The following is a 70,730-nucleotide window of genomic DNA, read 5'->3' as shown; positions in this document are numbered from 1 at the left end:
CACCAGATGCCTGAAACACATAAAAGGGGAGGACCTTGGATGGTGGTACCGAAGCATATACCCACCCATTATCAGACCACCCAGTGACCATGTCATAAGGTGGACAGGCAGCAAACTCCCTGCTCTGTCCCAGGGCCTACAACACAGCTGAGTCTCCTTGCTTGACATGGCCCACCTTGAAATGGCCTGTGCTCCAGACCTGGCCTCCAGACCTGGCCTAGAAGTTCTGCACCTTGACGGCTCTGCACCTGAACAAGTCCTTCAGCTGGTTCTTCATCTTACTGACCCTGCACTGTGACTCTGCATTCCTATCTGCTCTCCCAGGGCCACCTCCTTAACCCCTTCTTGGCCTTTCTGTAACCTCTGCGATGGGTGACTTGGGTGTTGCCGATACTAGCAATTAACATTGGAATGGAATAAAACAGTTTGCATGACCTCGGTCGTGACACCAAGTAATTATGACTGTCTCTGTAGATTAGCATCAATGAAAGTAGTGCAGCTTGTGAATTCATTGCTATTCATTCATTAAATCCCAACTGGGCGGAGAGCACAAACATGTCCAGTCTATGTTAATGGCATTGCTCACTCACATGAGTGCCTGAAAAGTAAGCACTCAAAAAAATAACTAAATAAAATAAAATAAATAAGGGGATATGTAAAAAGGACACTGGACTCAACCTGAATCAATTTGAGGGGCTCCCAAAGACCACATCTGAGACAATGTGAACATCAAAATAATGGTCGTTGCTATGAACTGAATCGTGCCCCTTGGAGCTCTTACGTTGAAGTCCTAACGGGCAACATGATGGGGTTTGGACACGGGGCATTCGGGAGGCAGCAGGTTTAGATAAAGTCATGAGGATGTGGCTGTCAGGGTGGAATTAGTGCTTGTTGTCTCTCCCTTTCTGCTGTGTGGGGACACCCAAGAAGATCCCGCACAGGAGCTCAACCATGCTACCACCTTGGTCTCGGACTTCCAGGCACCACAACCATGACAGAATACATTCCTGATGTTGAGGCCACCTAATCTATCCTATGTTACTATGGAAGCCTGTTTCGGGTTAGATATGTGCTGTCCCCCAATATCTCCTGTGTGAGACAATGCAAGAATTTTCAGAGGTGAAAAGATTAGATTGGGTGTGGTGGCATGTGCTGAACCCCTTTCCTCTCCCTCACCTTCTGCCACGGTGTTCAGTCTCACCTCGGGCCCAGAGGCATGGAGATGGCCAACCATGAACTGAACCTCTGAAACTGAGAGCCAAGATAAACTTTGCCTCCTTTAGATTGTTCTTGTCAGGCGTTTTGGTCACAGTGGTGCAAAAGCTGACTAAAAGGCCCTGAGCTAGGACAATAGTAAAAGATTGTAGACTGTAGAACAAAAGAAGAGTCCAAGAGTCCATTCGGAGACAAGTAAATAAGGAATGAGCCTCCTTCTTTGTAGCAGAGGTAGAAAGAACGACGGGGTTAGCAAGCTTCTCTTTTGCGGCTGTAGGATCAGCAGAATCAGGCAAGAATCATGGCGGGATGTTAGTGTCACTGTGAAGGTTGGGAGAGGAACGTTCAAGGTGTCTCCGCACTGTTGCTTATTGACTCAGAGGGGAGAAGGGCAGCTCAGCAGTGGAGAAGTTGCAGGGGACACCCCTTAACCAGGCGGCCGAGGTTCAGGTGTGCTCCTGAAACAACACAGTGTGAAGCACACAGCACCACTTCCGGGCTCTCCTGCCCCAAATGCAGACCCTGTGCCTAGCAGTGTGGGAGCGTCAGGCAAGCCCAGTCGAGGGACCGTCCACAAAACCACAATGCCAAGGTCAAGAAAAACAGAGATAAAATAATGTAACTTTCAGACTAAAGGAGACTAAGGAGCAATGAAAATTGAATGCAATGCTTAATCTCCAAATTGGATCCTTGATTCATGACCCTAGAAGACATTATAGGGCAACTCATGAAATTTGAATAATTTCTGTAGAATAGACATGAATATTAATATCAAATTGTCTGACTTTGATAATCATATTGTAAAATGAATGTCCTTTTTTATTGCTGATGTTTGTTTTTTTGTGGTGCTGGACGTTGAACCCAGGGGTGCTCTGCCACGGAGCTATATCCCCAGCCCTTTATATTTTTTATTTTTATTTTTTGGACAGGATCTCACTTAGTTGCTGAGGCTGGATTTGAACTTGTAATCCTCCTACCTCAGTCTCCTGAGTTTCTGGGATTACAGGTGTGTGTCACCACACAGTGGCAATGTCCTTGTACTTACAAATACGTGATAACTATCAGTAGCAGTGCATGATATTTGTACCCTTCCTCTCAAATGGTTCATAGAAAATAGTATTTGAATATGTTCATATGAAAAGAGAGATAAAGTGCAGCAAAATGTTAGCAATTGGTGAATCTGGATTAAGAGTATCTGGGAATTCCTTACACTATCTGTGCAAATTTTGGTGTTGAGAACTACATCAACATAAAAAACTGGCCAATCAAATCCAAAGGTAATTATCCTCACCCATACATGCCCCATCTGTAAGGGGAAAAGCTAAATTTAGTCAAATGGTGCAGAATTCCACACCTCAGTAACTAAGTAGGTTTACATTTCTGTGGGGTTTACATAGCTCTGAAAGTGGCAGCTGTTGGTGGTGGTTTTTCAAGTCATTTTCAAGACAAAAGAGAGCAGAAAAGCAAATTCTCATCAAGATCCCGGGTGCTCTTCCAGCCCAATAACCCTGGAATCAACTCGAGTTCTTATAAATCAAGACTCAACTGTGGATGGCAGAAACGCAACTCAGAATTGCTTAGCAAAAGAGATTTACGGCTTCCTCAGCTACAAGATCCAGGGCTCCGGGGGGAGTTGTCATGAATCTGTCTTCCTCAGTCTTCCGCTCAGCTTCCGTCTGCTTTCAGGCAAACTCCCTTTTAGAGGTAAGAGGCTCTTGGCAGCTCTTGGTCTTTTGCCAGCTTCAAGGCCTCGAGGGAAGGAGGATGGGGCGGCTAATCTTGACTGTCAACTTGATTGGATGGAGAGACGCCTAGGAGGTTATTGAAGCACACTTCTGGTGTGTCCAGGTGGAACAGAAGGCAGAGCGAGGAAGAAGCCTGCCGGTTCACAAAAGCGAATCTTCCGTATCGAGCCTTTGGAGGACCCCATAGGAGAATCAGGGCAGAGGGCCTTGGGGTTTTGGAGGAAGGCCCTGCCACCTTCTGCGCATAACTGCTCTCCCTGGGAGAGACAGCCGTTGGCCTACTACTGGGTCTTAGCAGAAGATGAATGCTTGACCACAGACCATGGGTCACCATGTGATGATCTGAGCTGCCTGTGACAAACGGGGCGTTATCTGACCCACCCAGCCATTGAGTTGGCCACGCACAGCAGCAGCAGTCATCAAGTAGACGTGGTGCACACGTGATCAGCTGGAGCAGGTGCTGAAGGCACAGGTAGGTCCCATGAAGATGTGGCCCAAATGGCCATGGTCCTTCTCCTGTTACACGCTGTCCCCCATGTGTACCTACAGCCTCATGGATAGTCCCTGTGACCACTGACAGAGGGAGAGGAGGGCCTGGCTTAGGATGGTTCTGCATCCAACAAAGTGTTTCAGGCACCACCCCACACTGAACAGCTCCAGCGTGACAGCCCCTTTCTGGGACACCCTGCAGGACAGGGGTGAAGGGAAATCTCCACAGAGGGCAGAACCTGAAGAAGCACAGCTGCTGGGCATTTTGCCTGTGAAGAACAGAAAGGCCAAAGGTACAACTATACACTGATCCTTGGGCGGTAGTCAATGATTTGGCAGGATGACCAGGGACTGGGAAGGATCATGACTGGCAAACTGGTGACAAAGACATTTAGGGAAGACCTCTCTGAATAGGCAAGATATTTGTGTCCCACGTAAATGCTCACCAAAAGGTGACCTCAGTGGAATAGGACTTTAATAATCAGGTGCACACGATGACCCATTCTTTGGACACCAGTCAGCCTCTTTCCCCCAACCACCCTTGTCCTGGCCCAGTGGGCTCATAAACAAAGCGGCCAAGGTGGCAGGGGTGGAGGTTATGCTTGGACTGAGCAGCGTGGACTTCCACTCACCAAGGCTGGCCTGGCTATAGCCACTGATGAGTACCAGGCTGCCAGCACCCGAGACCAATACTGAGACCCCAATGTGACCAGCGCCTTGGTAGGTTGGTTACACCGGGCCACTCCATGACAGAAGGGACAGTGTTTTCTTCTTACTGAACAGGCACTTACTGCAGATGCAGATTTGCCTTCCCTGTATGTAAAGCTTCTGCCAAAACCATCATCCGTGGAGTAACAAAAGGCCCCCTCCTCGGGCAGTGTTCCACACAGCATGCCACCGACCAAAGAACTCACTTCATACCAGAGAAGTGTGGCAGTGGCTCAAGCCCCGGGATTCCTGGTTTTACCATGTTCCCCGCCATCCTGGAGCGGCTGGTGGGACAGAATGGTGGAGTGGCTTTTGAAGACACAGTTACAGTTCCTCGAGGTGGCAACATCTTGCAGGGCTAGCACAAGTCCTCCCTCCAAAAGGCTGGCTGTTCTCTGCATCAGCATCCACTCTGGGGCACTCTTTCTCCCGCAGCCAGGGTTCACAGGTTCAGGAAGCAAGGGCCAGAAACCAGAGGGTACCCCTCACCATTACCCACGGGACCCACTGGCAAGTTTTTTGCTCTCTGTTACCGTGACCTTATGGCCTGGTAGTCTAGAAGTCTTTGTTCCAGAGGGGACTACTCTACCAGGAGGCACGATGCTGTTACACCCACCTGGAAGTTAAGACTCCCCCTGGCCACCTTGGGCTCCTGGTGCCTCTGAGTCAACAGGCTAAGACGGGAGTCATGATGTTGGCAGGAGTGACTGATGCAGACCACCAAGGGGAGATTGGACTGTTATTCCACAGTGGAGGTTGCTAGGAGCCACAGCAAAAGTATTGATACATGGTACCTTTGGTTTAGGTGACTGCCAGCTAGCCATTGAGATGATATGATTATGTTAAGCTTTACATTCATATGAAAATTGGACTCCTGCTGTTCACCTCGGCCTGTTAAGGGACTCAGGTTACTCATGTCACTCATGTAATGGGAGAGTTCCCATTGGTTGGGGAAGGATAGTAGGAGGGAACTTCCAGGGGAGGTCCAGGCGCCCGGTTCCGGTGACTCACGTGGGTCGACCGGCTTGCTAGCAGGATGCACACGGGATGCTGGCGGCTTTTTTAAATAAAGCTTTGTTTCCCGCTTGAGCGGCTTGTTTTTTTGTGCCCAGCCGGGTTGCGGCGGTTCGTGCTTCTGTGCCCAGCCGGGTTGCGGTGGCTCGTGCTTCTGTGCCCAGCCGGGTTGCGGCAGGAGGTGAGGAAGGGTACGCCTGGGGTATGGGAGATCCCTGGGGGCATCTCTTGGCATTGCCATGTCCTGTTTTTCAGGTCAGTGGGAAACTAGGACAGCCCAGTCCAGGCAGGACAACAAAGGGGCCAGACCTTTATGAATGGAAGTGTAGGTCACCCCTTCCAGGGGAAGACCTGAGAGACCTGCTGAGGGGCTTCCTGAAGGCAGAGGGAGTACAGAGGGAATAGTAGAAGACGGTGGTCCTCAATGCCAACGATGGCCACAGGACTCGGTGCAGGAACCAGACTGGGACTGTCGTGAGCAGTGAGCAGTTCTTTCCTATTTTGTTAAGAATATGTTTGTCTGTGTGTGCAGGTGTATAGGAAGCAGATATCTTTCCTTTCTCTCCTCTCTTATTCCTCTCATGCAACATGACATTTACTGACTTCATATCGGTACCAACGGCTGCTATATCTACGTTGTAGTCTTATGTTCTGGGATATCTGGAGACGAGTAAGCATCGTTCAGAAACCTTCCCCTCCTCTTCTGGTGAAGGAGTTAGAGCATCTTGGGTTGTGTGCAGGATGATTCTACCATCTCAGGGAGAAGGATGGCCTATGGCTTAAGGAGATGTGTTTGGGTGTCAAGTTGACGAGGCGTGGATTCCGGATGGTTCATCTTGATCATCGCCCTGATTGGAATGAGAGACACCTGGGAGACGAGTAATGCCCACTTCTGGTTCTGTGAGGGTGTGTGCAGAGACGATGGGTGTGTGGGCAGCAAACTGAGGGTGGAGAATGTGGGCAGTGCCTGAATGTGGGCAGTGCCATCCAATAAGCTGGGGGGCTCGATGGGATCAAGGTGGAAGGTGGAAGCTCATCAGCACGAGCTGCAGTCCCTGAGCCTATGCACCTGTTGCTGCCGCCGTTGCCGTGGACATGGGACTGCAGATTCTTGAGCCTTTCAACAGGGACCCTCACCCCAGCCCCACAGGGAGCCAGGCCTTCAGTCTCAGGGCTGCATCGCTGGTCCCTCTAGATCTGAGGCTGCAGGCTCTTGGCCTGAGAAACCACTGGCTTCCCTGGCTCTCCAGCCTGCACACAGCCCTTGCAGGACTATCCAGTCTGTGACCGTGTCACCAAGCCTAAAAAGTCTAATAAATTCCCAGTTTAACTCTACACACACCCTACTAGTTCTGTTCCTCTAGAGATTGCTAGTACAGGTGACGTCTCTTTTTTCCTAATAGCTCCAGAGAAAGTACTAATTGACCCTCATTGGCATCCTGGGTCTACTACGATGGACTTCGAGATGTGATCCCCGACAGTCCAGGTTTGTGGCCATGAGGAGGGAGGTGTCAGAGCTGTCGGCCTGGCCTGACCACTCCACACGGCCATTGGGAAGGTCTCCATCCCCACCATCCAGGGAGGTGATGGTTCTAACAGCAGAGGAGGCCAGGAGGGGTGTCAATTAGGCGAAAACAGGTGTCCACTCTATCGTGCCTTCTGACCCCCAAATGCCACATACCACAGCCTTCCATGCACAGGAAGCACCTGCGGCTAACCAGGCAGCCAGACCCAACACTGCCCTCTCCCCCGACAGCAGACTCCCCGAAACTCATGTCAAGATCCAGATCCATGATCACCAGGGCGGGGGGGGGGGATTTCATTGACCTCAATTAGATCTGCTCATCATTTCTAGGGGTCCAGAAATGTGTCTGAAAGATAAATCAACCCCCACCTGGCACAACTCTCGTACAATGAAGAAAAAAGAAAAATGGTTAGAAAAAATTCCCTTGGGGAAAGGAGAAGCAACCCAAGGTTGCCACCTCACATGGGTTGGCAGACTCCCTCCTACAATGGCTAAGCCCTGGTCAGCCCCGGGCCACCTCTGCTTCTGTTCTCTTGGAAGACACCCCCCCCACTCCACTGGGTCGGGCAAAGATGCTCATCTTGATCGTGATCATCACCTGGATCGGTGGCCAGGAAGCCAAAGCAAGAGAGACAGAGGAAGAGATTGGGTCCCCCTCGTGTCCTAAAGCCTCCCCTGGGGCCCTCCTCTTCAAGTTTGCACCATGTCCCCAGAGAATCAACCAGAGGACAAGCCTTTGACACCTTCGAGGGACCTCCCAGACCCAGACTCCAGCAGACTGCAGAGGCTTGGGCAATCCACGTCCTGTTGGCTCCAGACAGAGCAACCAGGGCTCTTCTGTGTCTCAGGAGAACCCTTGACCAGGATCCACAGGTAGAACTCTGCCTGGGGTGCAGCCCTGGCGTCCAGGCGGTGGCTGGATAGTCCAGCCTCAGAGTAGAACTTGGCCTCTCCTTTCTCTGGCCACCCAAATCATCCTTCAGCCACGTGGCCTGCATTTTGGCCAGGTAACCTGGTAAACAGCTGGGAGGTGGGCACACCCGTCTGCCCTACGCCCAGGACAAACACTAGTGATGACACTGTTCGGGTAGCTCTTGGCCTTATGGGCGGCACATGTGGGACCCAAAGGTGATACTTGGGGGGGACTAGGGGAGGTCAGGTGAATGCCGCACTTTCCAGGATCACTACAGCCTTGCCCTGTTCCTGTCCCCCAAATCAACTTGCCTCGGGGACAGAGCTGGCATTTCTAATTCTACCAAGAGGACTATATGCTCACCATCAACCTGGGTTACTGACCACACCAGAAAACGCCTCCTCTAGGGGAGCCGGCTGCTACTCTGTTGGATGGGCTGGGTTCCCTCCGTTTCTTTTAAGAATTTATTGAAGTCAAGGAGAAGCAGGCTACAAGCTTTCGTGTTCTTTCCCCACCATCTCTTAAAGTTGAGTAGAAATAGCACCCGTGCCAGGCTCAGGACAAGCAGATCCCTCTCTGACTTGTCTCTGCATCACAGGGGCTGCATAGCAGGTCCCCATTCAGCTGACCCTCAGTTGAGGTCGTGTCTCTGGCAACACCCACTCCTGCCACCAACCTTCACAGCCAGTCAGTGCCGCAATCCGGCTGGGCACAGAAACACAAGCCACAAGCCGCTCAAGCAGGAAACAAAGCTTTATTTTTAAAAAGGCTGCCAGTCCCCGTGTGCACCCTGCTAACAAGCTGGTCGGCACACGTGTGTGTCCACCGGAACCGGGGGCCTGGACCTCCCCCGGAAATTCCCTCCTACTATCCTTCCCCAACCAATGGGAACTGTCCCATTACATGAGTAACATGAGTCCCCTAACAGGCCGAGGTGAACAGCAGGAGTCCAATTTCCATATGAATGTAAAGCTTAACATAATCATATCATCTCAATGGCTAGCTGGCAGTCACCTAAACCAAAAGTGCCATGTATCATAATACTTTTGCTGTGGCTCCTAGCAAGTCAGATTTTCTGGTTGTAGGAGACAAGACTCTTGATTGGTCTTCTCTGGTAATGGAAAAGGAGTTGTCCACCTGCAGGCATCGTAGATCCAGGAGCTCAAAGGGTGCTGCGGGAACTTTCTCTCTTCCTCTGTCCACTGCTCTTGCCTCCTATCCAGCAGCTCCCTGAGGTAGGATGATGCCCTTTGAGGGACCTTCCAGGTGACAGTCTTGCCCAGATTCTGCCTCTCCCTCTACTTAGCCGATGGAAATCTCTAGAAGCCTCAATTTCTTTCTCTGTTGTGTGAAAACAGAGCTGATGCCCCCAGCCTCCCAGGACAATGAGGGTTTGATTTACACATCAGCACCTCATTAGAGGCCCCTGGGAACTCCCTGATGGCCACACACGACGTCACTGTGCACGTGTGAACACGGTTCTTCCCCTCCTGGTTCTGCCTCCCTGACCCCTGCAGCCTCTCCAGCTGCCTCGGTGGCTTCCCTCTGGGCCCTCTCTTGGAACTCAGAGCTGTGTTCGGCCTGGAGCATCCGTTCCCCTCCCGGCCCTCTGCTGCCTCTTCCCCACCCGTCCTGGTGAACACATGGTCTCCTCCAGACCTGCCTGGGCTGGGCAGGTGCTGGCTTCCATGCCTGTCTCACCAGCGACGCATGCTTCCTGCGCAGCCAGGGACACTTCCTGGCCTGCTCGCCATAGCAACCCCAGGCTGGCTCCCAGGGACTCTCCCAGGTGAGCAGGGACTCAGTGGCGGGCCTGGCCTGGATGCTGTCACGTTCTCTCGATAGATAGGTTCTAAGTCTAAACCCCCAGTACCTGGGAATGTGGCCTTCCCCAGAAGTAGGGCCTTACAGATGCAATCAAGTTTAAATTAGACCCTGGGGGGCGCTAATCCAATGGAACCGGTGACCTTGTAGGAGGAAAATAGACACAGACACGTCATGGAGAGGAGCGTCTACAGACAGGCCTGACAAGGAGCCACCACCAAGAGCTGGGAAGGGGCAGGGGAGGGTCCTGTGCAGGGTCTCAGGGGACCCTGGCCTTGCTGACTCCTTGGGTGTTGGCCTCTGAGCCTCCAGAACCGAGGAGAGCACATTTCTGCTGTTTAAGTCTCCCAAGTTTGTGATACATATTTTGTCACGTTGTCCTTACAGATGCCACTTCTGGATGATTGACCTCTACCCTGTGCCTTGGTTTCCCTGCAATGAGGGGGACAGTTGTAGTTTTCACCTTGAAGAGTCGCTGAGCATTGAATGAATTAATAGCATGGAGTCCCATAAATAATAAACGGTATAAGCAGAAGCTGTTACTTATAGTGGGTCAATAAAGTGTGTTATAAAATGAGCCCATGGACGCACACTGCAGGTGTTTCAGAATCGCTCATTCCCTGTTTCCTCATGCTCTACAGCTGTGGACGCTTTTAAGTCTGGAAACTGATGGTGGCTGTGAGCTGTTGGGACTGTCCAGCATCCGTTCCCCTCCTCTGGTGACAGCATCCCAATTGTCTCCACCCTCATCTTCCCAGTCATGGGGCTCTGCTGGGGCCGATCCTATCTCCTGCCACCGTGAGGACTTAATTCAGGAGTGGACACAGTGTCGAGCTGGCTGAATGAGAGGTATCCCTAGCAACTTGACTGACAAGAGCAGTTGGCTTTCTGTGAAGTTGCTAAGCTGGTTGAAGGTAATCTGGGAGCCGCTGGGAGCCACCTTCCTGCCAAAGCCAGGCCACAGGGACGCAGAGCTGAGAGATGACTGGGCCAGGTGCTGGTATAAGTCCGGCCCTTGCTTTCCCTAGCTGTGTGAGTTTAAGGGAGCTGCTTCCCCTCTCTGAACACTGGCTGCCTGGCTGGGCTGCTCTGGACAGGCGGGGGAACAGGAGCAGCCTAGCGACCACATGATCAGTATCATCGTCACAGCTGTTACTGTGAGATGAGGGGACGTGGCTGCCCTGGGCAGCAGAGCTGGAGGGCGAAGTGTCTTCCAATTACCTCCCTGCATCAGCGCCGGCCACCTTCCCCCAGAGCCGCGTGTTCCCCACCATTTCCTCCCAGCGCAATCAGTGCTTTAATTAAAATGACTTCATCAGACTCTCGGGAGACTCAGCCAACAAAGGAGGTAAAGCAGCAATTGCCTTCTGGGGACAAGTGGGCATCTGGCAGAAAAGCCAGTGTGGGTGGCAGGGAGATTAGCTGGGGGGCTGGGGAGGGGACACTTTCTCTGTGTGAGCAGCGCTGGCCGACACAGCATGGATTTCTGAGCATTCCACATCCCAGCGCCCGGGCAAGGTCCTGGGTCTAGCCTGGGACTCTAGTGAGGAGCTTCCCCAGAGAGTAAAGTGACGCTGCATTTTGTCAACCTGGGAAATGGGGACAGTATTTTGGCTAAACTTCCCAAGTCTGACCCCCTCCCTGGAGCCCCTAGTCTGTCTCTCTCCTTCCCACTCACCTGCCTGGCCCCTGCCGCACTCAGAAGCCTGCCCAGAGCCTCCCAGAGCCTCCCAGCTGTCAATCCCACATCAGAGCTGCGCTGTGTGCACTGAGCTGTGCACCAGCGGCTTCAATAGAAGCAGAATACATGCCACATCCGTGGTTTAGAATGTTCTAGTAGCCTCCTGATAAAGCATAAAAAGAAACAGGTGAATTAATTTTAACAACTGATTGGCTTTAGCCTAATGCATCCAAATTACTGTCATTTCAATGTATAATCAATGTTTAAAAATCATACAGTTTTTACACTGAGTCTCCAAAATCTTGTGGACCTTGTATATTTTTTATCTCAGACTACCCTATTACAAGGGCACGTGTCACCAGTGGCCCCCTAACTGGACAGCCCAGGTCTGTACTGGCCTCGTTCCATTTACCATTGTCGTACCTTTCCCTGCTGTGGAACATGGTCCAGTTCCTGGCACTCAGGAGGGATAGAGCTTGCTTTAGAGGGGATGAGTGGCCATATGCACGGGTCTCTCCGGATGGGGCGGCGCAGAAGTCCTGCCCTAAGTCCCTTTCTTTCCTGTGCTGCGGGAACGCTGCACCAACGAAGCAAGCGTCTGTCCACCTGGCATTGGCTCATCATGAACATCAGCCCTGAAGTGTGTGTGTCAGAAAAGGAACACAGGCGAGGCTTGTGGGGAAAATGTGCTTCCTACATCCCCTAATCCTATGAAGCGCTCACGCATCCGACCGTACATGCACATGACCTCCTTCCCGTGTTCATTCATGAGCCATCCCCAGTGCATGCAGGCATCTGCTGGGTGTTGGCATGTTTCATGGACAAACAAACCATCCTACCCCTCACTCTGCTGCCTCTAGTGGACTTGTTCCAGCAGAACATTTGTTAAAGTACAAGAAACACCAGCAGAAGAGCAATCCCTGACTCCCTCCCTCTCCCCACAGACTTTAACTAGCCTTCCTTCTGTCCTTCCCTGGACAGGACACCTGACAGTGCACCAGGGTCAGCACTGGGCTCTTGGACCATCACCTCATCCACTCCTACATTTTAAGAACTTTGGCTCTGAGGGATTGAGCAGTTTGCCTAATGTCATCTGCCATCCAGTAGCAAAGCTAAAATACAAACCCGATTCTTCATTCTCCCCAAATGGGCAGCCATTTGAGCTGTCAGATGACAGCTCCTCGTTACACTGTGGAAACTGTACAGCTCTGGCCACCCCTTCTAGACACTCAGTACCTGGCACATAGTAGGTGCTCATAAAGCTATACTGAATAAGTGGAACATTTGTGAATGCATGAGCTGATTGTCCCTTGTTTCATAATTGTTAGTATTTTTGCATTAGTCTGACTAAAATATAGTCAGTTCCTTGAACAGAAACCATAGCACAGAATATATGTGAACTCTGGATTCATCTGGGTCTGGATTAAAATCCTAACACTGCCTGATGTTCGCTGAGCAACCTGAGCAGGTGAGCCTCTCTGAGCCTGTCTGCTGAGGTTTAGAGGCAACCTGTGTAAGATGAGCAGGTGCCCAGCAAGTACCTGTTCAATAATTAAATGGAATTGCAATTTCCTAGTGGAGTCCTAGGGAGCCCTAGAGAAGGCTTGATTTGGGCTGGGAGAAAGATGGGCAGGCACGAGAATCACCTGGGGAGGCTGTATGATCCAGACTGCTGAATCTGGTTTGTGGGGATGCAGCATTTTAACGAGGTCCCCTGCTGGACCAGGCACTAGCAGCCCAGAGTCTCTCTTTCAGAAGCCCTGGGGGGAGGCCCTGGGAGTGGTCCGGACAGGAGCCTTCCTGTGTGAGCAGACAAAGGCTGCAGTGTGGGCCAGGCCCCAGGGACAGCAGGATTTCCTGTGCACTTAGCTGTCCCACTGCCTCATTTTTTTTTTTTTCTTATCCATTAAAAAGGGACAGTCCTAGGCCACATCCACCCCCTGGATGTGCCCTGAATAATTCATCGAGTTCATCACTCAGCAAGAAACTCATGGATTCTTTTAGGGTTTTCCAGGCAGGACAGGCATCCACTCCGAGGTCTCCGTGGCCCTTGTCTTCTGCATCTGGGTCCCAGATGGGGACCGTGACAAGACCCCTGCTGTGGCCTTCAGCACAAGGATCTTTTAAGGAACACAACATTCCTTATCTTCAGATCCCCGTTCTTAGCACCATGAATGATATATACAGGACTGGGCATAATCGCTGTCTGGGGCCCGCACACGTCCTGGTCCCCATTCCCAGCTCACACTGCCAGGACCAAGAGCATGGAGGGGCCTCTGGCCTCGTGTCCTTACCAGAACTTTCCTGTTCTGGGCCTCAGACAGAGACAGGCAGACCTGGCCTGGCAGGGGAGAGATCAAGCAATCAGCAGCCGGCAGCATCTGGTGCAGGGCAAGGTCTCGGAGCACACAGCTGTGCCAGCCTCACCCAAGCCCGCAGGTGGGGGGACAGGGGTGAGGCCAGGCCTGAGGCAGGTATCGCACATAATGGGGGAGGGGGGGCTGCATTACAGGAGACCAACGCAGAACCCCGGGATTCGCTGCTCTGAGAACCAGCAGTGAGCACTGTGGTCCCTGGTCTGGGGCAGATGTGACCTCATCCTGTGTAGGTCACTCACCAAAAAAAAAAAAAGTCCCAAGGAATGGCCTGGGGGATAGGCCCACCAGAGCCTTGCCTTCCCCACCCCTGGGAGACCAGCAGGGGTGCTCAGGACCCACAGCAGATTGCCTCTTCCAACCAGTAAATAATTAAAAATGGAGAAATGCTACGGAAAAAAAAATAAATAAGTGCTATGATAGGGATACTTCAGTGAGGGTGATCAGGGAGGGCCTCCTGGAAGAGGTGGCTTTTGAACTGAAACCTGAACCTCTGGAAGAAAGATCCAGAGCAAGAGTTTCAAGCAGAGAAATAGCCAAGACCCATTCCCTGAGAAAGCAGACTTCACCTGGCGTACTCCTGGGACACAAAAGAGACTTGTGTGGCCAGAGCTCGGGGAACTCTGAGAAGAGAGGTAAGGGCCAGAAAAGATAAGGATGACTCCCGGGTATTTTTCTAATTCCTCCTAAGACCCTTTAGGGGAGTTAGCAAAGGCACCTCTCTCTGGAGACAGCCTCTCACTGGCCACAGGTGGGAGGACACTCTCCTCCCTGCCAGGCACCCTGTGCAGTGTGTGACCTGCAGGGTCCTCCGTCACCTGCTTGATCTGGGGCAGGCAGAAGAGGGGAATCGTGACGCAGGGCTGGCCAGGGTGAATCTGAGAGGCCAGGGGTCACCGGCAAAGGCTGCTAAACCCACAGCAGAGAGAATTCTTGGTGTCCCCAACTGGTCATTTTACCTGCTGGGCAAGGTCACTTTTGCAGAGCAGAGAGAGGACAGTGATCCTTCTACTGTGCATATCTGCCTGGAAGGGGCTGACCAGTCCCAGAGAACCAAAGGCCGAATGTTCCCTCTAATATGTGGATGCTGATTCACAAGGTGGGGGTGCTAGGGGAGAACAGAGGTACTTTGGATTAGGCAGAGGGAAGTGAAGGGGGTGTGGGGGGTAGGACGGAGAGTACCGTGAATCGGACATCATTACCCTGTGTGCATTGATGACTGCACCACCAGTGTGACCCTGCATCATGTATACAACCAGAAGAATGAGAAGTCATACTCCACGTATGATGTCTCAAAATGCATTCTATCGCCATATTCAACTAATCAGAATGAATTTTAAAAAGTAAAAAAGAAGCAGCAATCCTGCCACTCACAACACATGGGAACAGAGTAGAAGCGTAGTTGCCAGGGCGGAGGGTGACTTGGGGAGACGGAGGCGAAGGATGCAGTGCTGCAGAAGTGTGGGATGAGCGAGTCTAGAGAGTGCGTGCACAGCACGAGGGTTGTGCTTAACAAGACTGAATTGCTATCTGTGAATCTGCCAAGAGAACAAATTTCAGGTATTCTCATCACCAAAAGAAAGAAAGAAAGATGACCACGTGAGATGATGGGCGTGTTCATTTGCTCAACTATTTCACTACACACCAGTGTATCAAGATAAATATGTCAAAATATTATGGACACCTTAAATGCACTGAATGAATGCATTTAATGTATTAAATTTTTAAGAGAAAAGTACAAAAGTCACAGACTGAGAAAATATTTACAGTACATGCATCTGACACAGGACCTAAGACACAGGACCTCTCCAACATACCTAATAAAGAACAAATACAAAATAAAGGGTTCTTGAAACTCAATAATTAAAAAAAAAAAACCCAAGCAATCCAATGTGTTTTAGATGGGCAAAAGATTTGAACAGACCTTTCATAAAAGAAAATGAACCGATGGGCAATGAGCCCGTGAGCTGATGCCAACACCTTCATCATGGGGGAAGGGTGGATTCACACTGTGATGCCTCTGGGTCTATGCCTTTGTCCCTGGTGAGGGGAGTCTCTCTCTCTCTCTCTCTCTCTCTCTCTCTCTCTCTCTCTCTCTCTCTCTCTCTCTCTCCTGTTGCCCCATCCTGAACTGCCTTCCTCTGCCACACTCTTCCGCCATGCTGTTCTGCCCCACCTTGGGCCCAGGGCTAGAGTCAGCCATCTATGGACTGAGTCCTCTGAAACCAGGAGCCAAAATAGACTTCTCCTCCTCCACAAGTAAAATAAAATAAAACCAAAAGGTAATGAAATACTACTTTATACCCTCTAGAATGGCTAAATTAAAAGAACGAGAACACCAAGCGTGGCAAAGAGTAAGGCGGCTGGAATTCTCATACCCTGTTGGTGCAAAGGCAAAATGTGCACACTCTGGAAAACAAGCTAGCGGTTCCTAACAGACACACAGCCAAGCGAGCAAGATGCCTACACAGAGACCTGCACACAGACCTTCATGGGAGGTTTTGCCATAAACAGCCAAAGGCTTGGAAACCACACAAAGGCCCGCCAACAGGGTGGACAGACAGACATCTGTTCATCACACGCTTACTGTTCCATAGCAACCACGGAGCTATGGAGATATATATGCAGCATGATGACCCTCAAAATCTTCATGATGAATGGAAGAAATCAGACAAGAGAACATTTGGTATGATTCCATCTACAGAAAAAAATCTGGAAAAGACAAATCTAATCTGTAGAGATAAGTCTGACCATAGTTGACTGAGGCTGGGGACTGACTGAGAATGGCCAGGAGAATATAGACAAGAATCTTCTAAAATTTATATGGAAAGGCAAAAGAACTGGAAGAGTCAAAATATTTTGGGGAGACGAGGGAAACGTGCCAAGAAGCTGGCTCCCTGGTTTTACCACTTGCCCTACAGCTACAGTGACCAAGGTCGTGGACTGGCCAGGGGCAGACACGCAGACCAACTCACAGAGTAGAGAACCCAGGAGCAGACCCCCACAAACATGCCCTAGGGGTTTGATAAAGGTGTGAGGACAGTTCAGGGGAGGAGAGGGACTGTTTAATACAGGTGCCACAGCAAGACAGTCACAGCGTCCACTGTGAAGTGTGACCCTCTCCTGAGCCCTGCACCTCCTAGAAACATTAACACAAAAGTCGTGTGACCCCTAAACCTTTCAGGAGAAAATCCTCACAATATGGGGCCAGTCGATGAGTTCATCAGACTTGACACCACAAAAACCACCATCAAAAGAGAAAAAAAAAACTGATAAACTTGACTTCATCAGAATTTAATGGGTTAACTCTGTCTGTTGACCCTGTGAGGCGGCTGAAAAGAGAAGCTACAAACTGGAGGAAATATCTTCAAAACACAGACTTGATGAAAAAGGAGTTTCTCATCAACATTAGGAACTCTCACAACTCAAGAGTAAACCCACAGCATAATTAGGAAAGGGCAAAAGACACCACGAACAGACATTTTATCAGAAAGGACAGACAGATGACAAACAAGCCAGCGAAAAGATGGTCAACATCATTAGCCCTCGGGGGACACAGACTAAAACCCCAGTGAGCTATCACCGCGTGCCCACTGGGACGGCAAAAGTCAAAATAATGACGACGCCCGCGTTAGTGGGGCTCTCTAGAGAAACGGAACTAATAGGACTTAAAGTGATCTATATGATTTCTTATGGGAGTTGGCTTCCAACAGTAAGAGGGGCCGGGAAGACCCATGATCAGCAGCTTCCCTGGAGGCCAGGGAAGAGACGGTTCTGCAGAGTCTCAAGTCCTGAGAACCAGGGGGCCAATGGTGCTCCCCAGAGCACAAGGTGAAAGATGTCCCAGATCAAGCGGTGGTGAGTCTGGGAAAAGAGACCAAGTCCTCCTTCCCCAGCCTCCAGGTTCAACTCAAGCCCTCCATGATGCACCCCCAAATTGCAATCTTGACTGAATCCATCCACTCCAATGTATGATCTCATCCAGAAACACCCTCAGACAGACCCAGAAAGAACGTTTAATTGGGGAACCTCATGGCCAGTCAAGATGACATGTACAACGAGCCATTGCAACACCTAGCGTTGGCAAGACTGTGGAAACCACTCGGTGAGGGTGTGAAATGGTACCTCCATCGTGGAAAACAGGTTCAGATTGAAACTGACCAAATTAAGCTATGTACCTATGTGAACATACCACAATAAATGTCACTGCTATGTGTGTCTATAAAGCACCGACTGAAAAAACCATCAACAGAAGACCAGGAGAATAGCACAAGAGGAACAGCAGGAGGGAGAAGGAAAAGGAAAGAGGCAGGACCAGGGATTGAAATGGAGCAAATTATATTCCCTGTAGTTGTGATCACATCAAAATGAACCCCACTACTCTGTATAACTATAACGCACTGATTAAAGAAAAGTGCATCCCAGAGAAAGGAAGACAACGTTCATGCAGAAGCCTATACATGAATGTTTATAGCAGCTTTATTCAAAATATCCCAAGACAAACAACACAGGTGTCCTTCAATCAGCTCATGGTTAAACTAACTGTGGTGCATCCACAAAATGAAATACTACCCACCAATGAAGAGGAACACACTATTGGTACAGCAGCAATGCCTGAAAACTGCTGGCCAGAGGAGGTCAGCTCTTCTACGACCCACGTACAGAACACTCTTGAGATGACTCAATTAGAGAAATGGAAAATAACCCGTGGCTGCCAGGAACTAAGAGTGATGGGGCAGCAGTGACACAGGGCTGGCTGGACAACACAACAGGGGGATCCTGGGGGTGACGGGTGTGTTCGAACCTTCACCATATCGATGTCCACATCCTGGTTTATGAACTGTAATAATTGCGCGAGATGTTAACCATGGTGGGAAGCAGGGCAAAGTGTGCGTGAGAGCTCTGTATTATTTTGTACGACTACAAACAAACAAACAAAGCATTCAAAATAAAATGTTTAACTTCCAAAAAGCAGAAAGGGATGAATGCTTTCAGCAAAAGATTTGCTAGATCCATGCATAAAAATATTAAAGAAGAGCTAAGTATGTATAGAGAGATACCTATCCAGAAGAGTACAGGCCAGGAGTAGCCAAGAAACTTCTAGAAAAGGAAAGAAAAGACAGGTAGAAAGGAGACAAAGGAAGGAAAAGGGGATATGACCTTAACCTGGGCGCCGGCACTGAAGATCCGCGTGCCTGTCCCCAAGTGGGTCGCTCCTGGATCTCTGGGAAATCTTCAAATCCTCACTCACAATCTTAAAGCTACCAGAAATTCACTCAGTTATAAAAACTTCCCTGAGCAATGTATCAACACATGTATTTTTGGAATAGATTAAACAAAGGGAGAGATGATATTTTAGGAAACCTCTACTACCCGGTTCATTCCAAATGTTGTCTGTTGATCACATGATGAGGAAGGTTCTGGAAACAGTGATCGCCACACTGAGGTCACCCCACAGGCCTTCTCATGGCCAAACCTCACAGCTTCCTTTCAAAGAAGAGCTCAAGACCCCCAATGCCTCTCACTCCCTGCATTCTCCCTTTCCTGAGCAAGTCTCTGCTTGTCCTTCTATCTCACATGTCTTAAAATTCTTTTCTGCTGTGGCACACACCTGTACTCCCAGCGGGAGGCTGAGGCAGGAGGATCTGTGAGTTCAAGCCAGCCTTAGCAACTTAGTGAGGCCCTAAGCAACTTAGTGAGACCCTGTCTCTAAATAAAATAGAAATAGAGCTGGGGATGGGGCTCAGTGGTTAAGCACTCCTGGGTTCAATCCCTGGTACAAAAAATAAAATAAAAATGAAATAAAATAATTTTCTGCCACATTTGTCAAGGACCCTGTCACCCCAAGTGGAGGGCTCCCTCTCCAGGACCTCTTGGACCCCCTCCAGTGACACCATCCTATTTCACCCAGTAGGAAGCTGTGGTGACTAAGTCGAAATAGCATTCGTGTTGGACTAGATGAACAACCCACAGAACAGAACAGCAGAACCAGACCCGTCCTAAAAGGACTCCTCACAAACACCGCTGGTAGGGCCAGTGCTGTCCACCAAGGCACTGGAAATTGATTATTAATAGGGGGAAACTGGAATTGCTTCCTCACCCAATGCCGAGTTGTAAAATAGCTGAAACTTGTAAAGAAAGAAATATTTTATTTTTTTCTACAAAGCTCTGGGATAGCATCTCTATGGTTTCAAGTTGGGAAAAGGTTATTTTTGATATGGGGTCTCTCTACATCTTCTAGGCTGGTCTGGAAGCCCTGGACTCCAGCAAACCTCCCAGGTCAGCCTCCGGGTGCTGGGACTAGAGGCAGGCACAACTATGCCCTGAAAAGATTACTTAAACCAAGGCTAACTGTAATGAATTTTGACTAAACAAAAACTAAAAACTTGTCCATCAAAATAAGCAACAAAGGAATGAAACTAAATGCAAACATTGAAAGAAGCTATTTATCACACCAATAGCCAGCAAGATTAGTATCTAAAATACATAGATACTTTTAAGAGTCAATCAGAAAAACTCAACAACAGAATTATTAAAAAGTACACAAGAGACCTTATGAAAGGCATTTCTTATGAGAGGAAGTGAGGCTGGGTAATAGATGTACAAAAGATGATTAATGCCATTGGTAATCAGAGCAATGAGGATTTAATCCACATGAAACACTACTTCAACTTAGCACATTGGCAGAAATTAAAGATCCAAGAATGCAAATTGTTGGTGAAAACGTGCAGCAATGAGGACCCACACGTGCTACAGTTAGGACAGTAAAATAGGTAATTTCTTGGAAATCAGAAACTGGAAATAATGAACATCATTTAGCAAACAGGCAGATGAGCTGAACACATGTCTCCACAGTTTCATTTCCAGCATATTCTCTGAGTGCATCCAGATGCAAGTTCAAGAGGTCACAGAACTATGGCTTGCTCTAGCAGAAAATCTGAAGATGAGGTAAATACTGATCAAAGGGCCAGTGATAAACTGATACAGACCATCAGCCACACAAACACTGGGGATTGAAAAGGGGGCCAGGATCAGGCAAGGATCCATCCAAGGGCATCTTCATTTTTTTATAAAGTTTAAAGCAGGTAAACTATAAAGAAAATCAAGAGGATGATTAAGGTGAAAATTTAGGACAGAGAAGACCCTTGAGGATGGGGCAGGCAAGAAACACATTTGGGAAGATACCAGGGTTTAAAGGCTACTGCTGGCCCTTCCGCTCACTAAACTGTGAGGGGCGTTATTATTTTTTAAGCTGTACAGCTGCAGCACGCATGGCCTTTTTATTTATGAGACTTCACAACTGAAGTACATAACTTGTTGACAGCCAGCAGGGAAGGTCCTGATCATGCAGCTCAGCTGTCACTCCAGGGAGGATCTGACCGTCCAGAGGGTGGCTGCTGGCATGGAACGTGTGGGCACTGGGTGAGACTGGCAAAGTGACTGGTTATGCCTGGCTGAGAGGGAGGCACAAAATTGGGGAGGCTAGGGAAGGGAGGAGGAGCCTGGCTGGAAGTTGCAGAGAGCCCCAAAGTAAGGAAGAGTCCAGCACAATGTGAAAGGAGTGCGGTGGGAAGAGAGAGGAAAGAGGAAGAGGCAAAGAGAGAAAGAAAGAAGGGGAGGGAGAGGAGGAGAAAGAACAGAGGGAAAGGCAGGAGAGAGAAGAAACTGTCTGCAGAGGTTATCCTTCTTGAAAGCCAGCCATCAGTAAGAACCTGGTCCTACCTCTAGGGTCCCTGCTGGCCTCCTGCCTGAGGAACCCGGGGTAGGGGGAATCTCTCTTGAGTTACAGTGCCCTTGACAATGTCTGAGAGTCCCTTGGTTGCCCTGCTTATAGGTGGCTCCAATAAGGAACCAGGTGATACTCACTGACTGGTTCCCTCCTAGTGAGCCCTTGGAAAAGGACAAATCTTCTACCGACCACCGAGTCTGGGATGTGGGCACATGTGATGAGCCAGCATCTCCACCCTCCCCTCATTTCAGCCACATCTGCATGGTTTGGGAGACTTGTCTGAGCTCGGGAGGGGCTTAGTGCCGGTGGTGCAAGTTGTGCACTGTGTGATCCAGTCACAGCCGCCTGCCTTATGTGACACGGGCCATATTGGAGCTCACCCCGTGGAGCTGCGTACCTCTCATTGGAAATCCAGGCTCAAAGAGACCCTAACTTTCCCCGTATAACAGAGGAAAGCTCGATGTAAAACTTTGTTCTGCCTGCGCCTAGGCTCACACGGGAGTCTGGGTATACAGGATTGGCACACAAAGCCCGGTCACCCTAATTCTGCTGGGCGTGATCCAGGTCCTCAGGTTTGGGATTAGTGCACCAGTCTTCAGAAAGCACATCCAGGATCCCTGGAGGGCTGGGGTCAATTGCACGGGACCGGGGGCCAACAGCGTTGGGTTTGGGTTGGTCGCTGGTCTTTGCACTAATGAGTGGCCTCAACTCAGGCCTCGGTTTCTCCAAACCGGCCCCCGCAGGTTGATGACTGCGAGCGCTCCAGGGTCCTCCAGGCCCTGCCCCAGAGGGTGGGGCTGGGAGTGGTCACGTGCTGGGTGCCTGATCGGAGTCCCGCCCCGCCCCGCCCCCTGCCTCGCCCCGCCCCCTGCCAGCTCTAGGGGCCCCGCCCCCTTGCCATCTGGAGCGAGGGAACCCGGAGCCAGCTGAGGGCGCAGGGCTGGTCGCGACGCGCCGCCACGCCGGGACTGGTGAGGGGCGCGCCGCCGCCGCCACGGGGATCTGGGGGCGTCTGCTCTCTGCTCCGCCCGCTCCCGGCCCGCTGTGCAGGCGGCTGGATCTTCAGCAGCAGCGGCGACAGCGAACACTCCAGCGCAGGTGGCAGTATCAGCTACGGCAGCAGGAGCAGTGACACCATGGATCTGTCTTTTATGGCCGCACAGGTAACGGGGCACCTTCCCCATGCGCTCTGGGTCGCCAGGTTTGAGGAGGTGCAGAGCCACAGCCTCCCCCTCCTCGCCGGAGCTGAGCTCAGCGGAGCGGTCGGGCGGGGCGGTGGCGCCCGTGTAGGATCCACGTCCTGGTCCTTTGTCCCGAGGCGAGCCGGGCAGCACCACCTGGTGCTTGCGCCAGGGGGCTCAAGCGGGGCTTTCCCGGGATGGGGTGGGCGGTGCACCTTGCGCCCCCTGGGTGGGGCTCTTCCCACTCCGGCCCCTAGGGGAGGCCAGAAAGCTTCTAAGAACCTGAGCAGCCGAGTCGCCCCCTCCCTGCCCAGCCCCCACCCGGGCCTGCAGGGGATGGCGAAGCTCAGACCCGCGGGAAGCGGGTGGGTGGACAACCGCGCACTTCCCAGCTCTGTTTTTTGCGAGGCGCAGCTGGGTAATCTGCCACTTGCAGGTGACTTCGGGCGCCTTCCTTTCTCCACTGTGAGCGGGGACCATAGCCCTTGCCGCCCGGAGGAAGGCAGTGAGACTTTTGTGACCTGGCAAGCTTCAAAGCCCAGGGGCCAGTTTACCCATTTTTGCTTTGTGAGTCTGATTAGCCCTCAGTGCGGAGCGCGATCATAACTCTTCCCTCCACACAAACAGGCTCCTCGTGGCAGGGAAGACTAATGACCTGTTCCCGCGCCGGCTGATCTGGGCTCCTGGAGAGCCCTTTGAGTTCTGAGCCTGGGTGCTCATTATATTTCTGTGCCTTAACTCTCTTGAGCCAGAACAAAGAGAAACCCCTGATTCTGTAGCTGCGTGTGGCCCTGGGGAAGCACATAAACTTCCACCTTACTGCTTCACCACCGTGCTGACTGGTCTGCTTCCAGGGCAGGGCCCCATTTGTCTGGGGAAAATGAACCCCAGTCCAGCCCTCAGACCTTGCATCTTCCAGGATTGTGCTGGCTGGCAGCGTTGAGAGCAGGGCAGGTAGGACACCCAGGCTCCCCTCAGTCTCTTGGCTGTGTAGCAGGGACCTTGCCTGCTGATGCTTTTTTTCACCAGGTGGAAGTTTGAGGGCACACTTTGTTTTTCCCAAACTTCACCTGTGCTGAAAGTCTGCTTAAAATATCACAGCAAAATCCAGATTGTGGAGGGTGATCCCCAATCCAAGGCATTCAGAGGACACAGTCCACAGGTTGGCTCCGGGGAATCCAGAGCCCAGCTTTTACCAGCCTCTTAACAAGTTTTCCGTGATGCTAATTGCTCTTATGGGCATTGCTGGCCCTTTTTTGCCTGATTTTCTATTTCCTGTTCCTAAATCCGTGCTTGTAGATATTGCCATCTAGCAAACAGTCATCACTGTTGTAGATAGAGGTGGTTTTAGCTGCCGGAGGGGGTTTTCCAGGATTTATTTCGAGGAGGGAGAGGAGCTCACAGTCTGTGGCTGCCTTCCCCTCTGGATCCCTGGGAATCTTGGCGTTTCCATGGTTACAAGATAAATTGATCATTGCTAACCCAGGGCTGGCTGGAGCATCAACAGTTGCTATGGTGACTTGACAAAATAAACATAGGCTTTTCAGCACCTATGGGCAGAACCTATAGAGGTTGGGTTTTTTTCCTTTTTTAGGTTTTCTTGTGTGTTTGTGTGTGTGTGTGTGTGTGTGTGTGTGTAATTCCCATTTCACTTGGTCGATTTATTTCTGCTGATATGTTTCACGTTGATTACTAACTCCGTTCTCTGCTAGCTGCAAGGACTAGGAACATACATTTTCATACCAATAGAAGGCGTGTTAAAAGGTTTGCTGAGCACCTACTGTGTGCCTGATGCCAGGCATTTGGCACGTAGTATTACAATAAACCCTGACAAGTTTGGGATGTAGGCCCTGTTTTTGCAGATCAGGATACCAAACTTTATTTATAAGTTTATGATGAGATTAAATAATTTACCCAAGGACACATTGTTATAAGGAAGAGAACGGAGCTTCCAGTGTAGGCCCGAGAATCTGCAAGGCTGCTGGGTGTTCCACCTTACTGCTTCACCCTGAGAAAGGCTCAATGAAGGGAACAGACAGACACTGCAAGATGGCTGGTCTCTTCTCCCCAGGAGGTGGTCTCCCGCGGTGCTTTTCTCAGAGCCCTTGTGGGGCTGAGCTCCAGGACTGCTTCCTGGCATGGGTCTTTGTAGTTGTCTCCCTCGGGATGGGAGCTGTTTCTGCTTTATGTGCGGCACTTGGGCTTGGCTGGAGTGGGTGTCCCTACCTGCCCTAGTGTGTACAGTGGCCACTGGGTGTGACTGTGTCCGTCCCCGCACAGCCTGCCCTACGACATGGGCAGCCCACAGGGAGACACCAGTGTTTCTTTCACTTTCTTCAGTGAAAGAAGCTCCATGCCAGGCACCGGGACAGGGGTGCGGGGGACAGAGTTGAATGGCACGTGGATTTCCTTTCTGGGTGCTTATGGACTATCGGGCAAATGATGGGTCAGGCCAAGACCTAGCCAAGGGAATGGGTCGAGTGCTAGGCTGAGCAGTGTGGCTGACACGTAGTAGGCCCTCAGCAAGTATTTCTGAGGTGATTGGATGAGAACGTGAAGAGAGACGGGAAAAGATAGTGAATGAGAGATGTCAAATGTGAGCACCTGACATCTTCAGGACTTGGAGAAGAGATCTTAGAAGGATTAGATCTCTGGGCAGATTTGGACCTGGGAGTAAAGGCATCCCGGAGGAGAATTGAGGAGAGGGGAGCCCAGGAGATATTCAGAGTCCTTCAGAGAGAGAGGGGAGAGGGGATACAGTGGGCTGGGAGACAGGGGCCAGGGCAAGTCAGAGGTGCTGACTGGGGGGATGAAGAGTTGACTCTCATCAGTCTGTGGTGGGAGCCATTGTGGGTTGTGGACAGGGGAGTGGCATGTCCTGGGATAGTGCCCTGGGAAAACCTCTGTCCCATGGCAGCCGGAAGCTGGAGGACTGGGCAGGTTCAGGACTGCATGCTGTCCCCATTACTGACCAAGTGGATGAAACCATATCCTTGTGACCCCAAGCCCAAGCTTCCTCTCCTTGCATATTTATTAAATACGATTCCTGTTTGTGCTTTAGGAAAACCCAGAGCACATAAACTTCTTGAGGAGGAGTCCCTGTCCAAGCTGAGCCTTCGAAAGACTTCTTTTTAGATGTCTTGGGTGGACATCAGTTACCTCCAAATCCTTCTGCATAGTGCCCTCCTGACATGGGGCTGTGTCAGGGCTGAGGAAGAGCCTGCAGGTCTTGAGGGACCACATCCCAAGCCAGGAGACACTCAGCTGCTTTTCCTGCCACCCTGAAACACCCCAGGGACAAGGAGCATGTCCTTGGGGTGGAATGAGCAGGCCTGTGGCATAATGCTCAAACTTAGTCCCCTCTGGTGACTAGTCTCAACCCAGTAGCTCTCAAACATTGCTGCAATTAGAATCACCTGGGGGCTTCCAGGGGTCCCCGACCCTATCCCAGGCCCCACCCCGATGCTCCATGGCAATCTAGGTGAGTCTTGGGGGTTGAGTGTCCATACTTCCACAGTTTGGTCAAGACTGAGATTTGGAGTGTAAACCTATTCAGTAGGGCTCTCCCACTCCCTCCCCAGGTAGAACAGGTCCTTGGCTCTCCAATAAAAGGTCATGTGGTCACTGAAAGCCACCAAACACAATATTGACTCAGCAACTTAAACTATTTAGGCCCAGAATAATAGAACCTGTGAAATTGCTCCAAAATCGAGCAGTTGCTCTCCCTCCCTCCACCACACCTGCCTCAGGAGGGAGCTGAGGTTGGGGTAGGTACTTTTATTGTTCCCCTCGTCCAGACTGAGAGGAAGTGGGAAGCCAGGGTGACCCTGCCACCATCTCAGGACATCCTGCCCTGCAGTCCCACCTTGTAGAGCAGTCCAAGAACTGGGCAGCCCGGGGCCCTCCACGGACCAGCTGCCTGGGGTTTCCTAAGGCAGCTGCAGAAAAATAGGTGACTTAACTGGAGGCCAGAAGTCCACAATCAAGGTGTCCCCTGGGCCATCGTCCCTGTGAAGGCCCTGGGAGAGAATCCGTCCCCCACCTCTGTCTAGCATCGTGGTGTCGCCTGCGATCCTTGGCTCCTTGGCCTGAGGACCTTTTGCTCCAGTGTCTGCCTCAAGGGCCACATGCTGCTCTCCCTGCTTGTGTCTGTCTTCTTAGGGACAATGATCTTATTGGCTAAGGGCCCACCCTTATGACCTTATCTTGACAACTTCTGCAGAGACTGTTTCCAAATACTGTCACATTCAAAGGTACTGGGGTTAAGCTTCCATATATCTTTTGAGGGGACATAATCAACCCATAACAGCATCTGAAGACCCAGAAAGGACAAGGGTCCTTCCTCCCGCATCATTGGCCGCTGGTCTTAGAGAGGCAGTGAACCAGTCACTCCCCTAACCCTCTGTTTCATCCTCTGTGAAATAGGGACAAAGTGCCATTCATCTAGTCACCCACATGGAGTGTTGGGTGGGAGGTGTGACCCAGGCCCTGCCAAATGGCACCCAGCAGGTAGACCCGGTGGACACGCCTAACCCAGCCCAGGAGCTGGGAAGGCATGAGGTTGGCCTGAGCTGGGTACACACAGGAGCAAGGACATCACAGGCAGAGGGGACCGTGTGCACAGAGACAGAGGGGCTTGAGCCATGTGTCCTGTTGAATGGGGGTCACCAGGAGCCATTTGACAAAAGAAGGGGGTGCAGAGGGTGAGGGAGGGAGGGAGAGGGAGCCAATGAACTTGATGCCAGCCCAGTGACCTCACGGAGTGGGGCAGGATGGGTAGCGGCTGTGGTGCCCAGGAGAGAGGGTCCTGGCCTCCGGGGGCAGGGGCTGGGCTCGGGCAGTGACGGCTGAGCTCCGGCTTGCTCTTTGTGCTGTGGACACACCGGCCTAGGCGGCCTGCAGTGCTTCCGGGCTTTGGGGAAAGCTGAAATCATGATGATCACGTGCAGCCTGGGTTTTTTAATGTTGGCATCTAATTAGAAATTTTTAACCAACCAACCTGGATGAGGGCTGCTTCGGTTACTCACGGCTTATTATTTCAGTTGCTTTAAGTGGCTTGCTTTGCTCCTCATTCTGTGGGAAAAGAATTCTAGAAGGGCTCTGCTAGATGGATTGCTTCTGCTCTAGTGGCATCAGCAGGGGCAGCTGGGACTGAGTCCAGACCCAGCGAGTGGCTTCTTCCGGCACACGCCTGGCACCTCCCGGCAATCTCGTGGCTCCCTCCACCTGGCCTCTCATCCTGCAGGGGGGGTCTCGGTCATTGCACTTCTTGCTTGGCCCCGGCTTCCACCAGTTCCGGCAGTCCTGGGTAAAACTGCAGGCTTCTGAAAACCTCTCCCTGAAAGTACCAGAGTGTCACTAACGCGCATGCTCTTGGTCAGGAAAGTCCTAGGGGAGCCTGGACACGAGGGTGGGGGAATCAGGCCCAGCTTCTGCTGCAAAGCACCGTGAATGTCCAGGAGGGACAGGGGAGTGGAGGTGGCTCTCTGGAGACTGGCTACTGAATGGACCAGACAGAACATGTGCAGGCTGGCTTCATCCTGGGGCCACCAGTGGCTTATCTCTAGGCTGGGCAAGGCTGTCCAGAGCTGGCAAAACCCATACTGTGCCAAGCCCTGAAGAGAGGTCAGTTATTACTAAGGAAGGAGGCCATTATATATTAGGCTGACAAATCAGCAATTGCAGATATTTGCAGATATTTGCAGATATTTGACCATTTCTGACCTATAGAAGACACTTTTCTATGGTTGAGCCCCACGTTGGCAGGTCCAGAAAGGCTTTCTGGGTTTGAGGAGCCAGAAGTGCCCCCACGTCTGTCCTCAGTCTGCCTGCCAGAACCTTGGCCTTGGGAGGTGGAGGGCAGGGTCACAGCGTGAGCACCACATAACGTGGAGGACACCTCGTGAATTGAATCAGAGCTGAGATGCAGGTGTGTTCCCTCCAGTCCCCGATGCCTCACACCAGGATCTCGGGAGACTTACAGTTAATTTGCATTTTAATTATTTTTCATGGAGGAGAAAAACACAAAAGACATCAGGCAGCATTGGAGAGGCGATTCTCTTATTTCTTGAACAGTTCTTAGCTACGCTCAAGGGCCTGTGAGATGGCTCTGACAGTTCTGCAAGAAACCAGGAGAAGTTTCCCATCCCCAGACAAACAGGCCACTGCCCAGAAAAACAGAATTCCAGGGAGCTTGGCCATCTGTTACTTAGATGATGTTTTCTCAAAGCAAGAATTATCATTAAAATACAAATTGTCTATTATCTCAGATGTTTGTAGCTGAAGGGCCTGACTTCTTTAAATTCTCATCAAAAAGATTTAAATATTTTATCTTTCTCATTAGACCTGCCTCAGAAGAGGGTATAAAGCTATATTTTTTGCAGGAATGTAATGAGCAGCTAAGGAAGAAGTAAAAATCTGTAGAAAGTTTTTTGTTTGTTTCTGACAGTTCTAGGGGATTGAACCCAGGGCCTTGCACATACTAGGCAAGTGCTCTGCTACTGAGCTACGTCCCCAGCCCTGCAGAACCTTTTTCTAGACCAAATTTCTAGATAGCATTTAGAGACTGCAGACATTTGACCTGAGACCCAGGCTCTGGAGAACTGAGAGAGCTGGGGTACCTGGAGGAGGACGGTGAGTCTCCCGTGAATGCCTGAGTGCTTGGATTGCAGGGCCTGTGCATGCTGCCCTACTGTGGGCTGAGCCCCAGCTTCCTGTACCTGAGAGGATGGAGACTCCTCCCGCTCCTTCACTCCCTCTTCTGTGCCTTCCCCTCATGGCTGCCCTTGTGGGGAGTAGGCACACCCTGTTTTGAACAGTACACACAGTGTCTCTAAATCACAACAACCCAAGGAATAAGAGCTTTGGGAGAAAACTGAGGGGAGAAAACTGAGGTCTAAAGAGGCCAAGATATTTGCCCTACAGATATATATTTTCCCAAGTTATTTGCCGAACAAACCCATATATACCCCTCCTTTTTGCACAACCATCCCCGTATTCAGCAACCCCCACCAGAGGGGCATAGGTACTACAACTGATGAATGGACACCTGGGTGTCACCCAGAGCCCCAGTTCACAGGAGGGCTCACTCTTGGTGTAGGACAGACTGTGGACTTGGACAATGTATGATGACATGTTTCCACCATTGTAGTATCACACAGTATTTCCACTGCCCTAAAACACCTCTGTTCCCTGCCTGTTGATCTCTCCCTCTCCACTGGCACCGGCCAAAAGCTCTGGTTTGCCTTTTTACTGTCTCCGTAGTTTTGCCTTTTCCAGAGTGTCATACAATTAGAACCACGGTCTGCAGCCTTGTCGGGTCAGCCCCTCTCACTAGGTAGAGTGCACATAAGTTTGATCCATGTCTTTTCATGGCTGGAGAGCACATTCTTTTTAACACTGAATAACATTGCATTTTCTTAATGTACCAGTTTACTCATTCATTCACCTATTGAAGGACATCTTTGTTGCCTCCAGGTTTTGGCATTTGTGAGTAAAGCTGCCGTAAACATCCACATGCAGGCTCTTGTGTGAACATTTGTTTTTCAAGAGCTTGTTTTAAAAATCCAGTCTGATGATCTCTGCCCTTTAATTGAAGTGTTTAAACCATTTACGTTTAATGTAATTACTGATATGACTGGGTTTCCATATTATTTCCTGTTTTTTCCATTTGTTCTTTGTTCTCCTTTTCCTCTTCCTTCCTTCTTTTAGTTTGTGAAAGTTTTAATTTTCTGTTATCTCCTCCAACAGCTTATTAGACATGTCTCTTTCATTATGTTACAGGTGACTTTAGAATTTATAATATAGATCTTTAACTTTTACTGATGTTATCTCTGCAAGTGATGCTATTTATCACTTCACATATTGTAGGAAATTTACGTAATCTATTTCTCTTTCTCCCCTCTCAGTTTTTGTGCTATTGTTGTTACACATATATTTGTACATAGATTAAAAGCCCCTGGCTGCATTGTTATTATCTTTGTTAGAAGTCAATTTTCTTTCAAATGATTGCAATAATAAGGAGAGAACCTTATCTATTTTCCCATGTGGCTGCTATTTCCACGCCCTTCATTCTTTTCTGTAGATTCACATTTCTCTGTTATCATTTTCCTTCTGCTGCAGGACTCTGTGCTACAGAAGTGCAAGTGGTGAATTCTCTCAGCTTTTGTATGCCTGAAAAAAAAAAATCCAATTTCTTCTTTGCTTTCATGTTGGAAAGACACTTGTACCTGCACACGGAGTTCCAGGTTTGCAGTTCGTTAAAGATACTGCTCCACCTTCTTGCTTGGGTTGTCTGCGGTAAAAAAGCTGCTGCTGTCCTTATGTTTTTCCCTCTGAATACGGTGTGTCTCCCCCTCCCCCCGGATGCCTTTGAGATTTTCCCCTTGTTGCTGGTTTTGAGCACTTTGATTGTGATGTGCCTTCATGCAGTCTTCTTCGTATTCCTTGTGCTTGAGGTTTAGAGAGGCGTATGTGAATTTGTGCTTTGCATCATATTTAGGGGTTTTTCTGTTCCTGTGTCTCCCTCATCTCCTCTGAAGATTTTTTATATATGAGGTAGGCTGCCTGAGGTCTCCTTGCTGCTCACAGATGCTCTGTTCTTTCTTTCTTTCTAATTGTTCTTTCTTCTTGCATTTCGTTTGGGTGGTTACTGTTGACACACCTGTAGCTTCACCAACATTGTCTTCTGCAGCATCTAAAAAAAACGGCTGTCGGTCCCACCCAGTGCTTTCCTGATCTCAGTCATTGGAGTTGTCATCTCTGGGCAATTCCTTTGTGTCTTTTTAAAAAATATCTTCTGTTTTCTTCTTAACGTGTTCCTTATTTCTTTTAGCTTTTATAACACATGGAATAGGGTTAGAACAACCGTTTTCATGCCCTGTCCCTCACTTCTACATTGGCGTCAGGTTTGGATTCGTTTTGATGGATTGCCTTTCCTCCAAACGAGGCTCGTATTTTCTTGCTCTTGGCAATCCTGATGCCTCTGACTGGAGGCCAAGCCTTGTGAATTTTACCTTGTTGCCTGCGAGATATTTATGATTCCCTTATAAATATTCTTGAGCTTTGTCCTGAGATGAGTTCTTTCTTGGGAACAGTTTGATCCTTTTAGGGGTTGCTTTAAGGTTCCTTAGGCAGGTCCAGAGCCATTACTCTGCACTCCCGAGGCAAGGCCATTTGGAGTGTTCTGCCAGTGCCCTGTGATTTTGAGATTTGCCAAATGGCTGGTGAAGGAGGTTCTATTTCTGGCCTTGTGTGTGCAGCGGGCTCTGGTCCCTGGCATCTCTGGGGTGCGTCTCTCCCTGTTCCTTTCTGCACACACCCACACCCATTAGCTGTCGTCTGCAGACCTCTGGGTTCTCCCCGTGCAGCCGGCCCCTCTCCATACTCCACCTGGGCTCTCAGCTCCATTCCATCAACCCGGGAAGCCCCTCCTTTGCTCCCCACCCCACCGTCTGAGACCTTCCCCAGGCCGAGAGCCGATCCCCTGGGGGACTCACCTTGCTTATGCCTCCCTCTCAAGGGTCTTGCCTGGTGTCCAGCGTCTTGAGAACCCCTTTCCTGTTTTATCGTTCCTGCAGTTGTTTCATGGGGAGGGTAAACCCAGTCCCTGTCACTCCGTCTTGGCTGGAAGCAGAATTTTCTGAAACCTGTGTTTTCAGCAGCTCAGCCCAGCCCTCCTCTCTCTCCTGTTGTGAAAAGGGAACGTAACCCTTGACCTGGGTCTCTGCGCTGTCCCTCCTCTCCCCACTGAGCTCTGTGAGGTCCAGGGGCTGTGCTCCTCACCCCACTGCACGGACAAGCGCAGCTTCCCTCACAGGGGAGCCTGGGACCAGGCGCCAGCCCCGCTGCACGCAGACGGACCCAATTCCTTTCTGGCCTCCATTGCCCCTTGGGTTGGTCCTGAGTGTCCTGGGCCAGGACATTCATGAGACATCTAGGGAGCCCCTCCATGATCCCGGTGCTGGCTCTGCAGGCTGGTGGCCAGAGGTGGGCCCCTGGTGACCTGGCGAGGTCTCTTCAGACTTCTTCTCCACACCTGGATCCTGGGAAGCCTTATTCCCCAGAAGGAAGGAGGTGAGGGGTGTGGGCAGGTTGCTGCAGCCTGAGGCCCACTCAGTGTGGCCACTAATCATTCAGCCAACAGCTGGGACCCTGCCTGTCCCCTGAGACTGCAAGAGTACCCCCATCTGTCTCCCCAGCATGGACCCCTGGAAGCTGATCAGAAATGCTGTAGGACTTGGCTTCTGGCAGCTTTGAGGGAGGCCTGAGGGCCGACTAACGCCCACTCCCAGGCCCTGTGCACCGTCTCTCTTGGCCGAGCCACATGGCGCTGCCCACGTCCCCTCCCTCCTCCTGACTTCCTGCCAGTCCTCTCCCCTCCGGTGGCCCCCTGTGTCTCCCAATCACCAAGTCAATCAGGCAGGGCCAGCCATGCAGATGGGCTGTGTGGGGGTGCGGGGAAGCCAGAGAGAAGCCACTGCCGGCCTCGGTCCCCTTGGGCCTCCCTCACCAACACGGTGGAGATGGAAACGCTCAGAGCATGGTTCTCGGGCAGCCAGGCAGGTGGCAGAGCCCCACCCACGGGGGAGGAGGGCAGATGGCGTACACGAGCCACAGGGACTGCCAGGCCACCAGTTCCCACCAACACCATGTCCCCACGTAGTCCTCAAGCTGCACAGTCCCCAACACCCCGGCCCCCCTGCAGAGAGTGCCACGTGCCAGGCCCAGCACTTAGGGCGTCCATTTCACGTCCTCCTCTGCAGAGTCCCCTTGTGTGACCCTGTGGTCTTGCCCACGTCCCAGTGAGAGTGGAGCACAGAGGGTTGGACACGTGCAGGTCCCTGTGGTGATCAACAGCAGCACTTGGACTTGGAGTCGGAGCTGACCTCGCTGACCACTTGGGATTCACTGTCACACGGAGACTCAGACCACCCAGGCCTGAGGGCTTCCAAGACTGGGAACTCTCGGTGCTGAGCTGGGACAGTCCCAGGCAAAGTGGGACGTTGGCCACCTGTTCAGAGGCCCTCCAAGGCTAGAAGGCTGTCCCAGGGTTCTCTGCACCTCACTGGACACGCCACCGACGTCTTGCTCTTTAAAGCAAACGGGGAATGATGGAGCCGTTTCCAGAGCCCCCTCCCTGGCCCTCTTCATTCCTCCAGTGTCTGACAAGCACTGCGTATGGGGCAGTGACACTTGTTGTGAGCACTAATGACACTAGAGAACAAGTACCAGAGCCCCCGCTCTCCCTGATGATCCAGTAAATGCTGACTTTGAGTCTTCGGGGACGGTGGCAGAGGGCGAGCAAGACCCCGACTCCCCCAGCCCCAGGAAGCTGGCTGAGGTGCTGGCAGGCTCCGCATAAGGTAGGGACTCTCCTCTGTGGCCTTGGCCATGCCACCTGCACCCCCGGAGTCCCAGGTGGAGCTTAGCAGCAGCTGGTGGTCTCCTGGTTGGCCCCCCCAGAAGCTTCGCAGTGCCTCTGATCAGTTACAGCCATACCATGTCTTCAGGGACAGGCTTGTCCCCTCACATAAAGAGACTTCCATTGGAGGCAGGTGGCTTTGGGCTCAAATGTGTCCCTGCTGCTGTGCGACCAGGGAAGTCCCCTCTTGGCTCCAAGCCTGGGTGTGCTCAGCTGTGCAATGGATGGTGCCAGTTGGGATGAGCTGCGATAGGCCCCGGGACTGTGAGCCTAAGTACACGAGGGGACAGCTCCTAAGTGGCCCTAGGTTGGCAGGTTTCACCGTCACCTCCTGTCTTGAGCCAAGAGTCTAGTCCTCCTGCACACAACAGCCTGTCCTGTGACCCAGGTGACGGGGAGCACGTGAAAGGGAAGCAGGAGGACTCAGTTCCAGGCCTGGCTCTGCCCTCGTGATGGGCAGCGAGATGCTCCATTTCTTGGAGCCTCAGTTTCCCTGTCTGTTAAGTGGGTGCTGCTCATGGGGCGGGCAGAAGAGCCCAGTGAGAGGGCGGATGTGGGAGTGCAAACTGGGGCTGGGAGAGCACTGGCCTAGTGTGCATGAGCCTGGGTCCATCCCCGGCACCACACACACACACTCATGCACATACACACACACACACACACACACATACACGCTCATGCACACATGAGTACAAGTGGACAGGACTGCACAAATGCCAGTGGTTATTGTGTTAGAATGGTCACCCTGTGTCCTCCGACCACATCATCCCTTTTGGACTAAATGTGAGGATTTCCCTCAACTCTTTTCCCAAGTGAGTATTCTCTTTAGAATCTTCATCAGGTCAGGCTCTGGTCTGGACATGATACGTGGGAAAATCTACCACCTCCTGGAATGTAGCCCTGATACCCTCATTAATGTGGTCCGTGAGAGCCAAAGCATGCCTGTGTACTGCGGCACTTCCACCTAATCTCCTGAGCAGTCTGTGTTTCCTGAGTGCTGCTGTGCAGCCAGGTCTCCCGTCTGGAGTTTGTGCAGCTGATGATTCTGAGTCTTCGTGCAGATATGTCAAGAACTGAGAAAGATCTGAGGTGAACCCTGCTTGCTGGTCAGCCTGGCCCAATTCCCACCCTGACAAAAGACCAGAGACTCCCCACCCCACCTCTGCTTAGACTAAGGACTTCCTTCCTCACCCTGGAGCCAGCGCAGGGCTGGATCCACATTCACGCCCTCTGCACCACAAGCCCCCGGGGTGCCAGAGCAGCAGGAGGGTTCTGGGCACACAGTGGGTCTAAGTGGCAGCTGGGGTTCCTCCAGCTCAGGAACCCACTCTTCCACAGGAGGCAGCGAGCAAACCTGCCCAGCCTGTGCGCACGAGGGAGAGAGACGGCCTCCGTCACCCTGGTCAGGAAACACACGTGCAGTCCGCCCCGGGGAGGACGCAGCTCTGTCATGGCTGTTGACCAGACAAGCCTCCTGAAAAGAGTCCAGAGCAAAGGCTACTGGTGCAGGACTGAGGGGCAGTGAGAGCCATCTCCTCTTCATCTGTGTAGATCTGTCCTCCGGGGCTGAGCTGACTCTCTGCCGGCTGCCCCGAGCCACGGCACCCTGAGCCAGCTCCTTGACCCCTGGATCCGCCGGCCTCCCGCTGTGGGGGAGCGTGATTCCATTCCAGAGCCTCAGCCTCCAGTAGACCCAGTGTCACGGGGATGCGGGGCCGTCCTTCTGGCGTTGAGTCTCCCCTTCCACCTTCGCCTGGCCTAGTCCTCTAAGGGATCTGGCCCTCCCTGACACACGGGGCAGAACCACCATCCTGGGCCTGAGCCACTGGCCAGTGGTGACCATCTGGGCTCCAAGACCAGGTGTTACCTCTGGGCCTCCGTTTCCTCATCTGTCACCAAGAACACACCTCCTGGGATTTAAGGAAGAAGGAAAGGAGAGATCAGCACGGAATGTTTGGAACATTCCAGCACATGACACGTGCTCAGGGGAGCATCACAGTGCCATTCCAGTGGTTGCTCTGCTCCGTCAAGCGCCACCTGTCCCCGAGGGGGTCTGATTAGGAAAAGCTGAGCCAAGGCAGCTTCGGGGGGAGCTGGCTCTGCAGGCTTCTGGCCCTTGGCAGCCAGGTGTCAGGCACCCCAGCAGCGGGACCCTCTGAGCCCCGGAGTGGGGAGCGCAGCACGGCCCAAGGTACCTGCTGGGATTGAGCGGGGAGGAGCCTGGAGCTGCCCCTCCAGAGATTTGCTCTTGGTCTTGACAGTGCCACTCCCTATGGAGTGACCTTTAGGGCCAGCATCCTCCCTGGGCTGCAGCCAGGGCCTCCTGAAGCACCAGGCAGGGGTTTGACATGCACAGCTGCAAAGACCTGGCTTCATCCCTGAGTTTGGAACCAGCAGCAAGGCCCAAGCACGTCCCAATGCCCCGAGGCCCAGCTTCCTCTCCTGTGAAGTGGGGACAGTGACCTTTCCTGCAGTGTGTGTGGGGGGGGGGTTGTGAGGAGGGACAAGGCGCACGTGTGCCGAGCAGGCCAGGGAGCAGAGCCTGTGGGCATGTTGCATTGGCTTCTGTTTCTTGGCCTGCAGAGGGGGGCTGTGGAGGATCTGTCTCACCGGGAGGTGGGAAAAGACCCGGCATCGAGGTCAGAAACCCTGTTCCAAGTTCTCTTTAGTGGGTTGTACGTGATTTGGGCAACTCACAGGATTTCTCTGCATCTCATCTGCCAGTGGGACCAGTTCGTCATGTCTCTGGTGATGTTTGGCAAAAGCACTGGTTGTCCTGCCTGGTGTGGACCTGGTGAGTGCTCCGGCCTCCGTCAGCTCCAAGGTTGTCAGTCAGCAGGGCTGCTGGCCTTACAGAATGGCCTTCTAGTCAGGGTCGGAGCAAGTATGAGGTCACTCAAACACCGGGCCCTGGCTGAGGCCAAGGGACACAGGGCAGTGTGCAGGGGGCCACACGCAGGGCTGCTGGGGGGTGCAGTGTGGCCCTCAACACATGCTGAGCAGGTAGAGATGGAGCCTTTGAGAGGCGATTAGGCCATGAGGACCTCACCCTCAGGAATGGATGAGTGTTTCATTAAACGGCTTGAGGGGGAGGATTGTCCTTCTGTCCCTGCTGCCCTGTGAGGACACGGCATCCCCTGGAGGCTGCAGCCACAAGGTGCCCTCTCAGAAGCAGAGCAGCCCTCCCTGGACTCCAGACCAGCCAGCACCTGGATCCCAGACTGGCCTCCCTGGCCTCCAGAACCGGAAAACATTCAATTCTGTAGTTTACAAACCACCAGCCTGTGGTGTTGTGTGACAGCAGCACCCACAGATGGACAGCGCCCATGGCTGACGCTGCGAGCGCTCCCCTCAATGCCGAGCCCAGCACTCAGGACCTCCAGTGGGTGGTTTAGGCCGACAGAGCTCAGACCACCCAGCGTCTCACCTGCAGCGTGGACTGGGCCGTCAGCAGAACGCCTTCCGCCAAGCAACCCCGGAAGGAGCCGTGTCTTCTGCGAAGGGGCCTCTCAGCTGTCTCCTGACCAGCCACGTCTGCTGGGCCCTTGCAGGCAGAGTCCACTTCTGGTACATTGGGTCAGGAAAAGGGAGCAGTGCCGAGGGGCACCTGGGGTGGAGCACGCAGGCCTGACCGAAGCCCCCACTGCCTGGGTCCACCCAGAGAGGAGCGGGAGGTGCCTTCCTCCCCTTGGTTCGTGTTACAGGGGTTGGCGTTCCCCTTCCATGTGCCATGGCCCCTCTGGACACTGGGACTGTGGCCCTGGTAACACCTGCCTCTTGCTGCAGGCCAGGTCCTCTGAGGGCTCTGCGTGGCCCCATGTTCTGAGGTGGGAATCACAGTTGCTATGTGTGGATCTTGATGCCCCCAGGCCTTGTATTGGGAGGTGGGGAAACTTGAGGGGGTGGAGGTCTTCAGGTCACTGGGAATATGCCCTTGAAGGGGACAGGGGAAGCCCTGCCCCTTCCTCTTTCTTTCCCAGAGTCATGAGCTGAGTGTCTTGGCTTTGCCCTGAGTCACTGCCCTGATGGGCTGTCCCCAACAGAGGCCCAGAAGCAATGTGAACCTCCAAAACCGTAAGCCATTACCTTGCCCCTCATGAGTTGGTCATCTCGGATGCGTGTCCTAGTGACCCAGTGCTGGCTAGCAGTTAGGTATGTTTTTCCGTGAAGCCACAGAGGCCCCAAGAGGGGGAGGGGCACTGAGTGGTGGAACTGGGGTGTGAACCTGCGCCCCGCTGGTTCTCCCCTGCTCCCACCCGCCAGTGGTTCCAGGGCCTCACGCCACTGGCTCATCACTCTGCGTCTCCAGGAGCGGCTTGCTGTTTTGCAGAGCTCTTACCCAGAAGCACTTCTTTGGCTCCTGATGGCCATTCTTCAATGACACCATGGGCCCCTCCCCTCCTCCTGGCTCCCAGCATCCAGACTCCTGGCTTTAAGCATCTGTCCACATTGGCCTATTTAAAACTGCGGCCCTCATCTGGCCTCCCAGGGGGCTCCCTGTCTACCGCCACTCCACACTGGGGACCTTGAAAGGCCCAAACCCTCACCTGCGCTGAGAGCGTTGGCTGGCAAAGCAGATGCGAGGCCATGGCTTCTGTTTGAAGCTAACATGGAGATTATCCCACGCACACAGTATACCCGGGCAGGCGGTAGGGATTAACAGGCGGTGTTGGGAATGCTCCCACAGTCTGTGCTCTTAGAAAGCTTTGGGGACGAGACTCAGCAGCCACCTGGCTCTGCTCACTCCTGACCCCTTTAGAGGATGGGGAGTTGGAAGGAAGGGTCTTCACAGAATTCTGAGTACCAGCCCAGCCTGGACTGGCTGCAGCCAACTGCTTCCATGTGGGGAGGCCACAGGTTACCTGGGGGGCTGCGGCTCCCCAGCCCAGGATCTGCCATGTCCACACTGGGTGTCCTGAGAAAGGCACGACATGAGTCTGTTTGCATACCTGAAATGGGACTTGGTAACACTTGCCCCTCCAGTGCCTTTGGTGGATCTGCAAACATGTGCAGACAGCTTTGCAAATAGAATGAAGAGTAATAATGATGCAGCTTGACACGCATCGAGCTCTTGCTATGAGCCAGGCACTGGGAAATGCTCTCGTCATTTCCACTCTCCTGATGAGGAAATTGAGGCCCAGGGTCTGTCTCTAGGCCCAGGCCCCAGCACATCTTCCTGGCCCCCCTTCAGCCAAGCTGAGATGCACACAGCTCTCTTTGGACATTTGCACCCAAACTTTGGGTGCTTTGTCCCCAGGATGCCCCCACTGCTGGGCAGGTCAGACCTCCTCTCCCGTGAAGCCCGATGCTTGCACCCTGCACACCAGGATGCTGCCCTCCCTTCTGGCCACCTGTGTAGAATGTTCTCTGCAACATTCCTGTGTGCTCCTCACTGCCCGACTGCCGTGCGTCGTTTATGTAGGTGACTTTGCCAACCCTTCTGCGTCATCCTCTCTCTTGGGACATGTGTGAAGTCACCTGTGCATCAAGATAGAGGAGGTGCACTTGGGGTGGCATCCCCTGCCTTTGCCATGGGACTTGGGCAGGTCCTCGCCTCTAGAGCCACCGTCTCCACTTTCAGTTGGAGTGACAGTGGTTCTCGAACAAGCATGGACCCCATGGAGCAAGCCCAGTTGCTTTGCCCAGGGTGGGGAGCACCAGGGCTTGGTGCTTGGCAGCCCAGCGGAGGGGCAGGTCAAGGCTGAGCAAGCAGATGTGTTCGACCTCTGCACCCCCACACACCACAGGCTGGGTTCAGGGCCACGCAGTCACAGGGCTGTGTCCTGTGTCACCGTCTTTCTCCTCCTGCCTCACCACCTGTTGGGTTTCCCCCCAGCATCCCCCGGCCCCCTGCAGCCTGTCTGCACCCTGAGGCAGGAGCTCCCATCCAGCTTCAGACACCTGAGGATCCAGGACGAGAGGGGCTGGGCAGAGTGCTCACCTTCCCCCAGCACTGTCCGGCTGTCTCCCACGCCCTGTGCGCACCCACTACGGGCTCCTGATTTGGAAGGACGATAGTAAGCTCATGATTCTTATATTTGAAAAGGTTATTTCCAGAACAGGCACCTTCTTCAAATAGTGAAAGTAAAGTTACTACCACCACTGCCACCACTGCTACCAGAACCAATGCTAAAATCATGGTGGCTTAGGAAATCACCCCCTGCCTGTGCTGGGCTCTGCTCAAAACCTGGTGATGTTCACTGTGCCCAGGTCCTTAAACCATCCTTCTGGCACCTTGGTGAGGCACCATCCCCATTTTACAGATGACAAAGGTAAAGCCCAGAGAGGGTGAAGGGTTGGTCCACAGTCACACAGCTCGTAACATGGTGGCCAAGTTGGACATAGAAGGCAGGTGGCCCAGCCCCTTGTCCCCACAGGTCCCCTCCTAAAGGGCTGGGGTTGGTATTCTCTGAAGCCACAGGGTATACATATCACCCACGTTATTCCACTTTATAAAAACTCATTTAAGGAGCTACTTGTTTAAGTGTGTGACAAATGGCAGGTGTGGCCACCCGGAGTGCCATTGCTAGAGTTCCTGTGGTGGACATCTGGGGCCTGGAGTAGGTCTGATCCCCTGGGGGCACAGCGAGGGTGTGTGTGGGAGGGACTCGGCTTTCTCTCCTGCACTCCTTCCCCACAGCGCAGCCACCATGTTATAGATGCTGCCTTGGGTGGGGTGGGGTGGGGGCAAGATTTACAGAGAAACAGGGAGCAGAAACGTGCAGCTTTCCCTCCTGTGCTCCAGGGAACAACTCTCCCAACTCTCCTCCTCACCAGGCTCCGACTTAGTGAGGAGCTGATCACACTGCCCAGGCTCGCCTCCCTCTGCCTCCCGCGGGTTAGAAGTCAGAGCGCTGGCCTGGCCGGCAGCACCCATCTGCCCATGCACGCCTCCTCCTGGGCCTGCTGGTGGCACTCCTGCTCTCCTGGCAGCTGAGACATTGGCCCACGGGTCAGGAAAAGAGAATGGGTTCCTAGCGGCACAGCTGTGGCTCTGCCACCATCAGGGGACAGAGCCTGACTTTGCACCCTGGAGTGAGTCCTGCCTTGCTCCTCCCCATCTCAGCCGTGACATGAGCGTCACCATCTCGGCTTGCTCCCTGTCAATCAAGACAGCAAGCGGGCGGAGAGGAGCGGTGGGTCTCTGTCCCCCTTTCCTACTCCCCCACCCTCCCTGCCTAGTGCAGAAGTGGACGTAGAGATCTCAGCCACCCGCACGTCTGCACACGTCACTGTGCTGTCTTCCTCAGAGGAAGCTCGTCCAGGTCTGTGACCCCCACCTGCCTGGCTGCCCCCAAAACTTCTGGAAAGGCTCATGTGCTTGGAAAGCCACTGCCCGGGAGCTTCCCTGCCACCCTCCAGGTGTGGGCCCAGGTCCCTTTTCCACCTCGCAGCTGGGGCTGGACCAGGGCTTTCGGCTGAGTCTTCGAGTGACTGTCTTCACTCCTGGGCTGGCAAGCGCCCCCTTCTCTGGGGTGCCCCTGCTTCATTAGCCCTTGGGTACCCTAAAGGCACTCAGGAAGAATAAGATCTTGTTTCTGTGATGATTTTCTTTCCAACAGGCAGGTTACTTCTGGGGCAGAACATTGGCTTACTGGTGAGCATTTATTGAGTGTCTGCTGTGTGCACCACACATCGTATCAGGAGGCGGCATGGTCCTTCCCTATCCAGAACCACACGAGGGGACTTTTCCACCTAAAACGCAGGTTCTTCATGGGCGTGGGTACACACAACAAATAGGATCTTTCCCACCTCAAATGCAAGATCTTCATGTGATGCCTCCGGGAGGAGGGTGGGCAGGGACATCCTGCCTGAGTCTGGTGAGCAGAGACCTGAGGGGTCCGGCCGCAGCGCTGACTTGCCACTGTGGGACGAGGTCTCTGCTCCCTTGCTCCTGGCTTCAGGTTCTTCCCCTGCCAGGTCCTGCACCCCAGCAGGCCGTCCCACATGGATGGCTGCCCCCCGGAGCAGGGCGGAGAGGCCTGGGAAGCCGTGGCCTCCTCTGCTTGGAGGAGCTCCGGTGTCGTGTTCCCCTCTGGACTCGCTTTCCTGGCAGGTCTCTTCCTCGCTGGGACTCCGGTCAGGCCCGCTCCACTGAGCAGCCTGCTCCTGGCAGGGATCTGCCCGGCGCCATCAGCTTCCTTGATCTTCTGGGCCCTGGCTGGTCCCAGCGGGTTCCTTCCGCCCTGCCCAGGCCAGGGCTTGACCTGTGGCTTCCTGAGCAGCAGCTTCTCTGGCTGCCGACCAGCTGGGCCCGGGGAATAACTGTGAGCCAGGCCACGTGTCCAGAGCCAGCTCGGGTCAGCAAGCCACGGCCACCTCTGCTCCTTCCTCTGGCTGCTCACGCAGGTGTCCCCGTGGACAGGGAGCACAGCCGGTCCACCTGGAAGCTCTCTAGAAGGCGTGCGCCCCCAGCAGAGCTGGTCTTCTGCTATCACCGAGGCTGGATTCCTGCTGGGGACAGTTCTGCTCAGTTGAAGAGGGAGGCAGCTGCCCTGGGGGTGCCGTCGCCCACCCCTCTGCGCCGGGACTGCATGCCCTCTGATGGACAATGGCTCGGTTTTGATTTCTCTTGCCCTCTCTCTGTCTCCTCTCTCTCTCTCTGCTTCTCTCCAAAGTCAGCATCTAGTGCTTTTCTCTCCGTACCCCTGGCTTCCAGCCTGTGTCCCGGGCATTCAGTTCAATCTCTCTTCTGTCCCTGAGCTAACCAGCAATGACCATTGAGCTTCCCACCCTAACCCTGTGGCCTGGAACCTCTGCACCAGGAGAGGAAATCCAAGGTGATTTGGGGGTGGGGGGGTGTGTGTGTGCAGTAGGTGCCAATGTATGGCAGCCTTCCCAGCCTGAAAGGGGAAGCTTTAAGCTCCCCGCTGCCCTGTATTTACTCAACCATTGACACCCAGGGAGTCTGGCAGGAGCCACCACCTACAGGAGGTCAGGTGCGGCCAGGCCAAGTCGTCGGAGCGGCTCCGGGCACTCTCTCCCTGAGATTCTCAACCACGGCCTCTGAAGCAAGCTGTGGCCCTGTGGGTCTCCAGAGCCCCCCTCCGCTCTCGCTGTGTGCCGTGGGCTGGACTGGAGGACAGGTCCCATCCCGCATCTCTGTGTCCCCAGGGCAAATGTTCCCTTCCTCATCGGTAATCAGAGGTGACGTGCTCTGTGGAGACAGCCTCTTCTCCTGCTGCGTCCCCGCTCAGTTACTATGGCAACAGACTCAAAAGGAGTGAATTTGCTTTTTCCTCTTAATTCTGTAATGCTCTCAGGTTTTCCAAAAATACCCTGATTCTTCTGGGTCTTCTGTGGCCGCTGCAGGTTGGGTGCACACCTCCTCCAAGTGTGTGCTGCACGAGGTAGCTCAGTTCACAGCAGTTCATCAGACAGACATTTTGGTAAAAATGCTTGCTGCATCTACTTTAGGTAAGTAGATGTGTTAGGCACCGGAATTAAGGAGAATTTAGACTTATCCGTGTACCCTTAAGAGTTCACAGTCTCTGAGAAAGACAAGTGACACAATGTAGCAATGTCCTGTGACGTGATTAATGTAATGTAATATAATAAATATTTTGTTAGTTGTGAGAGTAAATCAGTGTGGGGATCTGGAGTTGAGTTCCTAACCAGTCACTTCTGAGCTGTGCAAGCTCAAGGAAGTCCCTATACCTCTCTGAGCCTCAGTTCCCCATCTTATGCTGGGCTGTTGGGCAGTGAATACATGATACAGCACCAGACCCAGAAAAGTTCTTGCTCAGGAGGTGTTGCTTAGCCAGGGGATGCTCAGGAGAGGCCTGGGAGGGGTGTGCGCCTTGGCGGAGGGCCTGCAGAAAGTGGGGGGGGTGGGGTAGAGCAGTAGAGCATCCTGGGCCACAGCACTCCACCAGCCACAAGGTGGCCGTGTGAAAACGCCTGGCATGTTGGGCTCTGGGTGGATAAGAAAGCCAGAGACTGGATCTGAACCCAGAACCTCCCTGGGCTCCTGGTGGGACCACTTTGAGAACTGGTATCCTGCGATCCTGTGCCCCTGGGGAGCTCTGAGGCAAACACCCAACCTGTGCTCCAAGGTCTCAGTGTGCACACAGTGCTGCCCATCATTGTTCCTGGTCACATGTCATTGTCCCTGGTCACATTCGGGGTACCGCAGTGTGACTTCTGTATTCCTGTCCGCCTCGATGCTCTGGGGGAAGGAAGCACCTCGATGTCCCCGGAGATGCTGGCACAGGGGCCGCTGCCCATGGGCCCTGAGAGGCGGTGGGTTCCTGATCAATTACTCTGTGCCCTAGTCCCTTAGCGCTCGGGGAAGTGACCGCCCTCTGAGCTCAGTCCCCACCTGAGTTTCCTTCCACCCGTGCCCCCGTGTCCTTGCCTGGAAAACGAGGACGATGTCCCTACCCACATCTGGGGGTGGTGGACGACAAAAAGCCATTGTGCCGTAAGGTGCCCCGCACACACCTGCCCTGCGCAGGCTCTGGGAAGGGCCACTTCTGATCTCACCACAGGAGTCTTGTTTCAGTGGAAAGCCCCCAGCTCAGAATCCAGCCGGCAGTGTTGGGGTTGGATTGGGTGACAGATATTGCCATCAGCATGCCCTCTGCGGAGGACAAGCCCGGGGGAGCCTCCAAGCCTGCATTCCTTAGCATTCCCTCCATCACCTTCCAGGGGTCCCAGGGGAGGAAATTGACCATATCCCTGCGTCTACTGAACCTTCCTCGCCCAGCCTCCCTCTGGGAAGGGAGCTGCCTTTATCTGATGCCAGGCACACGTGCCAAGTGCCCTGCCCCTGACTCCACCAGCACCTGTGGCTGGAGCCAGGCCAGGAGCTGGGAGGTGTGGGCCCCTCGGCTTTCCACCAGGGGGTGGTGGGGTCCTTGGGGGGACAGTTCCTGTTCCCAGGTGGTTAACTCCCGGTGCCAGCTGCAGCTGAGTGTTATTTTGCAATAAGTGGCTGGCGGCTCGAGTGTCCCCCAGGCCCAGGCACCTGCCCTGTCCAGGAGCTGACAGCAGCCCTCCCTCCCTCTCCAGAGCTGCTTGTGCGTCTCCTCCTCGGTCTATGTCACTTCCAGAACCCCCTCCTTCCTCTCTCCGGGAGGCCTGTGGCAGACGGGGCCACACTGCATTTGCAGAAATACAAGGAGACTCTAGGCACGTCCCCTCTAGACCCCGGATCTGAGTTTGAAGTGCTGCGTGGATTGCAGAGGTCCACTCACCTGTGCCAGGAGGGCCCTGGTTCACATCGCCTCCCCCTCCACCTTCTGGTCCTTCTCCTGGCTGGCAGGGGCTGACCACAGGTCCCACCTGGCCCTGTCTGAAGGCAGTTTCTGTGCCCACTTTTGTTTGGGCATTAACACAGGTGCCCCTGCCCATGTGGTGGGCGGCCCTGAAGATATACCCTGAAAGTGTGGGGCACCCACTGCACACCTAGGTCCCCTGCTCTGGCCTGTGCCTGCAGGGCTGTGCTGCATGACACAGTCTCTCTGTCCTGAGGGCCATAGGTGCCGTGACCATCACTGTGTGCCGCTCACAGGGACAGCTGAGATGGCGGGAAGGGGAAGCAGCATCGGGAGGGCTCGAGGCCCATCTTCAAAGTCACTGTGCCAAATCCCAGGTCCCCAAGCGAATGTCCCGTGGCCCTGATCTTCTTAAAGGACGTCTGTTGAAGTGTGGTGCACAGAGAAAAGCATGTGGCTGGGCACATCCCCCAGGTGAACGTGCCAGCCCCCCTCGCCCCGCCGCTCCCCACTCCCCGCTCCCCAGAGACTTCTCCCCTCAGGAGCAGCTTGGCCCCTGAGGTTCCTTTTGCCTGGTCTTGACCTTGGTGAAAGTCACAGCTCCTAACCCCACACACTTGATACTGGGGCTGGGGAGGCCCGCGTCATCAGGGTCTGCCCTGGGCCTTGTGGGATGTTTGACAGGACCTGGACTTCAGCTCACTGGATGCCAGGTCCCCAGCCATCCTGAAAAGCGATTCCAGACACTGCCACCCTGCCCTGGGGGTCAGAATCAACCCTGTTGGCAGCCACTATGTGAGCAGACTTGCAGAGTGTGCTCTTTTTTGTGCCTGGAGACTTGGGTGAGATTCAGCCACGTTGTCATGTGTAACTGTAGCTCAGAGCATTCATCTGTGCTTAATTCTCTGGAGGAAATGGACCACAGCTTACACAGCACATCCTCAGGGCCCTGTCCTGAGCCCCCAGCAGGCCTGTGGGAATGTCCAATGACCTCCGCAGTAGACCAAGGGCCTGGTCCCCGAAGCACCTTTGCCAGAGATGCAGTAAAATCTGAGCATGTAGAAAGAACCTGAGCTTCAGATGCAGGATGGGTTCTGCCTGGCTCTAGATGCTTGTTCCTCAGCTGTCGCCTGATCAATGGGAACATTGCCTCCATTTCTCGGGGGCTGTGAGGGCTGCATGTGTATCAGTCAGCTTTCCTTACTATAATGAAATTCCAGAGGCAGGCTACTGTATAGAGAAGAGAGACTTTTTTGGGTTCATGGTTTCGGATGCTGAACGCCCGAAGAACTTGGTGTAGGCACAGGCTCTGAAGACGCCTCCCCACATCCCCATGCCCCCACCCACCCTTAGCTGCAGCATCTGGTAAGTGTGTGCATAACTTTATAGAAGCTGCCAAACTGTTTCCCAAAATGGTTGTGTCACTGTGCCCCACCAGCAATGCTTAAGAGGTCTGGTTGCTCCAACATTCTTGCCAGAACTTAACAGTGTCACTTTTAAAAAGGGGGGGGGGGGACACCATTTGCACAGTGTTCAGTGGCATCCTGTGTGGTTCTGCTTGTTTCCCTGATGATCAGGACCATGGAGCGTCTTTCCACAGGCCCCCCTGCCGTCTGTGTGTCTCTCAGCCCGTGATGTAGCTGCTGTCCAACTGTCCAGCTCTTTTGCATATTTTTTAACTTTTTTTTCATCATTGAGTTTCAGAGTTTTCCAATGGTCCACTCCCGAGACTTTTGTTAGACATGTGATCTGTGTGTTTTCGTCTAGTGAGGGGCTCGTCATTGCTTCCTCTTAAGAGTCAGAGAAAAGCTTGATTTTGGTGAGGTCCAGCTGGCTGAAGTCTTGTATGGATTATGCTCTGGATGTTGGATCTAAGAAATCTTTACCCAACTTGAGCTTACATTTTTCTCCTGTATTTTTTTTCCTAAAGGAATTGTAGCTTTATATAAGCATCCACATTCAGGTCTAAGATCCATTTTGAGATTTTTTTTTATATTTATACAGCATGAGTTTGGCTGTTTTGTTGTTTTGTAATTTTTGTATCAGATTAGGTTCCAGATTCATATAACCATAGACCCAGATGTAGACATACAGACATAGATAGACATGTCTCGTGCAAACCCTGGTCTACTGGTCCCAGCACCCTTTGCTGGAAAGACCACCCTTTCCCCGTTGAACTGCCTTTGCCATTTTTTCAAAAGTCAACCAACCACATTTATGTGAATTGATTTTTGGATTCTCCATTCCATTACTTGATCCTTTCGCCAACTCTGTGCAGTCTTAATATCTGTAATTTTATAATAAGTCTTGAAATGAGGCAGTGTGAACTCAACCAGTGTGTTCTTTTTCAAAATCATTTTGGCTATGATTGATCCTTTGCCTTTGCATATCAATGTTGGAATCAGCTTGGAGACATCTAGAAAAACATCTGCTAGGATTTTCACCGGGTTTGCACTGAATTTGTACATCGATTTGGGAGGAATTAACATCTTCAGAACATTGACTCTTCCAGTTCATGCCATAGTATTTTTGTCCATTTATTTAGATTTTCCTTGCTTTATTTCATCAGTATTTTGCTGTTTTCACAAGTCAAATCATGCACATATTTTTTAGGTGTATACTAAGTATATTATTCTGTGGTATTATTGTAAGTGGTATTTTTTAATTTTAAATTCCAATTGTTCATTGGTTGAATATGGAAATATAGTTGATCTTTAATATTGACTTCATTGCCTGTGACCTTTTTAAAACTCATTTATTAATTATATGATCTTTTTGTAAATTCCTAGGGATTTTTTTCTGTATACATTCATGTCTTCTACAATTAGAGATAGTTTCATAGCTCCTTTGTATGTAAGGAAACTCTGTATCTTTTATTAGTTTTTCTTGCCTTATTGTGCTGTCTAGAACATCCAGTACTATATTGAATGGGAGTGGTGAAATCAAACATCCTTACCTGCTCCCTAGATCTTAAGGGGAAAACATTCAATCTTTTACCATTATTTATGATGTCAACTATAAGTTGTTTTGTAGATGCTTTACCAGATTTAGAAAGTTTACTTCTATTTTTAGTTTGCTAAAAGTTTTTTTATTATAAATGGGTGTTTAGTTTTGTTGAATGTTTTTTCTGCATCTGTTGATATGACCATTTTGTTGCCTTTTAACTTCTATTAGTGTGATATGAATTACTTTCATTGACCCTTGAATATTGATTCAGCCTTGAATGTGTGAATCACACTGATTGATTTTTTTTTAAAGAGAGAGAGAGAGAGAGAGAGAATCTTTTAATATTTATTTTTTAGTTTTTCGGCTGACACAACATCTTTGTTTTTGTATGTGGTGCTGAGGATCGAAACCCGGGCCGCACGCATGCCAGGCGAGCGCGCTACCGCTTGAGCCACATCCCCAGCCCCACTGATTGATTTTTTTAATGTTATGTGCACTTGCATTGATTGATATTTGGATGTTGACTTGGTATTTCTTGGTCAGCTCTATCCCTTGTATACATCCTTTTTATATATTACTGGATTCAACTTGCTAATATCTTGTTGACTGCTTTTTCTCTATGTTCGATTGGGATATTGATCTACAGTTTTCTTTTCTTAAAATAGCTTTCATTTTAGTAGCAGAGTAATGCTGGCCTCATTGAAATGATTTGGCAGATGTCTCATAAGATGAGTTGGAAAGTGTCCCCTCCTCTTTCTTCCTAGAAGAGATTGTGTACAGTGGGTATTATTATTGATTTGTCAGTGAATCCACTTGGACACTCTTTCCAGAAAATTTTTACCTAGGAACTTAACCTCTTTAATGGCTCTAAAGACTGTTCAATTTATCTTTTTTTCCTTGAGTTAAGTTTTGGTCGTTTGCGTTTTTCAAGGAATTGATCCATTTCATTTACATTGTTAAACACATGGACCTATGGTTATTTTTAATAATTCCAGTAATCCCTTATCATCCCTTTAATATTAGTAAAGTCTAGTAACATCTCCTTTCTTTCTTTCTTGATATTTGTAGTTTGTGTTTTTTCTCTTCTTTTTCCATCTGGGGAGAGGTTTATAAATTTTACTGATCTTTTCACAAAGTCAGATTGTGAATTCATGGACTTTTCTCTGTTGTTCTTACTTTTAATCTCATTGATATTCACTCTTATTATTTTTACTTCATTGCTTCTGCTTATTTATGTTCAATCTGATGTCCACCTTCCCTTTCATTTCTTAAGATGGAGCTTAGATCATTGATATCTTTCTTCTTTTCTCTTATAAATATTTAATACTATGGATTCTCCTGTAAGCACTGCTTTGGGTACATCAGCAAATTTTGATAACTTGTATTTTTTTTTAATTCAGCTCTCAATATTTCTACCTTCTCTTGAGACTTTTCCCTTGACCTATGGATAATTTAGAAGCACGAGGTTTCACTTCCAGTTATTGGGAGATTTTCCTGATGTCTCTCTGTTACCAATTTCTGATTTAATTCCATTGTGGTCAGGGGACATGCTTTATATAATTTTAATTCTTTTAAATTTGTAAAGGTTTGTTTATGGCCCAGGATGTGACCTGTCTTGGTCGATGTTCCGTGTGCTCTTGAAAAAAATGCACATCCTCTTGTCAGGCAGAAGGGTCAATAAAGGTCAGTCAGATCCTGTCTGCTGTTGGTGTTAGGTCTCCTGAATCCAAGCTGATTTTCTGTTTCTATTACGAGGAGAGGAGGACTGAAGTATGATAGTTTGGGACTACAGCCTGAGTGTTTTGAATTTTACACTGTGAGATGCCGGTGTTGTTGATTGAATCATGTTCCTTCTTCCCCAAATTCACATTTTGAAATCTTGAGCCCTGGTACCTCAGAATGTGACTGCATTTCCAGATAAATGGAGTCTCTAGAGTGGGGTCCCCATCCAATATGACATGTGTCTTTGTAAGAAGGGGAAATCTGAACCCAGACACACAGGGGGAAGATGGATATGGACCAGCCAGTCAGGGTCCTGAGACAGACTCTCCCTCCCAGCCCTCAGAAGACCCCACCCACCGACACCTGGGCCTCAGCCTTGACCTCCAGGATGGTGAGGAACAGCTCTGTTGTTTCGGCCCCCTCTGTGGGCGTGGTGGCGGCCCTAGCCCACACACTGGGCTTGCTGAAGTTCTCTGGAGCAGGTTTGCTCTGCGTGGCCCTCGCAGCAGAGGGTGCCCACCAGAGCACACCACAAAGCTTTGCAGGGCTGGTAGGGGCTGTCCCCACGTGCGCAGGGGTTATGTCACGGCTTGACCCTCGAGCCTTTGCTGTACCTCCTGGGTCCCAAGTGCAGGTCCCAAGTGCAGGTCCACACACATCTTCGGGTGTCCTTTCTCCACCCTGCCCTGGGACTGCCCTGAAGCCCTGTGGTCCCCAGGGCCCTTCTTTTCTAACCTGGAGCTAGACACCAGCCACATCCTGCTGCTGAGGCTGCGCAGAGAGAAAAGATGAGGCATCCCTAGTCCCCAGCCCCGGGGCCTCCTGCAGCTCCCCAGCCAGCAGGGAGGGTCTGCTACTCCATCTGAGGTCCCCTGGCCACAAGGTGGGCAGTGAAGGAGGCAGCACAGCGACTCCAGTTTACCCTCCCGCCCTGGTCCCCCTGCTCCGCCCCCTGCCAGGGTCTCGGGTGTCCGGGATTCTTTATTGTTCTCTGTAATGGGTTTCCTCCATCTTGACTGGCACCAGAAGCCTTTCCCTCTTATTTTAACTTCTCTTTGCTGATCCCATGGCCCAGGGTTGGAACCTTCAGATTCACACAGGGAGCAGATCCAGCAAGATGCGTGGCCCAGTCCAGGGGGCAGAGCTGGGCTGGACCAGGTCCATACTCCTCCTGTGGGCATCCTTGGGCTCAGCTTCCTCCTTGAGTGTGTCCTGTACCCGTTCACAGTCCTACAGAACTGCCTTCCCCAGGGAGGGCCGCTGCCTCGCCAGCAGGCACGCTGGGCAGAACCATCCCCCAGGGACTGATGGTGAGGGTCCACAGGCAGAAATGAGAGCTTGGGGGCCCTCCCGTCTCCTCCCGATCTTCTGCTCTTCAGAGTACTTGGGGAGGGGCCACCATTTACCTCACAGTGGGCTCCCACCTCCTCTCTCATGTTCCCAGTGTAATTTACTTAAAATTTGCCAGATTCAAAAATGGAAAAGGGCCGGTGCCATTTCACACACCTGTAATCCCAGCGGCTCGGGAGGCTGAGGCAAGGATGGCAAGTTCAAAGCCAACCTCAGCAAAAGCAAGGCCCTAAGCCACTCAGTGAGACCCTGTTTCTAAATAAAATACAAAATAGGGCTGGGGATGGGGCTCAGTGGTCGAGTGCCCCTGGGCTCAATCCCTGGTACAAAAAAAAATAAAAACATGGAAAAGGAATATAGGAAGCCCTCCATGATGCTCAGACCTCAAGAGCACAGCAGGCCACTCCCTGCCCTGGACTCCATGGGTCCCTGCAGCACGCCCAGGAAGAGGGTGGACCCCAGGAAGGCACTTTTAGGTCCTGGGCACCAGGACCTAAAGCCGGGCGCTGCATGCTGGAGACCTCGAGAGCCCAGCACCCTGCAGCACCCGGGCTGGCTCCCCCAACCCTCATCTCTTCAGAGCAAGAAGGAGCGGGCAGAGGGCGGGCACGCGGCTGCACTGCACGGGTAGAAAAGAAGAGTGCTGATCCTTCTGCTGACCGCTGAGCAGCCTGTCCTGCCTACGTCCAGCTGGCACCATCCCCACTCCTCGGCCCCGTGCCGTGTTCCGGTCTTGATGGAGCACCGGTGACACCGTTCTGTGACGGTGCTCACGTCGGTCTTGGTTTTAGAAGTGGAGCCCTGGGGAGGGAGGTCGGGGGTCAGCCCTGGCCCTGTCACTCAGCCTTCCTCACTGTGGACACCTGACCATCAGCTGGTGGGGAAGACGGGCTGACTCTGGTCACTGGGAGGGGGTTTCAGTCCTGGTCACTTGGCCCCTGTGGCGAGGCAGCGCGACAGGGCCAGGAGCATGGGGTGGGGCCCGGGAAGCAGAATGGGGTCCCCCAGCCCCCTGTGAGGGCACATCTGCCCTTGACCTAGACCTTCCAATAGGCCCCGCCTCTTAAAGGGTCCCCCATCTTCCAGGAGCGCTCAGCCGGAGACCAAGGCTTCAACACCGGGGCCTGTGGGGACTCTCTGGGCTCAACCATAGGATCCCTGCTGTCGTCCAGCACCTCTGAGCACGCAGCGTGAGCTGTGGTGTTTGTTGACTGAGTGATGGCTGGCTGGCTGTCACTCTCAATCAATGCAGCCTCGTGTTTAGACCTTAGGGACCCTGTGAGAATTTAGTGATGAGAGAAATCATTTTAATAATGTTTGTAACGGGATGGAGGCTCCTCTGCAATTTCCTCAGGAACTAGGTCACCCAGAGGCTCAGGGGTCGCACTCCAAAGGCACAAAGGAGTGTTCCTTGGTACAGATTCTGAAACTGCAGGCCTTTCTCAGATTGGCCAAGCACAGGATTGTCAGATACAGCAAAGGCAGGACACCCAGTTACCTTTGAGCGTCAGAGAAATAACGAATGATGTTAGCATAAGTATGTCCAGTGCAATATCAGGGATATGCGTATACTAAAAAAAAAAAAAAAAAAAAAAAAAAAGGTTTTATGATTTATCTTTCAAACTTAACTGGGCACCTGTTTCATCTGAGGGCTTCACCAGACACTCCTGGCCCCACAGCTCTCCCTTTAGGCCCATCATCACTGAGCTGGCCTTTTGAATAATTGGGGAGGACTTGTGAGCTGGAGGCCTGGCCTTAGAGATCACCCCTCTGAGCGGCTCCCAGGTCTCCTGACCCAGCCCTGCTGGGAGCATCCTAGCCCATGGGGGTCAGAGACAGCACAGACGTTTGACCCCTGTGTGAATTGAACACTAGGTCCTCATCCAGGAGCATCGCATTCTGGTAATGAACAGGCCAGGAGGCTGCCGGGCAGGCAGGCCAGGCTGGGCTCTGAGAACGGCCCCCGCCGGAGGGGGTCTGATGGGGCCCAGGGATCAGTGGCAAGGCCCGCGTCCCAGGGCTCCACAAACAGTCACGTCACCTCGGGTCTCCCGCCTTGGAGAGGACGCATCTGTCTGGGCCCCTGGGAGCTGTGCTTCAGAGATGTCCTCCTGAGAGCATTTAGTCTTCCTTCTCTGGAGAGGCCCGGGAGGAGGTCTGTGTGATGTCCTCCTTGGCAGGAACGGACAGGACCTGGGGGCCACCCCACTCCTCACAGCAGCTCCACTCCTGGGGCAGGGTGGAGACTGGAGGGCCAGCAGGACCCTCAGAGTGGACGCACTGCCCCAGTGTCCACTCTTCTGAGATCTCTCCCTGCCACACTCAGCCACCACGTGCCATGCAGTGACCGTAACACCAGGGGACGGGGACCTGAGGCTAGGGCACCACCCTGGGTTCAGCCACAAATGAATCCGTGTGTGTGTGGCAGACACAGGTGTCGGTGACATTCCTCTCCATTTTATGAAGGTCGAAACCATCCAAGTCCCAGATGCCTGTCTGCCCTTTGCCCAGCACAGACCACTCTCCCGCATGGCCACACTGGCTTTGCCTTCTCTGACCTTGCTGCAGAGGCCAGGTCGGCCTCCAGTATCCCACAATCTGTGTGGCACCTTCCTTGCAAAGATGTGGGTCCAAGCACAGCACGGCATGGAGCAGGCGTGGTCCGGAAAAGCCTCCCAGCATCCCTCTTCCTTACAGCAGTCTTAATTATTTTCTCTATTTTAAATGAGATACTTGAGCCTCACAGATGAAGTGTGGCTATGTCACACAGCAAGGAGACTTTGGCTCTGGGACCACGTCTGATGCCTTCAGGGTTCTTGACTGATGGTCCTAGGATCCATTCCTTCGCCACATATTTTGGGGGTGTCTGCTCTGGGCAGAGGGGATGCTGGGGAGACAGGGTGGGTCCTGCCTTCTGGAAGTTGTAACTGGGAAGCACAGCCTTCAGGGGTCACGATGGCTGGGCGTTTCTGGTCCTCTCTGACCTGGTGAACTCTCTTCAACAAGCCACGAGCATCTCCTTGGTCAGGGAAACCACCCCTGAGCCCCCCTCAGGGCCACCCCACCCTCTGTGGTCAGATGGCCCGGGTCCAGCTCAGCCAGGGGAAGCTCATTGGCAGCTCTGCACCCTCGGCCACATTCTTGTCTGTGTGCAAGCCCTTGCAGTGCTCCAGGCTCGTGTCTGTACCCCACCAAGGATGCTGTTCTCAGGGCTGCCCCTGCCCTGCCGCGTGAGCCACCCTCGTCACCATGCCAACAAAGTCATGCCACCAGCAGGTGTCTCCAACAGTGACTTAAAAGTGGACCCCACGGGCTGGGTGGCCTTTGAAAGCCACCTTCTTTCTCCACCTGTTTCCAAGGTGACTTGGGCCAGCACCCCCTCCATCTGACATGAGCCAGCTCTTCACCAAATCTTCCCAGCCTCCAAACGATCAAATAAGCACCGACCATTTGTTGTCCTGTCATGAGATTTTCAGTGCTTAAAGTCATTTTCATAGCTAACCAGTACTTTGAATTTACAGTCTATTTTACAAAGGAGAAAAAAAAGAACATCAACACAAAACAGAAGCAACACACCTGAGACAGATGGATTTGGCACACCTCAGCTGCCTGCCTTAGCCTAAGTTGGAGGCGTGCGGGACCATCTGTCAACAACTGCAAATGAACTGATTAATTGATCACACAAAAAACGCATGGCTAGCAATGCCTGCCTTCTGATTTCCTTACTTCGGCCTCAGCAGTAGGTTAAGAGATGCATAATAATATTCCCAGTGTTCAATTACTACAGGAACAATAGAAGGGAAGAATATTAGTAATTATCAAGTAGTCTGTTCTTTGTTACTGTAAGGAAATAACTGAAGCTGGATAGTTTATTAAGAAAAGAGGTTTATTTAGTTCACAGTTTGGAGGCAGAAAGTCCAAACAGCATGGTGCCAGCTCTGGGGAGGGCCCTCCTGACTGCATCACATCTTGGCAGATGGCACCTTCATTTGAATACATGCAAGAGGGAGAGGTCACCTGGTAGGACAGGAAGCCCAGGAATGAGAAAGTGTCTGGCTAGATCTTTTATGACAACCTCTTGCAGGAACTAACTGGTGTCCCACCAGAACTACTTAGTCCCTTATGATGGCAGTGCCCCAGTGACCTCCATAGGCTCCACCTCTTAAAGGTCCATCACCTTTTAACATGGCCACCCTGAGGACCACGCTTCCAACACATGAATCCCTGGAGGTTAAAACCGCGTGCAAACCCCGGCAGAGATTAGCAGGTGCCCTGTCATCATATGGGTCTCAGGTGCCCCTTGCAACTATCTCACCCGCTCGTCTGTCTTATCCCCATTACTTACAGGAAGGAAATTAAGCCCAGTGTGTAACTGACACACCCAGACCCCGATGTGTGTTCAAGCAGGATTCGCCCGAGTCTTTCTGAACCTCGTCCCACCCTGTCTTTCCCACCCTGGTCCCCGGGCTCTGGGGCAGCAGAACCAGTCTGACACTGGCCACGCCCTCTGGCCACCTGAGCTCTCACCACAGGTGCAGGGCAGGGAAGAGGGTGTCAGCGTGGGACTGTCCCATTGCTGAGGAGCTCTGGGATTGGTCTAGGAGGACTCCTAGGGGAGCCCCTGCTGATTTCACCCCCACCAGTTCCTGTGGTTCCACTTGTTACCCTTTTTGTGTTAAGAAAGAGGCGGAGGGGTTCGGCCTGAGGAGTCAGCCGTGCCCTTTTCTAACAACCCTTCAAAAGAGCACTTTGTGTGTGTGAGGCTGGAAGAGGCCAGGAAGCCAGGCTCCCCTGCACCTCCGGGGGCACAGCTTTGGTGACACCTTGACGGTGGTCCAGCGAGACCCCTAGATCTATAATAAACTGGTCTCATCGTAAGCCACTGAATGTGTGGCAGTTTGTCACTGTGGCAACAGGAAACTAACACAGGCGCTGAGTGAGCACCACAGGGAAGCAGAGAGCAGAGGCGTGGGAGGTTGAGGGCGCGTGGTGAGCCCGGCGAGGCCCTGCCACAGTCTCTGTTCAGATCCTCATTTTCTCCGCCAGCATTTTGGGTGAAAATTTTCTCAAACCCAAACATGCCCCAGAGACAGGCAGGCAGCAGGCTCAGGCCAGGGACCTCCACAGGATGGAGGGGCGTGGAGTCAGGGTGGCCTGTCTAGGAACCCGCACAGGTGGCCCTGGAGGAGGGAGGGGAGGGCCAGGGCACCCACGTTCTGCATGTCCAAGAGGACGAACGTGCAGCGTCCCCTGGCTGGACCCCACTTCCTAAGAGGCCACCGCAGAAAGTGGCCTCCAGTGGCCTAGGAGGCCTTGTGGAGGGTGGGCCCTGTAGAGGCCCAGAAGTGATGACCTAGAGAAGGGATTCACCCCTCCTGGGGACAGAACCAGCCAAGTCGGAGTAGCAGTTGTTTGTAGAAAGGAGAAAATGGCCGTCTTTATCAGTGCGTGGACTTTAGGCACCACTGTGCAAGCCCCTAAGAACTCCACAATAAGAATGATAAATAGAGTTCCCCTCACAGAGCCCCAAGGCCACTGGGGGACAGTGTGGGACAGGCCCCAAGAAGTGGCCTGTGGGGGACAGGACTGTTGTACTGAGACAGGAAGCATGCTCAGCTTTGCTGGATAGCCCAGGGCTCCTCCTGATGGCTGAGCCCAGCGGCAGCAGGCCCTCTGCCCAGCCTTCCTGTCCCCCACTGTCCGGTTGGCCCACATGTTCCGGATCCCTGTGGCCCATCTGAGGTCCTAGTTCTTTTATTACTAATTTAATAGCTTTGTTAATGTCTATGCAGACGGTCTCCAGTGTACGGTGGTTCAGATAGGATTTTTTTTAACTTGCCCTGGTGTGAAACGATGCACCTTTAGTAGAAACTGCCCTCCGGATTTGGAATCTGGGTAGGAAGCCCAGTCCTCTCTGCTGATGCTGGGCAGGGTCAGTGGCCACAGCTCCATCAGCCCTGCCTGCTGGAGGGGGAGCCAGAGACTGCATTTGGCTGAGTTGCTGAGCTCCGGTGCTTGTTGGGCTGGGCATCTGAGCGCATTTTCTAATGATAATATCTTCCACTTACCACGGGTTTGTAGGGACATAACCCCATCGCGTTGTCAAGGAGCCCTGTCATCTGTTATCTGTCCCATTTATGTCCGTCATTGTTTACGGACATACTAAAACAGTGCTAACTTGATTATGTATATAAATGCACCTCTGGAGCCAGCTCACTCCCAGGGCCAACAGCCCCCATCTGGGAGGAGCCCGGCCTGAGCGCCCCCTAGTGGCCATTTCCCATCACCACACCCCAGTACACATGGCTTCATCACTGCCATCAGGGCAGCATGTGGTCAGCAAAGAAATGCCAAGCTCCTCCAGTCAGGAGCCCATCAGAGGTCGCTCTTCTCAGTCACAGCAGTGCTCAGCTTGTTTATCAGTAACAAGGAGGCCCCGAGACCCAGCCACCCACCAGGACTGGTTGAACCCTGAGTCGGGAGGCCCAGGCTACAGACAGACCTGCTCCACACCCTAACAGACTGTGGCCTCAACCTCTGCTTACCCACCTGTAAAATGGGGCGCAGCTCTGCCATCAACCAGGAGAAGTGAGTATACTAATATCTCTGGCGCATGCCCTGGCCAGCAGGGCCTGTAATCATGTGTCCAGGAAGGGGTGACTGTCTCCTGTTGGTCCCTTCAGGTGCCATGTGAGGGAAACATTTATCAGAAGCCAAATTGGTGCCAGAACCAAACCGGGGAATTAATACATCTCCACACTGGCTCTGGGGGCGAGGGAGGGCCGCAGGGCCTGGGACAGCCTGGACATTGTTCTCCTAGGTGGGGGCAGGGAGAGCCTTCTTCCCTGTTAGCTCCAGGGCCGCCCTTTCCCTCTGAGCGATCGACCCCCCACCCCCAGCTCCATCCTGCAGATGAGGGGAGATAGGTAGTTCTGATCCCCAGGGACAAGGGCCCGGCATCCTCAGGTCAGTGACGCGCAGCCCAGGCAGGGGCAGCTAGAAGCACTCTCCTAGGGGGAGTTTGTCCCTGTGGACCAGAAACTCTAAAATATTCATCACCATGGACTCAGAAATTGTGCATGTGGCATCTGTCCCCTGAAATAAAAATGTGAGTGCAAGGATGTGTCCACCTGGATGCACGGGGCTTATCAGTGTGTCTTACGTAAAAGGCAAACCTGGAAACTCCTGCGCCCAACTCTAGGGGGAGGATTAAATTAGGGCTTCTATGTTTGATGGAATATTACACAACTGTTGGAATGGGGTTTGGATGGACTTCTTAATACATAGGTGAATCCCCCCCCCCCCGCCTCTTTCCCTGGCCTCTGATACATACACCTCCAGAAAAAAAGCATTGAAGAGAAAAAATATTAAAATGTTACAGGGATGACGTGTGGGGATGATGAGTCTCATCTTTGTTCTCATTTTTGCTTGACTTACACCTTGACTGCGGTCCCGTGAGACCTCCACATCTATAAAGTAATAAACTGGTGTTGTTCTAAACCCCTGAATTTGTGGCAATTTGTTACTATAGCAACAGGAAATTGACACAGCGGCACTGTGTGTCCCTCCCAGAGACGGGCAGGCAGCAGGCTCAGGCCAGGGACCTCTGCAGGATGGAGGGAGGGGCGTTGGATCCGGCGTGTGGAGTCAGGGTGGCCTCTCTAGGAACCCACACAGGTGGCCCTGGAGGAGGGAGGGGAGCGCCAAGGCACCCACGTTCTGCAGAGGGCCAAGCGTGGCCAAGAGGACGAATGTGCAGAGGATTTAGAAAACACTATTTTCTTAGTGTTCCATGCTGATCACATCATATTTGTAAACTCAGGAGAGGATTGGGGGAAGTGGCAGACCATGCTACTTGCAGGCCTGGTGTGGGGGTGGCACTGTGAGTCCCCAGGAGTCACCTGCTGGCTGTCGGGTGCCCTTCTTGAAGCTCTTGCCTGTGGAGTGGGCACAAGGGCACCCGCCACACACCTTGCCATGAATGCTCATTTTCCGTCACTGAAACACGCTGTCACTTACACGCAGGAAGAAAATGTCCTGCCTGGGTGCCAGGGACAAAGTGCAGTTCCCAGTGGTGGCTCCCCTGAGGGGCACCTCTCCCTGCAGCTGCCCTGTTAATTCTCTCTCCTTCCTCACAGCTGCCCATGATGGGAGGAGCCTTCATGGACTCGCCCAACGAGGACTTCAGCACCGAGTACTCCCTGTTTAACTCCTCTGCCAACGTCCACACGGCCTCCAACGGCCAGGGCCAGCTGGAAGAGCCTCCTAGGTCCTCCAACGACGCCGTCTTGCTGTGGATCGCCATCATAGCGACGCTGGGGAACATCGTGGTGGTCGGGGTGGTGTATGCCTTCACCTTCTGAGGGCACGGCTGCCACCGGCCACTCAGGACGGCCCCTCTGCACCGGGCCACTGTGGGCCAGGCTTTCCAGGTGGCCCTTTCTTGTCCATGTTCTAGAACCCGGAGCTCTGACCGCTTGAATGGCCTCTCTGGACCCAGAGACCTGGCAGCCTGGAGGGCAGATATCCAGGCTGTGGTGAAGCTGCTCCAGACATGGCAGTGTGAGCCCCAGCTCTGGGGGGCTCAGCAGACATGGCCTGCAGGGCGTCATTGAAACTGTGGTCCCAACGCAGGAGACGACGTGGACCAGGTGGTCAGGGTTAAAAGGTGGACGTGGTGGTGATCACTCGCTAGCTGTGATAGCGACCGCTGCTGTGTCTTGTTTATACAAATGTGCCAAACCCCACGTGTGGGGGCTGGGCAGGAGCAGCTCCGGGAACATTCCAGATCCCAGCCCAGCTGGGTTTCCTGTTCAGCCCCTGGTAACGCTGGTGGTCATCTCGCAGGGCCATAGGGCTGCCCTGATGTGACTCGGAAATGGCCTTCGTCACCAGGCACTGGGCCCCTTCAGGGCCCTGGGCACATCAGGAGACCCAGGGATGGGGGGTTACTGGTCACATGTGGGGCTTCGGGGGCACTGGTGTCCAGGGCTGGATGGACTTCCTCATCTTTTCAAGAAGAGAAGGGGACACCTTCAAAACTACTTCTGCTGAGCAGTTAACTTTTCAGCTGCCCAAACGAAGTTGCTCTTTCCCCTCGGAGGAATCCTGGAATTCCTAAGATGGGAAAGATGCCCGTCCGCCTAATCGTCGGGTGGATGGGACGGAGAGGGCTGTGGTCTGCATGTGGTCCCAGGTCCGGTTACTGGAGAAGCTGCCCTCGGTGGCGTGACCCTCCAGGGTGTAGAAGCCAGGTGGGAGGCGGCAGGCTGTGCATCCGCCTGTATTTGGGGCCAGGTTGGCTGTGGTGCGCTCCTCTGCAGCTCCAGTCTCCCTGGGGGTCCTGCTAAACAAGGAGGGTCCCCAGTAAACAGCAGAGCAGGGTGGGACGCGCAGGGCCCAGTCCTGGGAAGTTACCTCACAAGGCCACTGCACCACCTTCCCAAGGCCACTCCCTGTGCAGACAGTGGGAAGGATCTCAGAGAGGACTGAGTGGCCACAGGCCCAGGGGTCTTTCTCCTTCCCTTCTCCCTCCACTACAGAAAAGAAGGTACATGGCATAAATCTCCCTTCTGCGATGGAGAGACTTTGAAGGCTAGTAAAGAAGCCCCTGTGTGTGTTTGGGGATGATTGCAGAAATCCTGACCCCGTCATTGCTGTCTCAGGGGACATGAGTGTTTTTGATGATAGGTAAAGGGCACCTCGGATGTCCAGAAGTGGCCACTTGTCTCTGGGAGCTGCACGATAACAGGCTCACCAGCCCAGCCTCCAGACAGAGCCATGGTGGCTGCCGGCTGTGATTAGCATCCATCTGAAATGCTTCTGCTCAGTGAGGAACCGGCCTGACCTTTACAGCCTGGGATAAGGGACTTGGGACCGTCTGCCTGGGACTCCTTCTGGACTCACTGACGGACAGCAGGCTGGACTGGGTAGTTAGCCTCTATGCCACGGGGCCCTTGGGTGTTCACCCGGCGGCTTCACCAGCAGCGCCCTCCTCCCCATGCCCCAGGTCTGCCCCCCGAGCCAGGCTTTCTTAGACAGATGTCTCCCTGAGAACCCAAGGAGGGAGGTCCAGAGCCAGGACAGGGGCCAGGGCATGCCTGGCATCTTCTGGGGCACTTCAGTGCCAGGGCTTTCTGATGCCCCAGCTTCTGGCCTCACGTCCCCAGGGGCACCGGTATCCCTTTCTCCATACAGCCGTGGGAAGGCAGGTGGGAGAGGGCGCTGGGTCTGCCGTGACCCAGGGAGAGAGGCAGGAAGGAAAAGTGGCATCTGGCCTCAGGAAGGGCTCCAGCGTTCCAGTCCCTGGGGACTTGTGACTGCAGGGGTCTCCTGGACGACACACCCCCATGCACACATAAACGTCAGTTACATTCAGTGTTCAAGTCTCTCTCCAGAGTCAGGGCACAGACAGTGGGGTGCCCTGGGGCCATCTTGTCCACACCACAGTGTGCAGATCCCAGTGGCTCTCTTGGTGTCCTTGCTGTTTTTATCCCGTCATCACGGATAACAGTGAGGAGCAAGGGATGGGTTTCCAGCCAGAGAGTGAGCCGCCCTGTCCCCCGGCCTCTGTGGTCCTATCTTGGTCAGGTGAGGGGAAAACACAGACCTGGCTCCTGTGCCTGAGCACCGGGTCAGGTGCAGCGCCACATTCGCATGCCTATCCTTCATCCTCGCGGTTACTTGGCAACATCATTTCCCGAGTGCACAGGAGAGGTGCTAGAGGTGCAGAGGAGTGGAGTAACTCTCCTGAGGCCACACAGCATGCAAGTGAGGAGCCAGGCCTGGACTGGGAAGCTGGGCTTCAAAGCCAGGCTCTTTCGGTGACACCATACTGTCCTTCTGTGGCCGGTGTCACTTCCAGGGCTCTGTTAGACCAGGCCCTGGGTCTACAGAGTCTGCTCCTCAAGGTACACTCCCTGGGCCAGCTCTGGCTCTCACAGGTCTCTGGTCATCCTAGAACTGGGCACGCTCAACCCCTTCTCTGCCTGACTCATCAAGTGGTCCCTGATGCTGCCCTCAGCCGTCTAAGATTGTCCACAGGTCTCCTCATAAGGCTCCAGTGAGGTTCCCAAAGACCGCCTTTCTCAAGATGCATGCAGAGGGGGGTCCTGACCGGGGGCCCTCAGGCAATGCACTCTGGGAAAGCTGCTCCTCCAAGCAGAACGGCCAGGTCAGGTCGTGGGACGGCCCGTGTGGCACGTTGACCTCAGCTTAGACACAGCCCTCTCTCTGAGGACCAGGGCTCTCCAGAGGAGGGGACACAGATGTTCTTGGTTCAGACTCCAGCTGGGGCCCAGTCTGGCCTCTCCCTAGGTGAGGCGGAACCCAGGGCCCCCTCTGGTTTGATGGGTCAGTGCTGAGGAAGGAGGCATTAGCCTCTCGAGTAGCTGGTCCTCGGAGAAGGGCTGCTTTTGCTAGAATATTCTCTGCGCTCCGTCAAATCAGTATCAAGAGGCAGAGAGATGACTGTGTCTCCTTGCAGGAGTCCCCAGGGTCCTAGGGGGCAGGAAGGAAGGACAGGCTGGCGCCAGGTGGCTGGAAAGGCAAGAAGCCAGCTTCTAGCCCCGTTTCAAGTGGGAGCTGGGAGCCTGCCAGACCCCATTAGCAGATGTTAGGATCCGTCTGGAGCCGCAGACCAGGCCTCCCCCCTCAGCTGGTGGCTCCTTTCACCATGAGCAGCCAGGTCCCTAGTTCCTCTCCTGCTGCTGTTCACACGTCTCCCTGGTGTTTTGTGCTGTGTCATGTACCTCCCGAATTCCCCTGGGGACAGCTGAGGGGTGCACATTGTCACCCCACTATTCTCTTGAGGAAACAGGCAGGCCACAGGCCTGAGAGCCCACAGCAAGGAGCACGAGTTCAACCCGGGCCTCCCTGGCTAGCCGCCTGCCTTCCCTGCACCCACCTGCACCTCCCTGCCCTCCCTGCACCCCAGCATGAGCCTTCCAGGGTGGGCCTCTGAGGCCAGGCCCAGGTTTGGCCCCAGAACTCGGTAGCCAGATTGCCAATGTCAAAAGAAAAAGGGACAGGCACGGCCACACATTCTTAGACTCAGAGCCTCACAAATAAGGGCCTTAGAGGGCAGTGGGCAGGGCCAGGGAGAGCAGCTGAGGCCACCCAGAAATCAGTGCAGAGCTGACGGGTCCTTGGGCACCAGCTGCGCAGCACCCTCACCAGGAAGCACAGGGTCCCCCAGAGCTGCAGCACCAGGCTGAGACGGGGTCCTGTTCTCAGTCAGCTGTCACCAGGTCCCCTTTTCTATGTTCTGCAGATCTACACAAAGTGTCCCCAGAGCAAGCCCCAGGGGAGACTATTGCCATGACAGGAAGCCCCAGAGCTCTGCTCAGGGGCCTGAGGGGGACAGCTGGGGCCTGCACCACCAGATTCATCTGCCCTGGCCTCTCCCACCCCAGTGGCCCAGGGCCCCGACCATTCTACTCAGTGAGAGGGACAGAGGAGAGAGCAGGTGCACTGGGTATGGAGAGCCCAGGGGCACAAGTCCATATCTCTAAGCTGAAAAATGTCCCTCTCCAAAAACCCAGAGAAGCAGAATCACAGCAGCCCCAGGTGTTCCCAGTGCGTCCTCCTGAGATCAGAGCTTGAGCAATTCCTGTCTTCATGGGGGAGGGGACAAGGCCACCCAGACCGTGGTGACTGGGGAAGAAGTACAGTTATTCCCAGAGTGAGGAAGCGTGTCCACAAGAAACACCAAGGGCCACCCAAAGGACCCAAGGCTGGGCCAGGTCCGTCCTGTCTGTGGCGTCACTGTGAATGGCAGAAATGAAAGCAGGGAGGACTGAGGCACTGGCCCGAGGAGGCCGCCCCATGGCCCTGTGCCCTGCGCCATCTCTTGACCAGCTGGCCCTGCGCCCGCCCAGGTGGCCCGTCCCAGCCTTGGTGAGGCTCATGCTCAGCCTCTGGGTCATTGTCAAGCCGACTTCCACCTCCCCAGAGCAGGTTGGAGCTGTTGCCACAGGACTAAGTCCCAGCAGATGCACAAAGCACACCTGAAGGGGATGTGCCCACCTTGCACCCCACTCCCTGGCCCCAGAGTTGGTCACGCCACAGTCTATGTGACATCTTAGTGAAGGAGAAGCTGCAGCACTTAGTTCAAAGATTGTCCCCATGGTCCTCTGATAGTCCTGCCTGCCGGGGCAGCTGGGGGAGGACATGGTGACACTTTGACTGGAGGAGGCCGGGTCCCCAGGAGGTTTGGGCTCACTGCCAGGTGGAGCTGGTTGCAGGAGAGAGGGTCCCAGGCTCCTGACTACAGGTTTCAGATTCCACTGGTCAGTGGTTCTCGGTTGTGGACTTTTGCCACCAAGGGGACATTTGGCAATGTCTACAGACAATTTTGGTTGTCACCACTTGATATGCGTGAGTGTGGGGGGTGACGATGGCATCTGGTGGGTGGAGGCCAGATTGCTGCTTAACGTCCCACAGGGCACAGGACAGACCCACGTGACAAAGGGTCAGCCAGCCCCCGAAGGCCAGCAAGGCCCAGGGTGGGAAACCCTGCTCTCGGCCCAACTATCGCTGACTCCAAAATGATGAGGGTTTTCCCAAACCTCCTCTTCCGCTCACTTGTGAGACACTGAATAAATAGAAGTCTTCCCAGCAACAGCGGTTATCGCCTGAGTGCAGAAAATCCCTGTGGGGACAACGACAGGAACCCCTGACAAGTCGGATGGGACTTCTGGAAGCCTGTGCCACTCTGTCTCCACTCTCTGCGGCTTTTGTGAGGACTCCCAGCCGAAGTGGAGAAGACCCCACAAAGTGGGTGGGACACTGAGGTTAAACATGTCCCCACCAGTGGCTTGGGTCCCTGGCACCTCCAGGGACCGGCCCACCTCAGCCCCTCTTAGAAGTGCGGCCTGGGGAAGAGTTTGGGGGTGGGGTGGCATGGGAGGCCGGTGAACAGAGGGGACCAGCCTGTACCCTCTCTTCTTCCGGACCCTTTCCCACGCGCCCAGCTCTTGCCCCTGCTGAAGCCCTCCTCCTGCCCTCCCTACTATTTAAGCCTTTACAGAATTCTTATTCTTATAACTTGCCATGTGCAGAAAACAGTCCTTCATGCCGACAGATTCCGAAATGTTTGTGTCTTATGATCGTTTTCATAATCTACCTGCAGTTTCCTTGATTCAAAGGTGTTTTGACTACTTCTGTAGGTCTTTGCTACTCCCACACCTGGTTTTGCCCTGAGACCACTGACTTCAGTGGTGAAAAGCCTCTCTCTCTTCACGTAAGATTTCAGTGTGTTCTTTTGATGGAAAATATGTAACTTTCAAGGATGTAAAACCAGTGGTGAAACCTTCCCCTTTGTTAGCATTGTTGCTCTTGTTGTTTTCTATTATGATAATTAAAAAAAAAAAAAAAACAGACAAACAGAATCCTTTCGCTCCTCCTTGTCTGATTTCCATTGCGCTCATCTTTGAAAGCTCAGCTCCGGGGTCCCCTCCATGCTGGGCTCCTGCCTCCCCGGCTCCCCTCCCAAGCCCTCTGCGCTGCCAGGGTCTAGCAGATCCCCGAGGCTGCCTGCACTCACCTGTCAGTTTTCCCTGCCATCCGTGCCCTGCAGCAGGAAGGTTTCTGTCACTTAACTTTCTACCCCCACCCCCTGGTGCAGCACCTGGCTTACAGCACACCCAGCAGGTGCTCAGAGGATGAGGAGTGGTACCTGAATGAACAGGCCAGAACACTTCGACCACATGGGGAGCTTGGAGGATGCAGATGAACTTTGACTCATTCACTCACTGATAACAGCAGACATTGATATGGCACTCACCCGATGTCTGGGGCAGCACCGAGCTCTCTGTGTGAGCTGTTACCGTGCAGGTACTATTACTATCCTCATGTTACAGATGAGGAAACCGAGGCACAGGGTTTTCTTGCCCAAGGCCATATAACTCGTGACGGAGACAGGAAATTAGGTGATTCTGGTCTTGGGCCCCAGAAGGCTGGTAGCTTTCTCTCAGTTGAGTCTGGAGGCCGGAGCAGCCGAGGCTGGCCTGCAGCATGAGGAGAGCGCGCAGCCTGGCCACTCCCAGCCTGCCTACTGCCCGACAGCTAAGTGAGCCAACAGGGAGGGAGGTGAAGACAAAGGAGGTGCCTCCCGGTGGGTGTCAGGCTTTCACATTTGTGAGCCAAAGAGGAAAGAAATGGGAGCTGGGGTGAGGGGACCGAGAAGGGAGCAGGACCCTCCAGGCCCCGCTGCCCTGAGCTGCCAGCCTCTGGGGCTGGAGGTGGGGGTGGGCAAGGGAAAGGACAGGACCCTAGGACCACGGTGGGCCCCGTAATGGCCCTGGCCAGGCCGCCTAGCCACATGGATGCCCAATATGTGGCCTCCAAAGCCCGCCCCCCTGGGGATTTTCCACTTGGCCTCTCTCGTAGCTCTGGTCCTGCAGAGTGCTGGGCTGGCAGGCAGTGAGCTGGCCCCGTGATGAATACATCTACCCGAGCCAAGCTGCTGGTGCCTTTTCTGCAAGCCACACAAATAACATTAACTACCACGGCAACCAGCAGCCGGCATGCTAGGGACGCTGGGCTGCTGGGCATCATCGGGGGCTGCCCTGAACAGGAGCTAGGCATGCATCTTTAAGTCCTGAGATGGAGGTGCTGGACCGGCACTGCACCCACTGCAGTGCATGTGGACCTGCCTCTGGTCGACAGAAAGGCGCAGCCCTGGGAGTGGGTGTCACCCGATGGGGTTGAGTCACGCCCACCTGTGTGTAGTAACCCCACCCTTTGCCCTTTTGGGGATAGAATGTTCCATGGAATGCCCCCCCCATAACAAAAGCCGAGCCTCAGAACGTGCTTCCTGACTCTCCCCAGCCTCCGTGTTTCTCTCCTGCCCCCTGTGGAGCTGGCGGCGGGAGGAGGGGAAGCTGTCCTGGCGCCCAGAAAAGGTGTTTTCCGTGTCTGAGTGGTCATTTCGTGTCGCCTCAAATTCACTGGAGTGACCCCGGTTCAGTAGCTCACGCTGATGCTGGGGGTGCTGGGGAGGCTAGGTGTGCTGGGGGTGCTGGGGTGCTGGGGGTGCTGGGGTGCTGGGGGGTGCTGGGGGTGCTGGGGAGGCTAGGTGTGCTGGGGTGCTGGGGTGCTGGGGTGCTGGGGGTGCTGGGGAGGCTAGGTGTGCTGGGGGTGCTGGGGTGCTGGGGGTGCTGGGGTGCTGGGGGTGCTGGGGTGCTGGGGTTCTGGGGGTGCTGGGGGTTCTGGGGTTCTGGGGGTGCTGGGGTGCTGGGGTGCTGGGGGTGCTAGGGTGCTGGGGGTGCTGGGGTGCTGGGGTGCTGGGGGTGCTGGGGTGCTGGCTTAGGCTCTGTAAGTGCCCTCAATCCCACGTCCCAGCCTTGGGACAGGTGCTCCCACCAGGCAGGGCACCTATTCCCTGTCTTGGGGTGTGGGGTGGACAGAGGGTCAGCTCAAGAGCCCGGGTGTGGGGTGTGACCGTGGAAGAAGCCCTGGGGTGGCAGAAGCCAGAGGGAGAAGAGAAGCCCCTTGACTCGCTCTTCAGTAACAGCCTTGAGCCAGGCGCTGTCCTGCAAACTGGGCTGATGGAGAGCCACAGACCTGCCCTTGTGATGCGGAAGGTGGACAAGAAGAAGGAAAGAACAGGACCAGAGAGTGCCGTCCAGCAGGGAGGTGCATGGCGGGAGGCCAAAGTGCCCGGGCTGGAGGCACGGGCTTGTTGTGGTGGGAGCTATGGGTCCTGTGCTCCCTGGGGCTAAGCTTCCAAGGACACCAGCTGTGTCTACACGTGAGTGACAGCCCGGGATGGCCACCTTGGTGAAAGCCCGGGGTGCCCTGTGCTTCTAAGTTGGACCCCTTGTGTGGCTTCTGCAGGGGCCCAGGGTCAGGTGATGGTTCAGGCGTGCGAGCTGGTCTGGCACCAGTCTCCTGTCACTCCTTTGGGGGCAGCACCCACCTTCTCTGGGAGGCCACACCCCACCCCTCAGTCCACCCAGGCTGAGTGGCCTGAATCCTGGGATATGCACAGGGTGGACACATGGTTCCAGGCTGTTGAGCTGTGACGACCCAGTTCCCCTGGCCCCAGCGACTGGGTCGGAGATGACTGACAGGTGGAAGCAGAAGGGACACTCTGACTTGTGAGCACCCCCAGGGGCTGCCTTTCCGCTGGTTGGGGAAGCACAGGATGTGGGCCTGCGTGGTGGCCGCCCTCTTGCCACTGCAAAAGAGCCACTAAGAATGGAGCCATAGAGGCACCAAGTCCACGAGGGAAAGAGCTTGGTTCCTGGTGGGTCCCACGGCCCTTCAGTCAAGCCATGCCCCGCGCGCGGCCTAGTCTGTGAGAGCTGGTCAGTTCCCTGCATGGCTGAACCAGTTTGAGCTGGATTTCTGCCCCTGGTAATGAAAGAGTCTTGGTTGATACCATAACCTCATGGGAAAGGGCCCGTTTCGAGTTGAGGAGCTGCAGGGGCCCATCCTGTTCATTGTAACCCCTTGGACTCCCTGGGGCCACCTCACTCTACCCTGCCGTCACCTGGCTTCTCTTGCTCCTGCCAGTCTGCACCTTGAGTCTCGCCACCCAAAGTGTCAGCTTTTCTAGCTGATGGGTCAGGTGCTTCCCACCAATGAGTCCTGGAACCCAGGACCCGGCCAGGACAGCTTGGTCCTGTCCCCCAAATAATTAGAATGTATCCAGTTCCCTCCTTCTTTCTGCTCCATGTCAGTAGAGTTGTAGGGTGGGGTTAGGGAAAGAGCAGCCCCATGTAATTCTTGTCAGTTTGGAGGGCCTAACATAGCCACCGTTATGCACAGCACTTTATAGTTTGCAATCTTTCACACAATGGATTAATATTTGTGCCCCCCAAATCCATATGTCAAAATCATGATCCCTGAGCTCGTGGTATCATTTATGAGGGATGAACCCTCATGAATGAGATGAGTGCCCTTATAAAAGAAGCCCTAAGGAGCCCCCTCTCTCTCTCTGCTATGTGAGGACATGGTGAAAAGGCAGCAGCCTGCAGCCTAGAAGGGGGTGTCACCAGTACCAACCATGCTGGCACCATGATCTCAGACTTCCAGCCTGGAAGCCAGGAGAAGTAAATTTCTGTTGTTTCTAAGCCACCAGGTCCCTGGTGCTCTGTGACAGCAGCCCAAGCTAATACATATCATATACATTTTCTCACTTGATCGTGTAGTGGCCCCTGTAGTTCTCTGCCCAGATTCCCTTGGAGGATGTATGGGTGAGCTTCACATTACTATAGTGAATTACCTGAGGCAAAAAAACTTACAAACTAAAAAAGGTTATTTGGCTCACAGTTCTGGAGGTTCCAGTGCAAGACTGGGTGGCCCTGAGCTTTGGCCTCTGGAAAGGACAGCTGTGATGATCCAGTTCCCCTGGCCCCAGCGACTCATGGCAGGAGCACAAGGTGGAAAAGGCTGTGAACATCACATCCAGGAAGCAGAAAAACAAAGAGGATGTCCTGGGGCTCCATCGCCTCCTCAGGACACTCCCCCATGACCCAAGGACCTCCCACTAGGCTCCACCTCACAAGTGTCAGCCTGGAGGCAGGCCTTCAATACAAGGACCTGGAGGGGACACTCTTCCAAGTACATTTGGGGGCACCTGCCCCTGCTGCAGTGAGCTCTGCACCTCTAACTGCAGTACCTGGAGGAAGAGGCTCCACCCACTGGCATGGGCCGAGTCTGAGGCCCAGATTCTGCACAGCCATGGTCACAACCTACACCCATGGTCCCTGAGGGTCAAGCTGAGGCTGCCCCCTGCAAGGCTTCATCTGAGTCTGCTGCCCTTGCTCTATTTGCACCCTTCCAGGCCTGTTCCCAAAGCCCAGTCTCCCCAGAAGCACTTCTTACAAAAGCACTCACACGTGAACCCCTGTCCTAGGTCCGTTTCACATCTAGAGCCATCACCACAGCTTCCCTGAGAGCTGGACACAGCATCGCTACTTTAAGATGGGGAAACCGAAGCTCAGAGAGGCTAACTGACCAGTCCAGTGTCACACAGTGTTGAGAGCCACAGCCGAAGGGGCCCCAGCAAACTTTCAGACTGCCGGCTGATGATTGGCTCACAGCGGCCCCAGCAACATCTAGCTGATTGGCTCCTCTGCGGTGATGCTCATTGGGCTGTTTCCCTGCCTTTCAGACCACGGAGCTGCTCATTGGGGGACTTCTTTGGCTCCGCCCACAGAACCCAGCCAATCGGCCTCAAGAGCAGGAGGATTGTGGGAGGTGGTGGTTGGGGTGTGGGTGAGAGGCGTGTGGAAGCCGGTGGTGGCAGTTGGGCTCTGAGGGTTTTCCTGAGGAGCTGTTTTGTTTGGCGTTTGTAGTTTTAAAAATAAAGTTAGTTTCTTTTGACAAGTGGCTCCTGATTGTGCCCAGCCAGACTGCGGCATTTGGTGGCTCGCACGGGGAGCGACTGAGGGTAAGTGATAAGGTAAACTGCTGGCCCCTGAGGGGCAGGGCGAGAGGATGGGTAGCCATTCTAAGATTCCTCTTTTGTTTTGTTTCGCTTTTGTTTTAAGTTGCCTGTCCCTGGAGATGAGTGAGACGGAAGGAAAACCGCTCACATCTGAGGAACAGATAGGGAGAAAGGACGGATGGACATGTCAGGAGGATAGAAAGGATGATATAATGATTTTGTGTTATTCCATTTTTGTTTCACTCTGTCTCGGCTTTGTTTGGTGTTATCTTG

General features: G+C 53.3%; 1 protein-coding gene across 1 annotated transcript; it reads left to right on the top strand.

Moving 5' to 3' along the window:
• Positions 1-22,298: 22,298 nt before the first annotated feature.
• On the top strand, positions 22,299-59,421 carry C6H14orf132 (chromosome 6 C14orf132 homolog). The gene is made up of 2 exons (XM_026399415.2): positions 22,299-22,381; positions 59,197-59,421. Exons 1-2 carry the CDS (start codon positions 22,355-22,357, stop codon positions 59,419-59,421), a joined length of 252 nt encoding a protein of 83 aa, XP_026255200.2. The 5' UTR covers positions 22,299-22,354.
• The last annotated feature ends 11,309 nt before the right edge of the window (positions 59,422-70,730 follow it).

This window comes from Urocitellus parryii, chromosome 6 (assembly GCF_045843805.1).
Source record: "Urocitellus parryii isolate mUroPar1 chromosome 6, mUroPar1.hap1, whole genome shotgun sequence".
In the NCBI taxonomy this organism is placed as follows: Eukaryota; Metazoa; Chordata; class Mammalia; order Rodentia; family Sciuridae; genus Urocitellus; species Urocitellus parryii.
Note: the sequence above shows the minus strand (reverse complement) of the source record. Positions and strands in the feature narration are given on the sequence as shown.

Bases quoted from the DNA above. Each gene is read 5' to 3' on its own strand.
- C6H14orf132 (XM_026399415.2), top strand. From the start codon at position 22,355: ATGGATCTGTCTTTTATGGCCGCACAG. The intron at 22,382-59,196 runs GTAACGGGGCAC...CCTTCCTCACAG, and splicing joins TGTCTTTTATGGCCGCACAG to CTGCCCATGATGGGAGGAGC.